Raw genomic sequence first — 72,089 nt, forward strand, 5'->3', positions numbered from 1 at the left:
TGAGTCTGAGGACAGGTCAATAAACTCAGCCCCCGGGGGAATGTCGGACGGGCCGTCACTGGCCATGAGACCTCGTCCCAATAGCAAAAAGGGGTTCACGTATAAATGAGGGGATGGATACAAAACACAAAGGAATAGGCTTAATATCTCCAGATGCAAATGCCCTAAATGGGCCACTACAGGGTATAAAAAAAAGAGGAGGAGCGTGCATATGGTCAAACTCACTACAAGCTCATGCCAAGGTACCCCATCCTGAGTAACGCTTATGTGAACCTAACAAAAACCGGGGAAAAAGAGAACACACCTCAAGATGTAGAAATTGGAGGCTGTCAAGACCAAAAAAGGAGGACGAGGGCCAAAAGCACCAAATGTTCGAAAATGCACGTTTGCCAAAAATATGCAAAAAGGATGTATTAGTCACTAAATAGACACACCAAAAAATTAGCTCATATGTAAAAAAAAAAATAAATAAATAAATAAAACAAATGAAACTATGGAAAAAATGGGGTTGTGGGGGATTGAACCCCTTACCTCTTGAAAAAGGAAGGGTTCTCCAAACCACTAAGCCAAGGAAGTAAGGTGGAAATTTTAAGCCATGCATGAAGGCCTATTTATAAGAACCAAGGTGAATAGTCTACAAGAGCACCTAAAGGTACTCTCCTAGACTGGGGGGGAAGTGTTGATGCTCAAAATCTCACCAAGGGAAAATATGAGATCAATGCCATGAAGCCCCCATTTACACGACATGGATGCCAAGACGCCATGGCCTCGCTCGGCCATGCTCGGCCACCCAGACGTGAGACGCCATGGCCTCGCTCGGCCACGCTCGGCCACCCCGACGCGAGACGCCAACGACCTCGCTAGGCCTCGCTCGGCCAGCGAGGCGCGGACACCATTGGCCTCACTCGGTCACGCCCCCACACCAGTTGGCCTTGCTCGGCCACGCCCGCACACCAGATGGCCTCGCGCAGCCGCGCTCGCACACCAGGCGGCCTCGCGCAGCCGCGCCCGTACACCAGGCGGCCTCGCGCGCCCCAGCAGGCCCTCGACCTCGCGCAGCCGCGCTCGCACACCGGCGGCCTCGCGAATGGGGGGAAGCGTCAAAGGAGCCTTGCCACCAAGGGGCTTGCAAAGAAGTCATCTCATCCCGCACCCGTCCATCAAGGCCCCATGCCTATCACATACGCACGTCAAGTGTCCCGTTCCCTATACCTTGGGACCCCAATGCTTGGGGGCTCGGGTATGAGATGAATGGGACGTACTTGTACGATCTCATACGGGGTACGGCTGCTAAGACCCCGTATGTCGAGTACGGACACCCGTACCAGTGAGGTAGTGGGAGTGCTGGAATAAGAGTTGTGGCCCGTACGTCTACGGCCAGGAGTCAGAGCCAACACCACTACCACCTGCGCCACTATGCCTGTCATCACCCCTCAGACATGGATACGGACAAGTAGTGGAGGCATCCTCCTGACGCCTGCCCCTGTACTGGATGTACGACCACCACCTCTGAAGCCACTCTCCTGACAGAGTATTTATGTACCATTTGGTCCCCTGGACCACCATGTACCTAGGACCATTAGAGCCTACTATAAAATGAACTTTAACCCCACCTAAAAAAGGGTTGGAAAATTTACTGTAGCAAAGGCTTAATAGTGAATGAAAGATTGATTTCTCCATTGTTATTTTTTCATTGTTCTTGAGTTATTACTGAGACTTCTATAGCTTTTTTATTGACGATCCTTACTTGATAACTTTTTCCAACTCAACTTAGTTGACGAGTTCTCACCGTCAACATTAACCAATAGGATAAGATCTTTTAAACACATCATTTGGAGCCAAAAATGTAAATTCCAACATTATGGGCAGTGACACATCGCCACCAAGGCGACTTGTCGTTTATTAGCCACCTATGTACTTTTGTGAGCTTAGGCGATGTGTCACCTCCGGACAAGCGACAAATTGCCTCTCAAGTTGGCCAACCTTATTGTTTTTATGCCAAATCAAATCCAAATGTTTGCAAACTTCTTGGAGATGCTTGGATACCTAACTATATCACTTTAGACCCAAAAGGAATAATTATGAAGGCCCCATCAAGCAAGGCATCAAGAACCATCAAATTTTTCACAAAAAATCTCAATAAAGCTTGATATTGATCTATTCAATTCTACACAGAAATCAATCTGGCTTGATAGTTCTCGATGATGTTTGATACCTAGCTCGATGGAGCCTTAAAAATCAATTTTTCTCGTTGAAGCTCGATAATGCTTGATGTCCGCTCGATGAAGCTCGATACTATCTTGATGAAATTCTTGCAAGAGGCATAGTTTTTCCCTCGATTGTCCGTTTCAGGTATTTTTTTAAAAACAATTGTGTAGGTTTTCAAGATCTACACCTTTGATATATGTATGTACAAATGTGGGAAGTGCAAACCTTAAAACAACGACCAAAACTGTCACTACTACAATTGGGACATCAGTCATCGGCCATGAGAAGTCAGTTCTACTTAAACTGACTTACCACATGTTCATAAGTCGGTTTACTCATAACCGACCTATCATGTATAATAAAAGTAAGCATGGGAGGTCGGTTACGCAGGAACCGACCTACCATGTTGACATGGTAGGTCGGTTCACATTGAACCGACCTCCCATGCTTGAAGATGTCAAAGTAAGTCGGTTCCTGCAAAACTGACATGCCATGTTAATCATGGTAGGTTAGTTCTGTGTGGACCGACTTACTATGTCCTACATTTTTAACATGGTAGGTCGGTACTATATGAACTGACTTATCATGTCACATTTTTATTTATTTTACATTATTTGAATTTTAAAATACAATACTTTATTTAGTAGTGTATGAAATAAATGTAAAAAATTTATATTTATTTATCTACATTATAATGTTTTGAAATATAAATAGATGAATCAAATCAATCAATTATTTATAATATAAAAAATAATTATTTTTTATAATGAAAAAATATTTTAATTGAATAGTATTTATAATTTTAAAAAAAACTTTATAAATATTTTAATGTATTTAATTAATATTTTTTTAAATGACATGGTAAGTCGGTTGTGTGGGAACTGACTTTTCATGTGACATGGTAGGTTGGTTCTATTGACTGACTTATCATGGCATTATAAAAATATATTGTTAAAGATATAGTCTAATTTATTTTTGTATTATTTGAATTTTAAAATGTATTACTTTATCAAATAATACATATATATAATTGATTTGTGAATGCAATAAGTATAAAAAATATATACTTATTAATATTACATATATTATAATTTTTGAAATATTAATTAATTAATTATTTGGAATTAAAAAAATTAATTTAGTTTTTAATAAGAAAATATTTTAATTGATAAATAGAATATTTATAAATATTAGAAAAAAAATAAATTAAATAAGTTGGAGATTTATAATTTTAAAATAAAATATCAACAAATTAAAGTTATATATTTTTTAATTTTAACATCATAAGTCGGTTCTAGAACAGACATATCATGCTGCATCATAGGTCGATTGCTAATGAACTGACATACTATGTTAAAATTATATATTTGTAGTTTTAACAGCATAAGTCGGTTCTAGAAATGACTTATGATGCTACATCATATGTCAGTTTCTATTAGAGACATGCCATGTTAAAATTAGGGTGGAAAAAAAAACCCAAATAAAATTGAGTATCCCGCGCATACTCTTCTTCTTCACTGTACACCCGCAAATTTTTTTTCTTCACATCTTCTTCGTTCCGCCAGCTACTGTTCTTCTTCAATCCTTTTTTCCGTCATACCCGCCGCGAATTTCTGGGGTTTGTTTTCTTCCCATGAGTTTGATTTCTGGGGTTTGTTTTCTTCCCAAGAGTTTGATTTTTGCCGTCATAGTTAATCTGTGAATAACTATATATATATATTGTTTATTGTTTTTTATGGGTTTCTCTTGTGCTTGGGTTTCTATAAATACATATATTGTTTAATCTGTGAATAATTATATATATATTGTTTATTGTTTTTCATGGCAGGGATTCTCCTAATCTCCAACCCAACCTCAGTCACTCTCACTCTCTCCACGCACAGCTCCAACCCCTCTGCTCTCCGACCCACTCCCACTCCCACAACTGCTTCATTCAACTCTTCTCGCTCGACCAATTCGCCGGTGCTTACATTCTCTGGTGACCCATTGAAAACCAGAGCTAGAGACTATCTCGAAGAGGTATTTCATCTTTTTTCCCAACTGGGTTTTCTCAGTTACTTACTCTTTTTTGCTTTTCTTGCATAGTCTATAACCTGTTTGATAAAATTACTGAGTCGTTTTATTATAACCTGTTGTTTTTGCTTTTCTTGCATAGTCTATAACCTGTTTGGCAAATGGATAAACAAATATAGACTTTAACATCCATTTTCTTAAATTTATATAAATGTATATATATTTAAATTTATAGACTTTACTATGTTCCTATTGTAAATTCATTACAGCGATAAACATACATGGCACTTGTATGCCCAAATTCAGTACAGAAAACTTAACAAGTGTGGTTGAATAATCCCTGTGTCCAGTCAAAACATGAGACCCAACTAACAGAAAACAGCAGCTAGGGAAACCAAGACAATGACCGAGCAAATCAAAGCCTGCAAAATATCATTATCTTCAGCCAATAAAAACAAAAAATTAAATATTGCAGGATGACCTTCTAGATAAGAGAAATGAGGGGACACTTGTAGAAGTTGGGACAAACGATATATTGACACAAGTGTTAGGAACAAAGGAGCATCCTGGTAGAGTAAGAGGCCAAAGTTGTGGAGTTACACAAAGAGACTACTTTTTGAAGCCAGCAGGAGGTTTTAGTGGACTTCAACAATATCAATTTCAATTTCAGCAACACCAATCGCAAAAATACTTAGATGACTTTAAAAAGTTAGAACAATCCTTTGAGCAAAGACTACGTAGTCAAGCTGAACAATTTGAAGTAGAACGAAAACGAGAAAGAGAAGAACGAGAACAAGAACGAGAGTTATTTTTGACAAAGTTTACAGAATTAGCAAACAAAATTTCATCATTAAAAGGAAGTGAAGTGAGTTTGCCTACGATAGTTTCACGAACAAGTGAGACCCCTACGCCAATGGAGGTGGTAAATGAGTCTTTAGTTTCATCAAAGGTATTTTATTCTTCACCTATTCATATTATTATTTTAGAAAATATCTATTATAACATAAATATTATTTTGTCCTCGTCTTGAGCTTGTAGGATAATCAGAAGTCTAGATTATTGACAGAAAATGGTGATACTGTTGCTATTGGATGAATAATGGCAACAAGTGGAAAAATTCATTGTGTTGACTTAAGAAAGGGTAACTATCGTGTGCAAGTGGATGAATGCTGCAATGATGAGGCTAAACTTATTTTTCCTATTGGAGATGAGATTTCTTTAGTACGTCATGCTGTCGGCCACTATGTTGAGTGGCCATCTCATCTGATCATTCCTTACGATTCAGATTTGGTAAGACATTGACAAGAAACTATATTTAGTGATTAAATTATTTTTCATGACTAACATGTGTTACTTTCATGTTGAAGCTACCTAAGAAGACAAAGAAGCAAAAAAAAAAATGGTTCACCAATACCTAATGCCCCAATGACACAAGAGAAATCTCATCCTTCCCAAAAACTTCCTAGTCAAAATGAAGTAGTGTCAATTAAAGCTAGTGCCCCGATACTCTTCAAAATTCCTAGTGGGGTTCCTCGCTTTCTCAAGTGTCTATTAACTATCGTGAAGTATGTGGAGCCAAGTTTCATGATCAAAATTACGATGGATTTTGAGATATTCAGCCATGAGAATGATTTATATATCTCACAAGAAGATATAGTCCATGTTAGCTTAATGGAAGAGATTGGAGCATCATGTGTATCGTTATATATCAGGTATCAAAGATTTTTAAAATAATTATAAGTTTGTTCATAACTTATTTTATAAATTTAACAGAGATATATTTTTTATGTAGGATTTTATACTTCCAATTAGTGAAAAGAGAGATCAGTCACTTTTTTCGTTTTGTTGAGCCAATTTGGTTATCAAATGTTGGATCCACTAAAGAAGAACGAGTTGAATGGGTATCAAAGCGTATGCTTGATTCAAATCCGGGTCAGATGTGGTTGTTGCCATATCATAAGGGGTAAGTTTTTTACTTTTAGTATTTTGTTAGTGAATATATATAATATTAATAATGAAATATTTTTGTGTTTTTGTTAGAAAGCATTGGATGCTTATAATAATTGATTTTGATCACCAATTGTGCTATTTCCTGGATTCTCTTCACAATTTTCTACCAGATGAAATCAAATCTCTCATTTCTCGGTAAAAATCTAACCAATTAACTGCATACTCTTTAATTCATTTAAAATTAAGAACATCTAAATGTTTATGTTATTATTATTTAGTGTCTTTCAACATTTACGCACAAATAATGCAAAAACTAAGGAAGTCGCGTGGAGAACAGTTAAGTGTCCTCGTCAACCATTACAATCAGTACATTGTGGGTTCTATGTTATGAGGATGATGAAGGACTTCGTGACAAATGAGTTTTCAATGCGTTGGCTAACTAGTAATGTAAGTGAAAATATTCATAATTAAAGTTCTAGCTTTACCTTAAGATTAAATATATTAATTCAACTCATGCAATGAATTTTTTTTTAGTGTGGCGGGAAGAACTATTACACAAAGGATGAGATCAATGAAGTACGTGAAGAATGGGCACAATGCGTCATGGATTTGATGAGTACTACATAGGTCCACTCACTTTTGTTAACTTAGACTTTTAATGAGATATACTTACAATGTTAACTTAGACTTTCTTGAAGATATACACACTTTTGTTGCCTAACTATAGTTTACAATGCTTATGTGAGTCATTTTGTAATTAACTTAAGACTCGTTATTTTAGATACTTAGTTCAAATTCTAGTATTTTATATTATTGTGATATATGTTTTGTTTTGTTTTGTTCAGTTTGTTTGTATAAAAAAACATGATTTGTTTTGGGCATAATACACTTTTTAAGAGAAAAAAAATACCATAAGTCTGTTATACTAAAACTGACAATAGATGTCTACACCATAAGTCGGCTGTGAACCGACATATCATGTTTTACACCAGAGGTCGGTGTACAACCGACCTACCATGTCTTACACCAGAGGTCGGTTTGCAACCGACGTACCATGTCTTACACCAGATGTCAGTTTTCCACCGACGTACCATGTCTTACACCAGATGTCGGTTTGGCGCCAACTGACCTACCATGTTTTTACATCATAAGTCACTGCATGGGAAGTCAGTTCCCAACCGACTTATGAACATTTAGATGTCAGTTTTTAACCGACTTATTATGTAATTTTTGTAGTAGTGTGTGGTATTGTTTTCAAAATTTACACTTCCCGGATATTTATATACACACTCAAAACATGTAGATCACAAAAAAATGCAAATTCGAAAAAAAAAACAATCACCTTAAATGAACAACATAGTAAAAATTATGCCTCTTTCAAGAATTGAAAGAAACAATATTGAGTAGTATCAAGCTTCATCAAGCCGGGCACCGAGCACCATCAAGAACCATCAAGTTAGATCAAATTTTTGTAGGTTTCAAAGTATTAGATGTGAAGAAAAAAATTGCCAAAATAATCAGAAAGGCATTACCAGAACTATTCAAAATGTATAAATTAGTGTCTTAACTGAATATTTTCTTGATTTTAATCTTTGAATGATTAAAAAGAATTGATCGTGTTAATGGGGAATAAGAGCTTCTATGGTGAGGGGAATAGGTGTGTCTACCTTCCACATTAATGGTGAAGCTCTTCCTCGTGGTGAAGAATGAAGGATGAATTTTAACATTTTTTCACAATACAAGAAAATAGGTTTACTGCGATGACAAAAGTCGTCACAGTAGATGAAGAAGTCATCTCTACGGTATTTTTAGGACAACATGCATCACAAAAGGTCTTTGCAATAGGTCCATATTTGTAGGCACCTACTGCGATAACCTCAAAATATCGTCGCAATAAATTTTCTTTACGGCGACCTTGTCATCACAGAAAGACATTTGGGAAACCCATTTTAGAAAAAAAATTGGGCCCTATTGCGACGACTGATTATGACAAATTAAAAATTTTGAAATTTATTTGTTATACTGCGATGACTTATCATCGCAGTAGAGTTTTTAATCTTTTTTTTTAGATTAAAATGATGAATTTAATTTAATAATAAAACATAAATAATAACATAAAATTATATTGATATTAATTGAAAATAACATTAGTATCATAATTTAACTTAGTATAAAACTAATTAATATCCAAAATGTAAAAATATAACAAATAAAATAAAATTTTCAGTAGCATAAGCTATGTAACCTAATTGCTTCCTAAATAAAACTCATTATCATCCTCATCATTGGGCTATTGTGGTAAATGTTGTGGTGGATTTTGACCGGTGGCTCAAAAGTTCATCATTGACTAGATTATATTAATATTAAAGTTAACTAACTGAAATTCAAGCATAGGAACTTCGAACTAGCAATAAATTATTGCATTCTTTGGAAGTTGTTGTTTTGGTTCATGATACCTTGACTGAAGTGTTAAACTATGGCCTAAAAAGACTCAACTGGTACAGTTGTAGGGGCAGTTGTAGACTGTGTGAATGGTGACGTCGCTGATTGGGAGGAGCCGCTAGTGGCAAAAGAATTAGTGCATTTCAACTTGTGTCCAACACCTTTATTGTGGCCATGACGTTCACTAAGTACATTCATGACGACTTGCTCCTCTTCAATAGAGAGACTTCCAATTGAAAATGAGGATGTATTTTGCATATGAGTATGAATTTCTTGCTGCAAGGCGTCCTACAATTAAGGAAAAGGGTAATTAATATAATAAAACACTTAACAAACATATATGTAGAACATAGATTGTTGCTTACATAAGCATCCTTAGTAGTTGGGTTCACCCATCCACGTTTTGGATGATTGTGCACATCTTGGAACGTGGAAATCAAGTTGGGCCGTCTCTTAGTTTCAGGACAGAATGTGACAAAATATCAGTTGAATAATTAAATTGTTAATAAGCTAAATAACACGTGTCACCATTTTCGATAACAAGTTGCTCCAAATTTTTTTATCGAGATGCGAATCTTTTTCTCGCTAAAGGTGCTACATATTTTAAATGAACAAAAAAATTTAAATAATTACACTTTCCCATTTCTTGATAAAATAGAGAGTAATTATATTACTTGTCTCATAGGAAGTAGGTACTTGCAAAGGATCACCCACCCCGTCACCGCTACGTGAACGAGAAACAACAATAGACTTATCATTAAAGTTTATGTAAGTATTACATTTAAATTAAAAATCAAATAATTTTAATGAAATTACATTAGGAGTTAAACATTTAATTAATTTTGATCGAAAAGTACTCAAAGTATATAGTAATATTAATGTGAAATATAAAGTTACAATAAGAGTGAAATATAGATTTTACTAAGTATTATTCATCATCATCGACAATTCTTGCACCATCATTTCTATTTTTAACATCTTCTTCATTAATTTCATTGTCTTAATCATCATTAATGAAATCAATATCATTTGCAACATGTCAAGAGGCTTCACCAATTATGTTGGATCGACGAAGTCAATTGGAAGTCATAACCTCCAAGTCTCCCAATTCGATAATGAGTACACAATTTGACGAATGGCTATCATGCACCACATCAATCTCGTCATCATCATCAATAATTGTATGATCCCAAATCTTCTTATGATTGACTTCTTCTACTACCCTCCAATTTTTGTTTCTTGAAGGATTTTGCAAGTACAACAATTTTTTCGCTAAGTGGCAAGCATAAATTGCTCGTTCTTGTACCATTAAGAATTGACCATGATACTAGTGATGTTATTCTCATTCACCTTTCGACCCTCACCTACATCGGTGTTGAACCACATACAACAAAACATTACTACCGAGTAACCATATGACTGGCGCATTACTCTACAATCTCCTCAAGTTGGCCATAAAAAGTAATACCATCAATTTTTGGTACAAAAGATCTGTTGTTTTGAGTTGTATGTCTATTGTCACGACTATGCAACAAAAACATTACATTGTTGATGATGCAAGCAGGATAAAAGTATGCATTCTGATTTGACTCATTTGCTAAAACAAATAATTCATCAGTACACTAAGGTGTATCTACTTGTCCCAGATGACACATCTATATATGTAACACAAAAGAAAAGCACAATAAGATTGGTGTTACATGTGATTTTGATAAAATGTGAAGTGTAGATCATTTACCTTCATTTTAAACCATGTGGGAAAGTCTTTTTGAAGATTTATGTTTGGATTTTCTTGAAGGCAGTCACTGTACGTAAAGAATTAAGGTAAGATACGTAATTGGTTTGAAAGTGTTTGAAAAATCCATACATATGCTGAGATATTTACTCCATATATAGTTGGATTTTAGGACAATTGTTGAGTACAAACCACTCAACTTCTTTTCAATGAAGGTCCTCTAGGGATATAATTTTCTTTTTGTTGCTTGGGTGACATTGTGATTCTAACAGACAAATGTCTCTTAGGAATTACAATGTCCTCATTTCTTTCCAAGCAATTAAATCTAGTCTGTACGCCATGAAGATATTGTGAATGAAATGTTAAAGTTTCACCAATAACATAACACTTCACTATAGAACCTTCAGGTCGTGCTTAATTCTTAACATATATTTTCATCTTATTCATATATCTTTCAAACGGATACATCAAACTCATGTAAATAAGTCCTCAGAGGATAGCTTCTTGAGGTAAACGAAGAATCAAATAAATCATTATGTCAAAAAAAGCTGAAAAAAGTTAATTCCAAACTACAAAAGATATGTATCACCTGTACAAGCATAAGTTTGCTGAAAAACAATTCATAGCTCAATAATTGTTTTGGAAATAGACTTATCAAAGTACCCTTGAACTCCTACCGGTAGCAGATGTTGCATAAGAATGTGACAATCATTGGACTTCAACCTAGTAATGTTAGCATCATTATCAATCATTTTCTTGAAAATTTTTGATTTGAAACCACTGGGAAGTTTAATGTAGCGTCTCAGAATTTTACTTAGCTAGATAGTAATAGTAGTAGCTGTAGAATTTTAGTTTTTGTGGTTACTGGTTCAAGCTGGGATTTAGATGGAAACTCGTAGAGATAGTTATGAATAAGTTTAACCTATAGTTTAGAAATATTAATTTTAACATAAGGTATGATTAATATAGCTGGTCCTAGAAATATTATTTATTATAACCTAAGGTTTAGATAGAGTTATTAAGAGCGTGACACTTGTCATATGTATGATTATTAAAGATTTAAGCATTTTGAATGAATAAATTAATAAAGGATATTTGTAGAAGGTCTAGAACATTCCCTCATTTGTTAGGATCACGTTTTTCTCTGTCAAAGTGGATTAAACAAACTCAAGTGCATTGAAAGTGTGCAAAAACATGTTTGAAAAATATCAGCGTATGTCGATATATCGCAGCTATAGGGGTCAATATATCGCCTATGATTAATATAGAATACACGTCGATTTCGCACGAACAAAAACACAGACCCTCGGGGCATAGGTAGGGGCGATATATCGCCTAGGGTAGGTGATATATCGGCTCCTGAAGCCATTTTTTAATTTTCATAAAATCCAGAACTAGAAACAACACTCAACAACTTTGACTCGTTCCTGAACGTTTTTTACCAAGTTCTTGGCATCTGTTAAACAGATAATTCAAATTTATTCAATTATTATTCATTGAAATGGGAGTTAGTTTCACTCCTTGAACTCTATAAATAGGATCCTTCACTCGGCCATTTTATTCATCATTCAAGCACAGTTCAGAGCCTCCAAGCTGCTAAGTTCGTTCTAGAGAGAACAATAGGGTTTTGGGGATAAAGCTTTCAAATCTAAAGCTTTTATAAACACTTGGGAAGTAAGATTTTGTGTGATTTCAGTGTTTGAGGTATAGATCGAAGCCCTAATTTGTTTAAGGTACTTTTAATCTTTAGGTTTAATTAATTTCCATTCTTCTTATTGTTTCCTTTTCTTCAGGTAATAATTCGCTATAATGACTTTTTGTTAGGTGTTTGAGTTTCTTGAAAATTAAGGTCTTCGGTAAGTTACTATCATGATGGTTTAGATTTTCTTATCATTTTCTTTTCCTTAGAGGACTTATGGTTTCTTATGTTTGGTTTTAGGAGCTTCCAATCTCACTCTTGTCTTCAATATTCTTGTTTTTTATAAGAAAAATTAGGTAGTTTAGTTTATGATTTAGTTTGTGTTTTGTATGGCCTAACATTTCAGGTACAATAAAGGGGTAATTGTGTCTGGACCTAAGGTGTCCAATGATGTATGACGGACTTATGTCTGGTAGGCTCGGTTGCCACCATTCAATGACAAACCTATGTTGATGTCCGGTGTATGATGGACTTTTATCCGGGGCTTAATTGCCACCCCCTTGTATAAGCACTTATCTTTTTATTATATCTGACTTGTTATTATGATTTATGACCCATAGTTATGATTATGATTATGACTTATGACCTATGACTTATGACTTAGGCTATGACCTAGGATTTTATGATGTTGTATGGTTAGTATAAATAAGTTTTTGTAATGACTTGTTGAAATTTATGGTATGATTATATGACTAACCCTTGTTTGTATTTTCCTTACTGGGCTTAGAAACTCACTCCTTATGATGTTGTTGTGCAAAAAATTGATGAAAGAAAGGTCGGTGGAGAGTGAGACCTAGAAGCTTCGTGATGAACTCGTGGGGACCATATAGTTGAGGAAGATCAAACAGACGTATTTTTATTAAAGCATGTTATTTTAATGTTTTACTTAAAGGTTGCTCATTTTTATGTGAAAGACAATTATTTTATTTTGTAAAACCATGGATCCCTGTAATTATTTTCAAGTTTTTATTCAATAAAAGAGAAATATTTATGAATTATGATCCAACGATGTGTTCTCGGTAATCTCTGAGAAATTAGGGCGTTACATTTAACTCCTTTTATAAACTGACAAAAAAGTCGTCTATCATCTTGTGCAAGAGAGTACATAAGATAAGGTTATATCATATTTTTTGAGGTGCAATTCTTCCCGAATACCCAAGCTCTTCAAGTCTACTCGTGCATTGGTGATGTCTTTAGATTTCTCATTCATAAAAAAAAGTACCAAGTAAATTGTCACAAACATTTTGCTCTACATGCATAACATCTAGATTGTGTTTCATTTCTAATTCAAACAGGTAATCAAATTCAAAGAAAATACTTCTCTTACTCTAATTTAGCTCCTTTGGATCTCGCTTTCTTTTCAGACCTCAAAAACTGACATGCTTACCCGGGAAATGATAAAGAACATGTGCCAATTGTTGGAGTATATCTTGACTGCTGAATTTTCTTAGAGAAGGTCTTTTTTATATTTTCCATCAAACAAGATACTCTTCCTTCACTTATGGCTTGAAGATAGGAATATTCTATGAACAAAAGATGTTTCCCAAATTACACACACTGAAGGAGTGTCTTTGTTGCATGCAAGACATGCTATATATCAACTCCAACTAGACAAGTTACTACGGGCCAGAAAATCTTTAATAGTCCATAGTGCTACACGCATTCTGAACACGCTGCTCATTGTAGTGTCTCTAGTTTGAAGTCCTTCTTTCCACGACATTTTTAATTTGTATATCGTAGGTAAAAAACACATCCATGTCCTTCCCAGGTGATTTTGGACCAGGAATTAACAAGGCCAACATGAATGAAGACTCTTTCATGCATAAAGAAGGATGCATATTGTATAAGCACAATATTATCAGCCACATGTTATAAGACAGACTCTAGTTACCAAATGGATTAAAACAATCAATAGCCAAACCTAATCATGAATGAACAAGGAGACATATTGTATATGCACAATATTATCAACCCCATGTAATAAGACAAACTCGTGTTACCAAATTGATTAAAACCATCAGTAGCCAAACCTAATCATAGATTTATAGGTTCTTTGGTGAAATCTGAATATCCGATATCAAATGATTTCCAAGCAGTCTCATCAACAGGATGGTGCATCACACCGTATTCTTTTGATTTTTTTGTACTATGCCAAGTCATAACCTTTACTGTAAGCCTTGAACCATAAAGACGTTTTCCTAGAAGTCAAAGGAAATTATCGCAACACTTTCTAGGCTGCTTTTTTCCCCTTTGTGTCTTTGTAATCTTTGCTTTTGGAAACACTCCTTCTAGTACAAAAAATAGTCATACTTTCAGGCATGGATTGATTGATATATGAACCCTAACCTTGTCATTGTTTTCTTAGATTCATAGTATGAAGCCAACATCTTATTCTCCTTTGGAAATGCAAATGTCATAAACTTAAAATGCTCATTAAATGAATTGTTTGTCCATTTATACATGACTTTCACATGCAACATCTTCGCCAAGAAATTTAAGGAAAACAACCAAGTACAACCAATGTATAACCTAGCTTCAACCTCCTGAAATAGCTCATCAAATTTATGCTCTACACTGCTTCCACCTCCCTATGAAATTCCTTCATTTGTGCCTTTTTCGTTAGTGTCTTATTCCTTAATAACATCATTGCTGATGTCAATCATCTAATCTATTATTGGAGCTCCATCATCCAATATTAGAGGAGGATCAACTTCACCATGGTAAGTCCACTGTTGATTTCTCTGCAGAAACCAATATCTATGTATGTGAGCCTCCACCATATCCAGTTTTTGACTCAGTATATTTACACATTGATTCCATGGGCACCTCACTTCTCCCAAAAAATTCACACGATTCTTTGTTATATGTAAAAATACTTGAAGACTATTCCAAAACTCATCAAAGTTACTTCATTTATTGGTTATCAACCTCTTAACAATCGTCATAACTACTTCATTACGACATTGAGTACATAGGTTATATAATTATTGATTAATGATTAAATATTATCATCTAAGTGCTTCACCATCTTCAAAATGATCTAAGGCTTTTACTAAATAATTATTACTATGAATAATATATTATATCTGACATATCTTCATTAATATTTCCTTAGTACCAAAAAAGAACAATGTTATCTTATTGAATCTTATGAAAATATTATGAAAATTTATAATATATTATAAATTTATTGATTCATCATATTTGATTATTATAAATTTAATTATAAAATTTTGAAAAATATATATAAAATTGATTACAACTAGACTTTAACATTAAAGTTAACTTATTTTTAGAACTATTTCATAATTAGTTTGTTGTACCCTAAAAATTAGCACGAGTTTAATTACTCAGCTATGGGTACAGTTGGCAGATGAATATATGAAAAAATAGCAAAGTAGAACATCTAACTAATAATGATGCGAGCATCTCGAATTAGGACTTGGCAATACGACATTCAGGTTATTATCAGGTTGCCTTTTAGGATAACGGTCCAGTTCGAGACATATAGTTGCCAGATCCCCCTTTTGGGAGCTCTTAAGTTAATCTAAACTAAGGTTTGGATAATCTTTAATCACTAGCTCGATGAAGATATTCAGCTCATGGAAACCAGGTCAGAACGCATACTAAAGGATCCCGAGAGACTTGGAGGCTCTTTATACGCTCATTAATGCCCATGCTATATTTCACATTTATCATTTATTATCCATGATAGCAGGAGTATATTCTGTTATGCAATCATATCCCAATGTAAATGGATATGATCTGTATGTATAACATATATATGCACACGGTTACCCAAACCTGTCAAGGAAATTCCACTATAAATATCAGGGATAATGGACAGGGAAAGGGACAACCTTTTTTTTATTACTGAAACTCTGCAGAAATTGTGAGAGAACAACAATAATATTATCTCGTGGACTAGGTGGATTTTAACCACTGAACCATGCAAAATTATGTGTGTACGTAAGGGTTCTTATAAGTTCATTACGGTTTGCAAATAAGAACTAATATCCTTATTAGATTTCTAAATTTATTATTGGCGAAAAACCGCATCAACAATTTGGTGCTTTCGTTGAGAGAAAATTAGTGCTTTACAAGTTTCATTCGATGTTCATCATGGTGGTTACTTGATCAATGCATGACAATGAAATGGAACATCTGGGTGGGCAAGAGGCACATCATACAGCTGTTCGCACTGCAAAGGGCCCAGATGTTCAACAACGTCTTGGGAAACAACTGGTGGGCCAAGATGACACTTGGAGTTCAGTGTCACTCCCACGAAATCCTAATCTAGGATATTTAACAGCCATCGAGATGGAGAATGCCCAGTTAAGGAGCCATCTCGCTAGGGCAAACAGACAGATCAAGCAGGTCTTGGCTCGGTACCACCTCTTGCAATCGACGCTACTGTCGGAAAGAGGCAAAGTGGTTCTCATAAGTCCCACAGGAATAATCGGTCAAAACTCAATCGTTTTGTAAGGACTGCCACTCCAAGCTCTATACCTTCAGAGCGAAGTCACCGAATTGCTTAACTCGCTAGTCATCATAAGAACCATTATTTGTATATCAGTCGATCGGTCAGAACTACAACCCCCAGCTTCATGCCTTCCGCATAGATTCCCAAGAATGCCCAAAATATCCTACTAGCATGAGCTAGGACAAGTTAACAAAGACCAAAGGCCCCATCGAATCCTCCTATGCCGCGATCAGAACCACATGCACAGAAAACTCGAGACATTAGGGTAGAGCCGAGGCAGGTTAATTTAATACATCTTGATGGAACAAGGATTGCATCACCAATAAGACATCCTCTATCGCAAGTTAGACATCCTACACCACCGCACTCACAAAGAGATGCTCCAGCTCATGGAAATAGTATGTTAAATCCTCCCCCATCAGTAGACACTTACATCCCACGGGCACGTACTGATAATCCAGGTCCTCGGTCTCAGCCGCGAGCTGTAAGTTTTGCAAATGGAAGTTACTGGACAAGGGGCCAGCATGGAGGCAGGTCTGAGAGTGACCTGAGGAATCACCTTAACTCAGCACTAAGTCCTCGGTACGATCCACATCCCGACATGCGTGATCGTCTGAATTCACAAAGGAGGTATGTCTATCATACGCGACAAAAAAAATGTCCCACCTATCCAAGCTCAAACTTGGAGGGATAAAAACTCATCAAACACATACATTAGGATCAGAGCTGGTGGACAGGTCCTAGATAACCTAGAGACCAAAGACCCAACCCTTGATCGACTGACTATGATGGAGGAGCAGATGAAGAAGCTCTTATCTGGAAAATGGATTGATGATTGTGACTTCGATGAGGAGCTCAAACCTTTCTCGCTGAACATTTCAGTAGTTGCATACCCTATTGGCTTCAGGATGTCGAACATGCAAACATGTTATGGGAACACAGATCCATCTGACCACCTCGGGATGTGTCAATACGTTGATGATGGCCTACAATGTCGAGTTCGACCTAAGGTGTATTATGTTCTTCACGACTCTGATCGGGCCTGGCAGAGAGTGGTTCAAGAATTACAAAAAACATTCGATAAGCTCTTGGATGAAGCATTCTACCGAGTTCTAGAAAGCGTTCCGAGCATCAAAGGCAACTCACGTTGTAACGACCCAAAATTTTCTAATAAGGCTTAAGGTGTTCATTAGCGTGCCTGGAGGGCAATAAATGATTTAATTTGTTAATATGTGAATTTATGTGAATATGTCATATAGATGCATGTTTAGTTGAATTAAATATGCATCAGGGCCCCGTATGGATATTAGGGGTATGTTCATGATTTTATCCCGTTGAAGGTATAAATGTGATAAATGTGATGTGTATGTGATTTATCTGTGTAGCACGATCTGAGACAGTCATGGGGAACGGTTAGCCAAAAAGTCAAAACGGGGTTGAGAATCCGACCCAGGGTGAGTCGAGGGGTATTTTGGGTATTAGATGTATTATGGGGTTATCAGGTTATGAAAATAAATATTCGGAGATATATTTGAGGTTAGAATGTCTAGGAGGGAATATTGGGGAAATTTACCATTTTTCCCTCGGGGACGTTTTGGTACCCTGAGCCTTGAGGTAACCCTATAGACTTAAGTTAATAAAACAAAACTTGTAATTGTTTAGAACATCCAGAAACCGACTCTTTCCTTCTCTCTCTCTTGAAGTTGTCTTCATTTCTTTCTCTCCATTTGAGCTTGGGAGAATTCTTGGTGAAATCAAGCTAAGGACTAAGTAGTGAAGCTGGGAATCTTTTGAGCTAGAAGCCTGAGGCTTAAGGACCAAATTTAGAAACTAAGTTCAACAAGGGTAAGCTTTAAATTATAAGGTTTTTGCTTGAAGTTTCCGCTGGTTTTTTAGAATATGCATGTAGTTTGGTGAAGGATTGATTTTGGGTTTGATGAGGTATTTGGGCTTAAGTTCTTGTTAGGTTTTGCTGCTGAAGTTGTTTAAAGATTTCTGTGATTAATGTTTGGATTATTAGGTTGATTTTTTTGGAGGATTGGCTGGGTTTTAGAAGAGAAAATGGAGGATTTTTCTGGGTTCGAAGGGTCGGGCCGCGACATTGTTCTTGCTGAGCCGTGACCCTCCGAAGCATTTGGGTGGCCTGGAAGAAGGGCGGGCCGCGACATGCCCTAGCTAGGGCCGCGGCACGCATGCCCTGTTTTGGGTGTGCTGTCGGGTTTGGAGGCGGGCCGCGGCATGGCCCCATAGGGCCGCGACTCTTAGTGCCATTCTGTGTTTTTAAGTGTGTTTAGGCTTGGGAACTCAAAGGTTAAGGCTCGGGATGGATTTGATCACCCGAATTGATAGGATTTAAGGTCCTAGAGATTAGAGTTATTTCTCAAAGTTATTTATTGGATTAGAACCTGACGGATGAATATTGTTAATGCGTTGTGACTAGGGTTTCAGCGAGGCTCAAGTAAGGGGACTGTGCTTGGGAAATCGGTTCCCATAGAGCTTGTATGCAGGACTGAGCCCCAATATGTTTGAAATGCAGGGCGTAGCCCTTTGATTGAATTTGTTAGTGTTCAATATATGTTTATTATGCTATGAATGCAATTTTGTAAATGTTTGGCAACAGCCAGGAACGGCGCAGGCCGAGGTCGGCAGAGGATGGGAACGGCAAAGGGCCAGGAACGGCGTTGGGCACGTTGAGTGCAAGGCTGAGTACGACAAGGGGCCAGGAGCAACATTGAGAAAGTTGCCAAGGCGAGACACTAAAGGACACTTGGGATATCCTCACAGTGTGGACCGTAAACTCAGGGCCTGGTAAAGCGCCTGGGACGGCTTGGCCGTATGTGTTTAGCCTATTGATGGCCTGTTTATATGCTCTGTGTTTGTTATGCATATGTTTTTTGCTTGTGAGGGTTTTCTTGCTGGGCTTCGGCTCACGGGTGCTCTGTGGTGCAGGTAAGGGCAAGGGAAAAGTCGACCAACCATGAGTAGGGAGAGCGTGAAGCGGCACATACATGTTTGGCCTGCCTGGCTACCACAGCCAGTGGTTTTGAGAGATGATTGTATTAAAACCTAGATTTTGTCGTCTAGTTGACTTAGTTTGTACTTATATGTTGTAAATATTTCTAAATAGTATTTTGGGATCCCAAGTGTCAAACACTTTATGATTTTCAGTAAATGGAATTATTTTCAAGGTTTACAACTCTTTTCATGGCTTAATTACACTTTTTGACCTAAAATCTCGATTAGCGAGTTGAATGCACATTTTAAACTCATTTAGTAACGACTCTAAGGTAGTAGGGCGTTACAACTTGGTATCAGAGCGAGCCAAGGTTTATGGTTCTGGAGATTGACCGAACATGTATGCTCGCTGTCAGTGACAAGCTCGACTCAGGGTTGGTTGGTATGATTGACTAATATGCTTGAATATGTGCTTGAATGCCCTGTTTGACTGCTTATTTCATATAGAGCATGATGAACGAGTTAACATATGCATGATGCCAGGGCATGGCCCGTTGTGTGTTATATGCTATCTGTATGTTATGTGAATTACTGTTTATGGATGGCTAATGTGCCTCGTAGGTGGTTTTGGATGTTGTTGTCATGCTTGATGAGCGACGTCGTTGGTTGCAGGCATATTTGTTGAGATGCCTCGACAATCATCTAAACTCCGCAGCAGTAGGGCCTAGGATGACAACCACGGTCAGGACCCTCCACCTGCCCCACATAATTGGCATGAGATGTTTGCCGAGATGGAAGCAAGTCTGCAGCGAACAGAGGAAGAGCTTCGATAGTTGAGGTAGCAGGCCTCACCTCAGGTCACTGGGCTGCCAGTTCAGCAGGTCGTGGCGCCAGTGCCGGTTCAATCTGCTATGGAGAATAAGTGGGAACCTTTGTATGGGAGGTTCAGAAAACAGCATCCTCCCACCTTCGAGGGTGGACTGGACCCACTGCGGGCAGAGCAGTGGATGAATATGATTTCCTCAATTCTGGATTTTATGAGGGTTCAGGGAAATGAGAGGGTAGCTTGTGCTAGCTACATGTTCAGAGAAGGAACGTAACAGTTATGACTTGGGAAGAGTTCAGAAACTTATTTAATGAGAAGAATTACAGTGTGGCAGTTCGAGCTGCGAAGGTTGACGAGTTCATCAACCTGACTCAGAACCGATTGACAGTGACAGAGTATGCTTTGAGATTTGATAGATTGGCGAAGTTTGCGCCAGATTTAGTGCCGACTGATGTGGCAAGAAGAGACAGGTTTGTGTGGGGGTTGAGCGTTATGATTTCCCGCGATGTGAATATTACTTTGGATCCAGAGACTACTACTTATGCTCAGGTAGTGGACAAGGCCCTTATAGCTGAGAGGGCCAAAGATCAGATATGGAGGGAGAGCACTGTTAGGCGCGATGCCAGGAGGACAGTGCCACCTTTTGTTGGATCCAGTAGGGGTGGTGGCTCTAGTGAGCAGAAGAGGAAGGCCCCAGATTCCTTTGTTCCTCCCAGTTCAGATAGGAGGGCACGGGGTGCTTCTGCTGGCCGTCAGGGTGGAAGAGACAACTGGAGGAGTTTCCCAGTGTGTTCGCGGTGCAAACGTCGAGACCAGGGTGAGTGCAGGATCAGGGCCTTCTTTGTTTGTTGGAGTGCCAGTCATTTGAAGAGGGATTTCCCTAAAGTCAAGAAAGAGGAACTGAAGCAGAGTGACAGTCTTGCTCCTGCCAGGGTATTTACTTTGACACAGACTGAGGCGGAGGCTAACCCCTTAGTTGTGACAGGTCAGATCTCTAGTGTTGGTTCTTTGTATACTGCATTGTTAGATTCAGGGGCTACCCATCCATTTGTATCTGCTAGAGTGATAGACCAGCTTTGTAGACCTAGTGGTGTGTATGCTAGGGGATTTCAGACTTTGTTGCCAACAGGAGAACTGGTAGTCTCTAGGAGATGGATTAGAGCTTTTCCAGTAGAGGTAGATGGTAGGGAATTTTTTGTTGATTTGATTGAGTTAGAGATGGATGACTTTGTTATGATTCTAGGGATGGATTGGTTATCAAAGTATGGGGCAATGATTGAATGCAAGCGCAGAATGGTGATTTTTGAACCGGAAGGGGAGGTACCCTTTGTGTTTGTGGGGGCAGTTAGTGGATTGCGAGTACCAATGATTTTAGCATTGAGGGCTAGAGACTTGATGCAGGAAGGTTGCATGGAATTCCTAGCGAGAATTGTGGATACCTCTAGGGTGGTGTCGGTTGGACCGGGTGAGACTAGATTGGTGTGTGAGTTTCTGGATTTGTTTCTGGCAGATTTTCCAGGGTTGCCGCCGCAGCGGGAGATTGACTTTGTTATAGAGTTGGTACTAGGAGCAGAGCCAGTATCTAGGACACCTTACAGATTGGCTCCAGCAGAGTTAAAGGAGTTGAAGATTCAGTTGCAAGAGTTACTTGATTTGGGATTCATCAGACCGAGTTTCTCGCTATGGGGTGCTCCAGTGTTGTTTGTCAAGAAGAAAGATAGATCCCTTAGGATGTGTATTGATTACAGGGAGTTGAATAAGTTAACCATTAAGAATAAGTATCCACTGCCTAGGATCGATGATTTATTTGATCAGTTACAGGGAAGAACAGTGTTTTCCAAGATAGATCTCCGATCAGGTTATCATCAATTAAGGATTAAAGAGGAGGACATACCAAAGACCGCTTTCCGAATGAGGTATGGACACTATGAATTCCTGGTTATGTCCTTTGGATTAACCAATGCCCTAGCAGCCTTTATGGACATAATGAATAGGGTTTTCAAGGATTATTTGGATAAGTTTGTGATTGTTTTCATCGACGACATCTTGGTGTATTCTCATTCAGAGACAGAGCACGAGCAGCATCTGCGGTTGGTTCTACAGTGGTTGAGGGAGCATAAGTTATATGCCAAGTTGAGCAAGTATGAGTTCTAGTTACCACAAGTTACATTTCTGGACCATATTGTCAGTAAGAAGGGGATTCTGGTTGACCCAAGTAAGATTGAGGTGGTAAGAGATTGGCCTAGACTGAGCAATGTTCCTGAAGTGAGAAGCTATTTGGGTTTAGCGGGGTATTATCGGTGGTTTGTTGAGGGGTTCTCCAGAATAGCTACGCCTTTGACGGAACTGAAAAAGAAGAAGACGAGGTATGTCTGGACGGACAGATGGGACAACAGTTTCAAGGAGTTGAAGCGGCGGTTGATCACCGTGCCAGTGCTAAGTTTGCCGAAAGATAATGAAAAGTTTGTAGTTTATTGTGATGCATCCAGACAGGGTTTGGGGTGCGTGTTAATGCAAGCTGGTAAGGTGATAGCCTATGCATCGAGACAGTTAAAGGAGTATGAGTAGAGATATCCCACACATGATTTGGAGTTGGCAGCGGTGGTGTTCACACTTAAGACTTGGAGACATTATCTCTATGGTGAGAAATGTGAGATATACACCGACCATAAGAGCTTGAAGTATTTCTTTACTCAGAAGGATCTGAATATGCGCCAGAGGTGGTGGTTGGAGTTGGTTAAGGATTACGATTGTGATATCCTATACCATCCTGGGAAGGCTAATGTAGTGGTTGATGCATTGAGTCGGAAAGGCCCAAGACAGTTGTCTAGCTCAAGATTATCTAATAAGCTAGCTGAGGAGATGACCAAAGCAGGGATAGAGTTGGTGGTTGGTCAGTTGGCCAACATCACTCTTCAGTCTACACTCCTTGAGAGGATCAAGGAGGCGCAGGAGAGAGATCCTCAGTTGAGAGGACGCAGAGAGGATGTCTTAGTCGGAGCGACTAAGGACTTTTCTATTTCAGAGATGGGATTACTGAAGTATAAGGGTCAGATCTGCGTTCCGATGGATTCTGATATCCGGCGGGAGATCCTAGATGAATCGCATACCACTCCTTATTCTTTGCACCCGGGTACAATGAAGATGTACCAGGACTTGAGAGTTTTGTATTGGTGGTCGGGCATGAAGAGGGATGTGGTGGATTATGTGGCCAAGTGCTTAACTTGTTAGCAGGTCAAGGCTGAACATCAGAGGCTAGCGGGGTTGCTGCAGCCTCTGGGGATTCCATATTGGAAGTGGGAAGACATCACCATGGACTTCATGGTTGGTTTGTCGAGGACCGTGGGGCAGCATGACTTGGTGTGGGTGATCGTGGATAAGTATACCAAGTCTGCCCACTTTTTGCCTGTTAGGACAACTTATACTGTGGAGCAGTATGCTGAGTTATATGTGAAGGAGATTGTTCAACTTCATGGGGCTCCGAGGTCGATAGTATCCGACAGAGACCCCACCTTCACTTCCAAGTTTTGGAAGAGTTTGTAGAAGGCTATGGGCACGCAGTTACGGTTTAGTACCGCTTATCATCCTAAGACAGATAGATAGTTTGAGAGGACAATTCAGATATTGGAGGACATGTTGCGAGCTTGTGTGCTAGATTTTGGGGGATCATGGAGTAAGTATCTCCCTTTGATCGAATTCTCGTATAACAATAATTATCAAGCGACCATCGGAGTGGCTCCGTATGAGATGCTATACGGAAGGAAATGTAGATCACCTATCCATTGGGATGAGACAGTTGAAAGGAGATATCTGGGTCTAGAAATGGTTCAGAGGACCAATGAGGCAATTGAGAAGATTAGAGTGCGAATGTTCATCTCTGAGAGTCGTCAGAAGAGTTATTCAGATCTGAAATGCAGGTGCTTGGAATTTCAAGTTGGTGATCATGTTTTTCTGAGGGTTTAACCATTGAGGGGTGTGAAACGGTTTGGTGTTCGGGGCAAGCTGAGCCCTAGGTTTGTTGGCCCCTTAGACGTTCTGGAGCGGGTTGGGGAGGTAGCTTACAAACTAGCGATGCCTCCAGCTTTATCAAGAGTTCATGATGTTTTTCATGTGTCCATGCTTCAAAAGTATGTGTCAGATACGACACACATTTTGAGTTATGAAAACTTGGAACTGGATCAGAATTTGTCCTATGAGGAGAAGCCAGTTCAGGTTCTTGACCTGAAAGATAAAGTCTTGCGGAGCAAGACCATCGCCTTAGTGAAGGTGCTGTGGGGGAACAGCAAAGTTGAGGAGGCGACGTGGGAGCTTGAATCAAAGATGAGGGAGCGGTATCTCGAGTTGTTCAGGTAATTTCGAGGACGAAATTTCTGTAAAGAGGGGATAGTTGTAACGACCCAAAATTTGCTAATAATGCTTAGGGCCTTGATTAGCGAGCCTGGAGGGCAATAAATGATTTAATATGTTAATATGTGAATTTATGTGAATATGTGATAGAGATGCATGTTTAGTTTAATTAAATATGCATGAGGGCCCAATATGGATATTAGGGGTATGTTCGTGATTTTAACCCGTTGAGGGTATAAATATGATAAATGCGATGTGTATGTGATTTATCTGTGCAGCACGATCTGAGATAGTCCTAGGGAGCAGTTAGCTAGAAAGTCACAACGGGGTTGAGAATCCGACTCAGGGTGAGTCGAGGGGTATTTTGGGTATTACATGTATTATGGGGTTATCGAGTTATGGAAATAAATATACGAAGATATATTTTAGGTTAGAATGTCTAGGAGGGAATATTGGGGAAATTTACCATTTTGCCCTTGGGGACGTTTTGGTACCCCGAGCCTCGAGGTAACTCTATAGACTTAAGTTAATAAAACAAAACTTGGAATTGTTTAGAACATCCAGAAGCCGACTCTCTCCTTCTCTCTCTCTTTAAGTTCTCTTCTTTTCTTTCTCTCCATTTGAGCTTGGGAGATTTCTTGGTGAAATCAAGCTAAGGACTAAGTAGTGAAGCTGGGAATCTTTGGAGCTAGAAGACTGAGGCTTAAGGACCAAATTCAGAGACTAAGTTCAACAAGGGTAAGCTTTAAATTACAAGGTTTTAGCTTGAATTTTCTGCTAGTTTTTTAGAATATGCATGTAGTTTGGTGAAGGATTGATTTTGGGTTTGATGAGGTATTTGGGCTTAAGTTCTTGTTAGGTTTTTCTGCTGAAGTTGTTTAAAGATTTCTGTGATTAATGTTTGGATTATGAGGTTGATTTTTATGGAGGATTGGCTGGGTTTTAGAAGAGAAAATGGAGGATTTTTCTGGGTTTGAAGGGTCGGGCCGTGACATTGTTCTTGCTGAGCCGCGGCCCTCCGAAACATTTGGGTGGCCTGGAAGTAGGGCGGGCCGCGGCATGCCCTAGCTAGGGTCATGCGCGCATGCCTTGTTTTTGGTGTGCTCTCGGGTTTGGAGGCGGGCCGCAGCTCTTAGTGCCATTTTGTGTTTTTATGTGTGCTTAGGCTTAGGAACTCAAAGGTTAAGGCTCGGGATGGATTTGATCACCCGGATTGATAGAATTCAAGGTCCCGGAGATTAGAGTTATGGCTCAAAGTTATTTAATGGATTAGAACCTGACGGATGAATATTGTTTATGCGTTGTGACTAAGGTTTCGGCGAGGCTCTAGGGACTGTGCTCGGGATATCAGTGCTCGGAAAGCTCGGGACACAGGTAAGAAAACCACTGTTCCCATAGAGCTTGTATGCAGGGCTGAGCCCCAATATGTTTGAATTGCAGGGCGTAGCCCTTTGATTGAATTTGTTAGTGTTCAGTATATGTTTATTATGCTATGAATGCAATTGTTTAAATGTTCGGCAAGAGCCGAGAACGGCGCAGGCCGAGGACGGCAGAGTCTGGAAACGAAAAAGGGCCGGGAACAGCGTTGGGCACGTTGAGTGCAAGGCCGAGTACGGCAAGGGGTCAGGAGCAGCATTGAGCACGTGGAGTCCGAATTGCCAGGGCGAGACCCTAAAGGATACCTGGGATATCCTCACGGTGTGGACCGCAAACCCAGGGCCTGGTAAAGCACCTGGGATGGCTTGGTCGTATGTGTTTAGCCTATTGATGGCCCTTTTATATGCTATGTGTTTGTTATTGATATGTTTTCTGCTTGTGAGGGTTTTCTTGCTGGGCTTCGGCTCACGGGTGCTCTGTGGTGCAGGTAAGGGCAAGGGAAAAGTTGACCAACCATGAGTATGGAGAGCGTGAAGTGGCGCGTACATGTTTGGCCTGCCTGGCTGCCACAGCCTGTGGTTTTGAGAGATGATAGTATTAAAACGTAGATTTTGTCGTCTAGTCGACTTGGTTTGTACTTATATGTTGTAAATATTTCTAAACAGTATTTTGGGATCCCAAGTGTCAAACACTTTATGATTTTCAGTAAATGGAATTATTTTCAAGGTCTACAACTCTGTTTATGGCTTAATTACACTTTTTGACCTAAAATCTCGATTAGCGAGTTGAATGCACATTTTAAACTCACTTAGTAACGGCTCTAAGGTAGTAGGTCATTACACACGTTGAGTCCGACTCATTGGCCAACATAAAACACCAACCTGGTGAGTCCTTGAAAGCATATTTGAGCAGATTTGCCAACGTTGCAGCACGAGCTAGAGACGCTGATGATATCTCCAAGCTCATGGCGATGAGAACAGGAATCCTGAAAAAAAGGGGTTAAAATTGTGGTTGAGTTCTTGGCTTGAGCTCAGGAGTTGATAAACTTAGAAGAGGCACAATCTACTGTCGCAGGAACTAGCAAGGCCCCTATCATTCCCACTGGACAGGTGACAGGTGTTGCAGCTACGGCTCAACCTGTTACCTAGAATAACCAAGCAGGAAACAATAAGAGGAAAAGGAATGGTGAGGGCGACCAGAAATACATGAAGAAGAACAAGTTCGAAGAAAAATTGAAGCCCGTTTATGCCACCTACACTGTCCCGACGGATACACGGGAACATATCTTCTTGGCAAACTATAATCGCCTTTTGTGGAAGAAACTAGAACCTTTAAGGAATCAGAGGGGGAAGAGACATCCCTCAAAGTTTTGCCGATACCACAATGACATTGGTCATAATACCGATGATTGCTGGCAGCTGAAGGATGAGATTGAGACTTTCATTCAGGCTTGACCGTTAGCCCAGTATGCCCGAATCAAGTTGCTCCCAATCAATCTGCTAGGCAGAATTCTCGTCTAGCTCTGAAAACTCCGGCAGGTCAGCCGAGGACCCAGATGGATCAGATGAATTAGAACCAAGTTGACCCTTCCCCAATACTAGGGGGAGATACAACTACTATTGTCGAAGGAACTCATTTGGCGGGCATGAGAAACGGAGCCCAAAATAGGTATATATAAGAGCAAAAAACTCATAATGGTGTGGAATATGTCCCGGATCAATAGTTATCAAAACAACAGCAGTTGGAAAAACAACCAATCATTTTCATGGCGGAGGACACTAGCCACATTCAATTCCCGCATAATGACCCGCTGGTGGTAACCATGCAGCTCACTAATCAAAGGGTACGGAGGATATTGGGAGATAATGGAAGTTCAATAAATGTGCTTTTCAGATGCACCCTAGAAAAGATGGGGTTATCCATGACCGATCTAAAGGCGACCTCGATGACGCTATATAGATTTTCAGGTGAAGGAACAATGGCCATAGGGACAATTGGACTGGTGGTTACACAAGGAGATGATGCACAAACTGTTACTAAAATACTTGAGTTCGTTGTAATCGATTTTTCGATCGCGGCAACGCGATTCTGGGATGACCCGCATTGATGGTTTTTGAAGCCATCACCTTGATCCGACATCTGGAAATGAAGTTCCCTTCTGCCTTGGGGTTATGCACAATACGTGGAGACCAGCTCGATCCCAAGAATGCTACATCGTAGCCATGAAGAGAAAGTCACAACCCGGGCAGCAGGCAATGGTCATAGACGAAGGAGATGAGGGGTCCCAAGTAATGGAAGTTACCCATGGGACAGAAGAACCTCGAGAAGGCGATAATGAGCTCGCCCAACAGGACGACATTGATCCGCGAATAGACAAAGATAGATCTGGGCTCAAAGTAGTGGAGGTGCCCGAAGAAATAAATATCGACCCAGAAACACCTTCAAGAGTTGTAAAAGTTGGGAAAAATCTTGGAGCTGAAAGGAAGAATGTAATGACCCAACTACTCTAGACTTTTGGACCATTAACGAAAACTATACATACTAATCCTTAATAAAACTTACAAGTGAAAATACCATAACTTTATTAAGAAACTTGTAAAAATAAGAGTTAAACTTACATAAAATTTAGGTTAGGATATGAGATCCCATTGTTTTAAAAACAAAAGATAACATAATTTAAAATAAAAAGGGATTACATAACAAGTGCAGAAAAATACATGTAAAAACAATAAAAACAAGACTACATCCTCAAATCGAAACGCTCGACTCTAGAATCCATTCCGCCTCAATACACATTCTCCCAAGCTTCCAAGAACCTTTCCCGCCACTAAGACTATTTTCCTGCACATAAAAACAAAAAGGAATGAGCCTAATGCCCAGCAAGGAAAAATCTAACACATAGTTCATATACATAAATTTCATAAGAAACATAAAACATAACATAACACTTATATCATACACATACTATAACGGCCATTATTACTTGGGGTCCCATAGACTAAACAAGTCATATTCCCATTAGATTAGTGGGGTCCTACTAGCTAAGCAGGTCATATGCCCATAATCTATTTGGGGCTTGTTAGTCATATGGGTCATATGCCCAAGCCTACAAACATACATAACATAACATATTTCATAACATAAGAACATAAGATAACATATAAAAGCATATAACATATAAATTCTATCCTATTTTCCTTACCAAAATACCGGGATATGAGGACAGAGTTGGGACTTTAGAACACTCCTAAAAACAATTTATGAAAGGGGTGAGTCTATTGAAGAAAAAGAGATGAAACAGATGAAAGAGATGAAGGAGCTACACTTTTAAAATATACTTACCAAAACCTTTTTGCTCAAGAACTTAGATCTCCTAACCAAAATAAGAATAAGGTTAGAATGAGTAGAAGACTATGAGAACTTTTAAAGAAAAAGTACAGAAACGAACTAGAGTTTGGGATACCTTGAAGACTTGTAAGACCAATCTAAACCTTGAACCGAAATGCTATAAAATCTTACTTCCCAAGTGTTTGATAAGCTTATGATGATCAAGCTTATGATTCCCAACCCAAGTGTTTACACTCTCACACTCACCTAGCAACTTGCAGCCTCTGAACTTAGAGTAAAAGATGAATAATGGCTGGGTACTAGGTCCTATTTATAGAGTTTAGGAATGAAAGGATCTTAATTTAACTTGAATAAAAATAATGGCTTTTTAAGTGAAAATAATTTGAATTATCGTTCAGCAGAGGCTGAAGACTCGTTCAGAAAGGTGCTGGACTTATCAAGAGGTTGAAGGGTTGAATGGGAAACGATTTTGAAAACATTCAAAATAGGCTGAGAGGGGTGATATATCGCCCCCTGTAGGCGATATATCGCCTGGGCCAGTATGCCCGAGGCAGTCGTGCATCATTTCGTGTTTTTCGTATCTTCGTGCTGCGATATATCGCCCCCTATAGCTGCGATATATCGGCATACGCTGATTATTTAAACACGAAATTACACATTTTTAGCTTAATTTGAATGGAGTAAACAACCTTGACTAAGCCCTCTAACGTTTTCAAAGCTGCTGACTGACCTTAGAGTATTCAAATTTTAACTTAATAAATTAAATCCTCAAAATACTTAATCATTAATAACCCATACATAACATGTGCTAAAATCCCATTGGTTCTTATCTAAACCTTATAGTATAATAAATGTTATTCTCAATATCAGTCATATTAATCAAACCTTAGGTTAAAATTAATATTCCTACACTATAGGTTAAACTTAGAAAATCTACAAGTACTACTATGAGTGTGCAAATAAATCCCGGTCTGAACCAAAAATCCACAGTCACAAAGATAATACTATTAATATAATAATACTACTATCTAACTAGCTAAGTAAAGTTCTTGGACTCTACAAAGAAAGAGCTGGTCGAATTCCTGAGGAAGAACCTGGACATCTTCGACCGGTTGCATGAAGATATGGTGGAATTAGCTTGAGTATAATAATGCATACTTTGAACTTTTAGGGAAGGTACAGTCGGAAGCATTGGAAGAAGACGTAGCTGACCTACTTAAATACAGATTTATCAGAGAAGCAAAATACCCGATCTGGGTTTCTAACCCTATTCTGGTCCCAATGCCAAATGGGAAGTGGAGAACTTGCATTGATTTTTTCGATCTCAACAAAGCTTGTCCTAAGGACTGTTTCCCATTACAAAGAATTGATCAATTGGTAGATGCCACAGCCGATCACGTGCTCATGTCTTTCATGGATGTGTATTCTAAATATAACTAGATCGCAATGAACCCTACAGACCAAGAGCATACAAACTTCATGACTGAGCATAACGTATACTACTACAAATTTATGCAATTCAGGCCGAAGAATGTCGGTGTTACGTACCAATGATTAGTCAACAAAATGTTTGCTAACTAGTTCGGGAGAAGCATGGAGGTGTATGTCGATGATATGCTCATTAAATCAATGACTGCCAATAACCATGTATCTGACCTGGAAGAGTGTTTTTGCATACTAAGGAAATATGATATGAAGTTGAATCCCAAGAAGTGCACTTTCTGAGTTTTGTCGGGAAAGTTTCTGGGATTTATAGTCAACAAAAGGGGGATAGAGGCAAATCCAGAAAAAATCAAGTCATTGTTGGAAATGCCTTCGCCTAGGTCGCGTAAGGAAGTACAAAGTTTAATTGGAAAGGTGGCGGCCTTAAACTGTTTCATTTCAAAATCCACTAACAAGTGTCTCCCATTTTACAACTTGCTCAGAGGAAACAAGAAGTTTGAATGGACCAAAGAATGTGAACATGCATTTCACAACCAGAAAGTGCATCTGGCTAAACCCCCCGTACTATGAAAACTGGTGTCTAGGGAATGTCTGTTTCTATATCTGGCCGTGACAGAAAATGCGGTTAGTGCTGTGTTAGTTCGAGAAGAAAATCAGGCACAAAAACCCCATGTAAAAGAATTCTCGGAGCTAAGTCCCAGTACCCACTGATAGAAAAGCTCCCTTTTTGTCTTATATTGGATTCAATGAAGCTCAAAGCATATTTCTAGTCTCATTCTATCCACGTCTTAACTGACCAACCTTTAAGGTAGGTTTGGCAAAATCCTGAAACTTCGATACGTCTACTAAAATGGACCATCGAACTTAACCAGTTCAAAATATTATATATGCCACAGACAGCAATGAAAAGTCGAGCGCTCGCTAATTTTGTGGCCGAGTGCACATGTTGTCAAGACGAGCCGATAAGGGAACCGGTGAAGGAATTGTGGAAAATTTTCGTTGATGGATCCTCTAATGAAAACAAATCAAGAGCTGGGATAATTTGAATATCACCTGAAGGGCATCGATTCCATACAGCTCTCAGGTTCGGATTCAAAGCATCCAACAACTAAGTCGAATATGAGGCCTTATTGGCAGGGCTAAGGGTGGCAAAAGAGCTAAAGGCAAAGGCCATGCAATGTTATAGTGATCCTTAGCTCGTAGTCAATCAAATATTGGGAGAATACCAAGCTCCCTCCTTAGCCAAGGTTAAGGGCGATTTGTTTGAGTTCGAATCTAACTTCGTTGAACAAGTACCCCGCGAGCAGAATTCCAATGTTGATGCTCTGGCTCAACTTTCTACCACCAAAGAGGAGAATACACTAAATGTATTTTTGGTGGAATTCTTGGAAAGCCCGAGTATAATAGCATAAATGGTTGAGGTCAAAATGATTGACATAATATCGACTTGAATGACCCCCATAGTGAAGTATCTCACAACCGAAAAGTTTCCTGATGATCGAAAGGGCGCAAAATAGTTGATGTATCAAGCTCCTCAATATGTTATGGTTGAAGGGATTCTATATGGACGAGGGAATTCACTACCTCTCCTATGATGTGTTCTGCCTGAGGAAGCGCAGACTATTTTGTAAGAAATACACGAAGGCTTCTGCAGAGACCATGCTAGAGGGTAAATCCTGGCTCTAAAGGTACTGAGACAGGGCTATTTTTGGCCCACACTGCCAAAGGACTCGATCTCATATGTGCAGAAATGTGACAAATGTCAACGCTTTTCCATAGTTTCCTGAGCTACTCCCATCGAGCTAACCATGATCTCATCCTCTTGGTCGTTTGCAGTATGGGGAATTGACTTGATTGGTTCTTTGCTGACAAGAAAAGGAGGAGTTCGCTATGCTGATGTTGCCATCAATTACTTCACGAAGTGGGTAGCGTCTGAACCTCTGGCAACCATCACCTCAAAGAGAGTACTATATTTTGCTGTAAAAACTATCATATATCGATTTGGGCTGCTAAAAAAGATTTTGTCTCACAATGGAACCCAGTTCGATAGCGATCTCTTCACAAAGTTTTGTGAAAAATATTGCATAACCAAGAGTTTTTCATCAGTAGCATACCCACATGCCAATGGGCAGGGTGTAAACAAGACCCTGAATGCAATCTTGAAGAAATGATTAGATGAAGTCAATGGATTATGGCTCGAGCATCTCTCGCAAGTACTCTAGGCCTATTGGACCTCACATCGAACCTCCACGAGAGATACCCCTTTTTCTCTGACCTTTGGAAGTGAGGTTATACTCCTAATTGAGGCGCGGTGACGACCCACAAACAGAAGACCTTCGATCAAGATCAGAACAACGAGCTACTTAGTGCATCCTATGATCTAATCGAGGAAAAATGAGAGACATCACAATTACAACTCACCCATTATTAGCATAAAATCACTCGTTATTTCAATTCGAAGGTAAAAGGACGTAGACTTGGGTTAGGCGATTTGGTTCTCCGCAGGGTGTTTTTGGCAAGTAAAGATCCCAAGGACAGTGTGTTAGGGCTGAACTGGGAAGAACCATACCAGATTGTGGTGATCTTGCACGAAGGGACTTTCAAGCTATCCCGGTTAAGTGGAGAAATAGTTCCACAGACCTAGAATGTCCTACACCTCAAAAAGTATTGTCAGTAATTTTGTTGTCTTTAATGTTTTTGGAGTTGCTATTTATGTAAGGATTTTCTATAAAATCTATTTCATTTTAATAACAATTGAATTATTACGTGATCAATTTTTATCGTTTTGTTATCATGGGCTCGGTTTGTAAAAGCAACCGAGAAAATTTATAAGTTCTGGTTGCTTGGGGGGCACATAACCGAAGAAAGCTTGTAAAAGAGTTCAGTCTATTCGAATGAAATCTGCAACTTAGAGTTTGGAAAAAATTGATTATTCAACGACTTTTTAAAGCTTTGATTTTCAAAATTACGAACATGAACAAGGTTTGAGAATTTTTTAAAACTAAAACCCCTGGGTACAACCAAGTATGATGCTTGATTCCTAAAAGGTACAATGCTATTAAGCCTACTAAAACTCCCTGATAAGACTAGGTTTGAGGCCTGATTCCTAACATGTATGACCCAATTAAGAGGGAAAAATGCAACTAAGATATTGACTAAAATTAGTTACTCAAGCCCCCAAAAATCTACCCCGATGTAAAGACAACCCCTAAGTTTTGAATGTACAAGAATCCTAGGATTCACAAACATGAGAAAATAATAGAACTAAGGGGAACACAAATAGATCACAAGTTAAATATGTATTCAAAAGAATATTTTTATCTCGAGGAAAGAAAAAACCTCGATCTAAGCCCGAAGGCAATTGTTTTGGTCCCTAGGGACGTAATTACAAAGCATAAAAAAATAAAAAAAATCATTAAAGTTTGTTGACTCGCTCGGAGGAGGTCACTTCCTCACCATCTCCTTCGGTAGCATCAGAAGCCTCGACAGTCTGAGAGGGTTCTTAGGAGAATCAAATCTTAAACTTGACAAGATAAAGTTCCCAAAACCCTGGCTGCGTGAAGGTGAAGTTCCCATCCTGGTTGAAAGGCCAGCATCGGTAAAGCATCTCCTCCATTTGATTCAATGACTCCGCAATCTCTAACCTCGCCCTCTCAGCCTCCTCCTTGGCTTTGGCCTTTACCTCATCAAGTTTCTTTTTGAGCCCCTCATTCTCGGCCTATAGCTGGTCCAAGCGACGACTCACTTCCACGGTCTGGTTCTTAGCAATCCACTCGCCTTCCTTTGGCGCTCACTCGCTCTCCTAGGAGGAAACCAGGGTGGTTTGGCGGATTGCTCACTCTCTTGGACGACCCTCAGGGTGGCCTGGAGCTCATCATTCCTAACTCGAACTTGAGCAATTCCACGGAATTGATCCAAGACAGACTGCTAAAGGAGAAGGCAAGTTAAGGTTAGTTTAAAAAAAAAAGAAAAGAAAAAGAAAAGTTAAGAGAATGAGAATGACCCATGGTGAGGTTCATCCTCATAGTGGACTCGAGGACATCTTCAGGAGTACGCTCCTCCATGGCCCTCAGATCCTTGGCATTGTGTAATGACCCAACTACTCTAGACTTTGGACCATTAACGAAAACTTACACGTAGACCCTACTCTTAACAAAACTTACAAGTGAAAAGATCATAACTTAATTAAAACTTGTAAAAATAAAGGCATAACTTACATAAAATATCAAGTAGGATATGGGATCCCATTGTTTTAAAATCAAAACATGACATAATGATAATTAAAAAGAGATTACATAATAAAATGCGGAAAAATACATATAAAAACAATAAGAAACAAAAACTACATCCTCAAATCGAAACTCTGGACTCCTTGAATCCATTCCGCCTCAATACACATTCCCCAAGCTTCCAAGAATCTTTCCCGCCACTAAGACTATTTTCCTGCACATATAAACAAAAAGGAATGAGCCTAATGCCCAGCAAGGAAAATCTAACATATAACCATACACATAAAATTCATAAGGTAACATAAAACATACTATAACACTTATGTCTAATACATACTATAATGCCCATTATTACTTGGGGTCCCATAAACTAAACAAGTCATATGCCCAATAGATTAGTGGGGTCTTGTTAGCTAAGCAAGTCATATGCCCAAGTCTACAATCATACTTAACATAACATATTTCATAACATAAAATCATAAGATAACATATAAAAGCATATAACATATAAATCCTATCCTATTTTCCTTACCAAAATAACCGGGATATGGGAACTGATTTGGGACCATGGAACACTCCTAAAAACCATTTATGAAAGGTGAGTCTATTGAAGAAAAGAGATGAAAGAGATGAAGGAACTATACTATTAAAATATACTTACCAAAAACCTTGTGCTCAAGAACTTAGATTTCCTAACCAAGAATAAGAATAAGGTTAGAATACTGAGTAGAAGACTATGAGAACTTTAAAGAAAATAATACAGAAATGGACTAGAGTTTGGGATACCTTGAGTACTTCTATGGTCAATCTAAACCTCACACCGAAATGTGTATAGAACCTTACTTCCCAAGTGTTTAGTAAGCTTGTAGTGATCAAGCTTATAATTCCCAACCCAAGTGTTTACACTCTCACACTAACCTAGCAACTTGCAGCCTCTAAATTTAGAGTAATAGATGAATAAATGGCTGGGTACTAGGTCCTATTTATAGAGTTTAGGAATGAAAAGATCTTCATTTAACTTGAATAAAAATAATGGCTTTTTAAGTGAAAAACATTTGAATTATCGTTCAGCAGAGGCTGAAGACTCGTTCAAAAGATGCTGGACTTATCAAGAGGTTAAAGGTTTGAATGGAGAACGTTTTTTAAAACTTTCAGAATATGCTGAGAGAGGCGATATATCGCCCACTGTAGGTGATATATCGCCTTGGCCAATATGCCCGAGGCAATCGTGCAACGTTTCGTGTTTTTTGTATCTTCGTGCAGCGATATATCGCCCCCTATAGCTGCGATATATCGGCATACGCTGATTATTTAAACATGATATTACACATTTTTAGCTTAATTTGAATTGAGTAAACAGCCTTGACTAAGCCCTCTAACGTTTTCAAAGCTGCTGACTGACCTTAGGGTATTCAAATTTTAACCTTAATAAATTTAATCCTCAAAATACTTAATCATTGATAAACATATGCATGACATGTGCTATTATCTTATTGGTTCATATCTAAACCTTATGGTATATTAAATATTATCCTCAATATCAGTCATATTAATCAAACCGTAGGTTAAAATTAATATTCCTAAACTATAGGTTAAACTTAGAAAATCCACAAGTACTACTATGAGTGTCCAAATAAATCCCGGTCTGAATCAAAAATCCACAGTCATAAAGATAATACTATTATTACTATTATACTACTATCTAACTTAGCTAAGTAAAGTTCTTGGACTCTACACATTGGCCCTATAGGCAAGGCCAACCATATGGCTCGCTATCTCGTATACAGTTCCCCAAAACGCCTCGGGGTGTAGTGTCCCAGAATATTTACTTAGATAGCTAGATAGTAATAGTATTTTGTAGTATCATAGATTCCGTGGATTTCGGTTCAAGCCGGGACTTAGTTGGAACTCATAGAAACAATTATGGATTTTATAAATTTAACCTATAGTTTAAGAATATTAATTATAACATAAGGTTTGATTAATATTGATGGTCATAGAAATATATTTACTATAACCTAAGGTTTAGATAGAACCATTAAGAGCATGACAGTTGTCATAATAATGTTTATTAAGGATTTAAGTATTTTGATGAATAGTTTAATTAAAAGAAAGATCTAGAAGCTCTAGAACCTTCCAAAAACTGTTAGGATCGTATTATGACTCAGTCAAAGCTGTTTATCCAATTCAAAATATGCTGAAAAAGTGCAAATACATGTTTCATATATCAACGTATGCTGATATATCGCAGTTACAGGGGCAAATATATCGCCTACGGAAGATACGGAAAATACATTGACTTTGCATGAACGTTAAAACGGGGCTCGGGAATTTGGCGGAGGCGATAAATCACCTATGGAAATTTAGAGATACTCACCATTTTTACAATTGGTTTATAGGAGTGTTCTAATCCCGTTCTTGTTCCCAAATATCCCGGCATTTGGTAAGGAAAATAGGATAAATTTTATCTGCTTATATGTTTATGTTATGATATGTTTATGTTATTATATGATTTATGTTATGATATGTATATGTATATATAAATATGTCTTGTAGTCATTTGGGGCTTATAGTTGCTCAGATAGCAAACCCCAATATTTTATGTCGCTTGGGGCTTATAGTTGCTTAGATAGCAAACCCCAAGATTATTTATCATTTTCATGGTTTAGAGTTATGATTTACCCTAACTCGACTAGTAGAGGACCTAGATGGGTTATCATATACTACAATTTGATCTAACCTATCTCGATTAGTAGACAGAGGACCTAGATGGTTTATCACATGCCATGTTAATGAGTTAATGGCCATTAATATTGTAGTCCTGTATGATATATGTTTTTATATTCATATATTCATATATTTTATAGTATATGTTTATGATTTAGTCTTATGATTTATGATTTATGTGTTAGTAGATTTTCCTTGCTGGGCATTAGGCTCACTCCTTTATTTTTAGTTTGATGTAGGAAAATGAATATGGTAGGCGGAAGGATTCATGGCAGCTTGGCTTGTGTGTTAAAGATGAATGGATTCAATGGACTGCGTGTTGATCGAGGATGACGTTAATTTTTAGTCTTTTAAATTATGTTTTTGATGTAATTCCGCAATTAGTATTTAAAGTTATGTTTTATGTTTTATAAACAATGGGATCCCATACCATATCACATTTTATTTTATATTTTTACTTTATTTTGTATTAATACAATATCTTGGTTTTCAATAATGTTATGTTACTTCTTATGTTTGTATCAAAATAGTAGCTATGTGTAGTAGTTTAATGGTCCAAGATCTTAGAAATAGTTGGGTCATTACAGTTGGTATCAAAGCAACGGTTCATATGCATGAAGTTCTCCTTGATACAGACACTCAAGCTCCGAATCTAAGCCATTAAGGCATTAAAAAGGATTAGAGAGCCAAGAAATACAGTAGGAGTGTTAGAAAGAATCACTCGGAGATTAATCTTATTCCACAAGGAGATAGTTCACGTCCAAACTACTAAGCAAATCATGATGAGAGCTACGGAGCAATATGTTTTAATGATTAGGCTTTTTAATGATTATCCTTCTATAATTTCAGCTTTAGAAGAAATACGGGAGACTATAGATGATGACGATGAATTACCAGTAACTATGAGATATTATTTTCTCATACTTAGGTTCACCTCTAAAATGGAATTCCAATTCACTAATGATAAAAAACATAGAATCTTTACGAATCTTCCCCGAGGATATTTTGAGGCTCAATATATTGATGATTATGAGGAGATAGATGATGATATGTTAGATGAAGGGTCAAATGTAGAAGATCCTAATTTTTAGATTAGTTTATTTATTTATTTATAATCTTTGCATTTATGATTGTATTTAGTGAAATTTTTTTTCCAAATGAATATTATTGTTATTTTTGAATGACATGTATGAGTTTGATTTTTGTTTACAATCAAAATAAATAATAAATTTAAATAAATAATGACTAAGTTCGATGAGGGTGGATACAAATCAATGGATTGAGTTCTATATTGAGAGTTAGGGGGCCATAATAGTGGGAACAATTTTATTGATCCCAGCCCTCCCTCCATATGGTTGACTTTTGAACAACGACGAGATTCGAGCCTGAGAATTAAGTCATATAGGATGACTAGAAATAGAATTAGAAAATAATAAAGATGGTTTATTTTTCTAAGTATAGAAACACACCCTAATTATAAAGAAGGCTTACAAAAAAAAAATTCAAAAGAAATCATAACAAATAGGTTTGAGTTATGTTTGCTTAGCCTAAGTGTTGCCTTAGAACCTATTAGGGTAAGTTCTAACATGTTTTTCTTGACTGTTAGAACTCTGTCGAAGATGTCGCTCAAAAGGTCTGCACGCACAAATGCCAATGCCTCCAGCATCAATCATGAGACTACTGAAGCCCCTCCAATTCGCAGAAGGGGAGCGCGTGCTACCAATACTGCTGCTAACAGAAGTGCACCGCCGCCACCGCCGGTTGACAACACCACAAAAATTGTCAGGCTATGACAACAAGTAGAGGAATTGCTGCAGCAACAGCGACAGCAGGCCCAGTCCCAGCCACAGACTCAGCCCCAGCCTTAGCTGCAATCACAACCTCAGCAAGTGGTTCAAGCACCCCAACAAGTAGGTCCTTATGGGGGATGGCCAATGGAAAACTATGCGCCTTATCCAGTTCAGTACATGGAGCCAATCTACGAGCGGTTTTGTAAGCAACACTCTCCAAACTTTGAAGGGACAATAGACCCCTTCGAGGTGAAAGAATGGCTCAGAAATGTAGAGCCGATCCTAGCGCACATGAATCTTGGCAACCCAGACCGCATATCCTGCGTTTCATCTCTTCTTAAGAAGGATGCTAGAATATTGTTGGATTTAGTTCAGCAGGCTCATGACGTTGCTACTATGACATGGAACATATTTGTGGAGCTGTTCCACAAGAAGTACTACAACTCGGCAGTCATCGCTACACAAGTCGAGGAGTTCACCAGTCTGAAACAGGGTAACTTATCGGTAGTAGGGTATGCTCGACAGTTTGATTGACTAGCGAAGTTTGCTCCAGAGCTGGTCCCAACCAATTTTCTGAGGGTTACCAAGTTTGTAAGAGGACTCAGACCAAAGATTGAGCTAGGGGTTAAGCTAGCAAACCCTGGAACTACTACTTATGCCGATGCTCTAGAAACGACTGTAGAAGTAGAAAGGGTTCAAGCGAATGTTAGTAAGGAGGAGGCCAATAAGCCTAAGCCTAAACAGTAGAGTCAACCTTAGAATGGTCGGAACAACCACCACAACAACAACCATCAACATAGCAACAATAATGGTCAGAAGAGAAGGCATCCTGACAATAAGCAGTCTGATAACGATAAAAGAGCATGGACAAACAATGGATGTAGTAGGTCGGGTTATGTAGAATACCTGCAATGCTCTAAGTGCCGAAAGAAACATCTTGGTGAGTGTCATGCAAACACCAAGGGATGCTACAATTGTGGTTAGGAAGGTCACCGAAAGAACGAATGTTCACAACTCATGCAAGAGGAGAAAAGGGACAACAAAATGGTTCCTGCCAGACACTACAACAAATTTGATATACAATGACTCCCTACAATGTCTTACACCATTGGTGTAAGACATTAAAACTTATCAGGGGTTTTAAATGTCTAATGGTGTAAGACATTGAAAGTTTTTATTAGTGACTACAATTGGAAGACATTAAAAATGGTGGAAGACGTTGGAAATAGATTGAGAAGTGGCCAGGGGGACATCTAATGTCTCCCACTGGGAGACGTGGGACACGTGGCACGTCTCCCACTGGAAGACATTGAATGTATAGAGGGGTACATCCAACGTCTCCCACTGGGAGACGTGGGACACGTGGCACGTCTCCTACTGGGAGACATTGAATGTATAGAGGGGTACATCCAACGTCTCCCACTGGGAGACGTGGGACACGTGGCACGTCTCCCAATGGGAGACGTTGGATGTACCCCTCTATACATTCAATGTCTCCCAGTGGGAGACGTGCCACGTGTCCCACGTCTCCCAGTGGGAGACGTTGGATGTCCCCCTGGCCATTTAATGAATTTTGGGTCTTCTTCTTCCTCATAACACCAAACAGAGAGAGCACACCAAACAGAGAGCACGAAAGGGGCTGCGATTTTAGGGTTTTCAAGGTTAGTTTTTTTTAATTTTTATGAATTTTAGTTAATTATTTTGATAAAAAATCATAGGTTTAGCATTAGGATGAGTAATATACATGATTTTGTGTTAGTTTTACATTTTTATGCATTTTTTTCTATACATTGTTAGATTTATTTGTTTTTCCATGGAGGTTTTTTATAGATTTAAGATTTCATAGTTTTTTTTAATTTAACCTATCACATTGTATATATTTCATTATAATATATATGTTCATGATTTTTTTTAATTTTTATCATTATTTATTTCGAAATTTAGATATATTTTTGTATGTATATTTAAACTTTTTTTTTTTAAATTCTAATTATTTTGTTATATATATATATAGTTATTATGTAAAAATAAATTTATTAAATAATTTTAAAAATATAAATATATAAAAAAAATTATGTTTTTGTTGATTATTGAGATTTTAGGTTATGAAATTTTTTATTGATTTTTTGTTTAGGTTATAATTAGTGGCTCATTGGAGTTTTTTTTTTATTTGTATACCAATCAATTACTTATTAGGAATTTAGTGATATTTGTTTAGTAATGTTTAACATATTAATTAATTTAATTTCGTAGGTTGTGATTTTGGTGGTGAGATTTTAGAGAGTACTTTGCATCAAAACTTCTATATCTATCAATCACACATTTGAGGTAATTAAGTTTCTAAAATTATAATAATAAGTTATATATTGCTAGATATTTAGTGATATTTTATTTATTATTTATTAATTTATTTAAATTGGTTTGTGGATTTAATAGCGAATTCGATTACTACTTGAAGTAATTTTGCTAGCTTTTGAATTATTAATTGCAAGAGGTAAATATATATTCTCTTACTTCTACTTTTAATATTATTAAACAAATGTTAGAAGAGTTTGAATATCTTAAATATTCATCCATAGTGAAGTAGGTTCTGAGATTAAAATTGTGTGCTGCGGTGATAACGGAAGGTTGAGAACTTGTGTGTATTAGTGAAGTAGGTTCTGAGAAATTTGACTGTGTGCTGCGGAGCTATAAGGAAGAAACTTATTGTATGTTGTTTGAATTGTTTGTTTTGCTATTCACATGTAGATGGTTAGGTCACTATTATAGGGGAAATGCTGCCCGATTTTATCTAGGATAATAAACAATTAATTTTATGTAGGCATTCTATAAGGAAGAAACTTATTGTATGTTGTTTGAATTGTTTGTTTTGTTATTCACAAGCAGATGGTTAGGTCACTATTATAGGGGAAATGCTGCCCGATATTATTTAGGATAATAAACGATTAGTTGAGAACGGGCATTACTTGATTGAACATGCGAGTCCCGGGCATTACTTGAGAACGGTATTATTAATTAAAATTTACAAATTATTTTTGAAACTATAAATGTAATCAAATAATTAATTAATATATTTTATTTTATATTTCTTGCAGCTAACAAGCACATCATATACAGAGGCACAAATTGATGAGTTGCGACAAGAATGGGCGACATATATGTTGCCGATAATCCAAAGTTACCGACCTCGTTGATAGGTTTTTTTTTAATTTTTTAACTCTTTCTTCATACACAATGCAATATTTGTTCATTTTGAATATTTCTAACAAATATTGTATTTCTTGTATATATCTAACAAATATATTTTTTTCTTTCAATTTAAATTAATATTATTTCAATTTAATTAATTTAAATTTAGATTAAAATAATTTCAATTTAAATTAATATTATTTCAATTTAATTAATTATTAAATTAATTTCAATTTAGATTAAAATAACTTCAATTTAAATTAAAATAATTTCAATTTAAATTAATATTATCTCAATTTAATTAATTATTAAATCAAATTAAAATAATATTAATTATAAATTTATTTAATTTATTTTTTTTAAATGTGGGAGACTTTCAATGTCTCCCATTGGGAGAGGTGGGAGACTTCCCACGTCTCCCAATGGGAGAGGTGGAAAGTCAAACGTTGACTTTCCACCTCTCCCATTGGGAGACGTGGGAAGTGACTCACCTCTCCCAATGGGAGACGTGGGATGTCTCCTAGGGACTTCCCACGTCTCCCATTGGGAGATGTGAGTCACTTCCCACGTCTCCCAATGGGAGAGGTGGAAAGTCAACGTTTGACTTTCCACCTCTCCCAGTGGGAGACGTGGGAAGTGAGGCACGTCTCCCAATGGGAGACGTGGGATATATACCTACAATGACCCTAGCAACAACGTCTCACTAAGTGGGAGACATTGTAGACTTCCAATGTCTCCCAATTAAAGTCATAAAACCTCTATTTTGTTGTAGTGAGAGTCTTTGCCTTGACCCAGGGAGAAGCTGAAGCTAGTAATAAAGTGGTCACAGGTCAGATTACTATCCTCAATAATGTATGTTCAATATTATTTGATTCGGGAGCCACACACTCGTATATCTCGTTAGGAATGGTAGAGAAATTAGACAAACCTTGTGAAAGATTTAGAACTAGGTTTGTGATAGAATTGCCTTCGAGAGAAGTAGTCCTATCATAACGGATAGTACGAGGCGTGCCGATAAAAGTTGAGGAAGTAGACCTAGAAGGAGACCTGATAGAGCTGGAGATCAAAGACTTCAACACCATACTGGGCATGGATTAGCTACCAAGGCATGTCACAACCATCGACTGTAGACGTAAGCAAGTGATGTTCGAAACTCCTGACGGTCAAAAACTAAGTTTTATGGGAAAGGTTTCAGGACTACGAACACCGTTTATATCATCTCTCAAATCTTAGAGGATGATAGAGAAAGGATGTCACACATTCTTAGCAAGCGTCATGGATGTGGCAAAGGAAACATCACTAAAGGTTGAAGACGTCGACATCATAAAATAATTCGCATAAGTATTTCCTGACGACTTACTAGGATTGTCGCCAACTCGAGAAATTGACTTCACAATCAAAATAGTATCGGCAACCAAGCCTATCTCAAAGGCACCATACATGATGGCACCTACCGAACTCAAGGTGTAACGTCCTACGTTTTTGGGTACCTTTAAAAGACTCGGGTCGGGATTTTCCCCCCGGGTTAAGAATATTATTTTAAATAATATTATATTTTGTTTGTAAGTATTCCATGAGTTATTGCTAGCCAAAATATGAATTTTGTGATTTAAAAAGTCAAGATAAGACTTTCGGTCTTGGACCGACACAAAAACCCTGATCGGGTAAAAATCTCGGAAAATAAAATGAAAAATCATGGCAATTATATTTTGGGCATAAAATACATTCATAAAAGTTAAAGTTTGGTCAAAAATAATAAACCTAAAAGAAAATGGAAATTGTAAGGCATTTTGTGGTAAATGCCTAATTTTGCCGAAATGGGGAATTTTATTCCATGAATGGACCTTAGGTTAAATTTTATTTTGTAGTTAATTAAATTAAATATGAGAGACATATAATTTAATTAATTAATAGTAAGTTTGGTGATTAAAACTTAATGAGAGTGAAAAAGATGTAAGAAGTCAAGTGGGCAAGTGGGTAGAAAAGCACTCAAGTGTTTTGTGATATTTTGAAGAGTTGTGTGAGCCATTCTAACCCCCAAATCCGACCACTCTCCCTCCCTCATTCACTCTCATCTGATTTTTGAAGACTCTCTCAAGTGTTCTCTCCATTTGCAACCCCAAGAACACCAAAGAAACTTGGAAGCTAAGTCTTGGTCTAGGAAGGGTTTTCCCTAAGGTAAAGTTTCATTAATCTAGACTTTTGTAAAGTTTTAAGCATAGAGTTTCAAATAGCTAATTGACTATGTTGTTGGGGGAAGTTTTTTAGGGTTTTTGAAAGGTTTTGAAGGAGTCAAAGCTTATAGGAAGGTCCAAACCTTAAGCAAGAACACCAAAGAGGTAAAAAGTTTACTTTTGATGATTTTGTTTTCGGGTTTTTAGTTTTAAGCATTATTTTGTATATCTAATGCTTAGAGTTTCTTGTTGATGATGTAATAAGGTTATGGTAGTTGTTTAATAATTTTTATGATGCATGAGTATTGATTTTTGAAAATGGGAACCAAAACCTCCAAGGGTTTTGTAGGATACCCTAAAACAAAACATGTTTTGAGCTGTGACTTCCAAGGGGTCAAGCAGCCACTGTATATTTTTTTTGTAAAATTAAATTGTACTGTGATGTTGTTCAGATTGAGTACATAAAATTGAGATTTTGAAACACAAAAAAATGTTTAGAAATGAGTAAGTTATGCTATTTCAAATATTAGGTAAAAAACTGTTTTTTCGTATTCTTATTTTTGGAACCAAGTTTGGACAGCCACTGTATAGGTCAAATGAACCCAGTTTTTTCTAAAATTTTGTGGAGATATTACTTGCATAACCTATTATTCCACTGTAAAATTTGGTAAGAAAATATTGAACGGTTTATAATTTATTAACTGTCAAAGTTTGGAAAAAATAAGGACTTGAAAATAATGTCATTTTTACCTCATTGTTGGAAAATGATTTCACCAATAAAAAATGCTCATTTTGACCTAAGATTTTTCAAAGACCTAAATGGCATAACAAAAATGGAATTGGGAAATTTTGGTAACAATTGGGTAAGTAAATTTCAAGTTATGAACTAACGAAGTATGTAGTTAAAAATGTGAAAAATAGGTGTTTCACACTTAGTGTAAAAATGAGATTTTGGAACATAAGGTAAAAAGTAAAATTTTGCTTATTTCAAGATATAAATTGGTAAGTCTTGAAATCATATTTTCACTAAAATTATCCCTTTGAGTTTAAATGAATTATTTTTATTAAAGAGTTTTTATTCTTTCTAAAAATAAGAGATTTAATTTATTAATAGTTAATAAATTAAAAGAGGGTTTAAAACCTTATATTTTGAGAAAATAATTAAATAAATTATTTTCCTAGTAAGTAAAATTGATTAATTGCTTTTGGAAAATTAATTAGTCAAGATGAGAAATTTATAACGGTTTTCCTAATTAAGACAAATTAGGCAATTTTCTTAAAACGGTTTTTAGATATTAAAACCTTAAGAAGAATAAAAGGAAAATTTAAAGAGTTTATTTTCTTTAAAAATAATTAAGGAATTTATTTGTATTTTCTGGATATAATACCGGCTAAAATCTTACATATTTTAACCAACTAGTCGAAAGTGCGGGTTAATGGCGATACCTTGAAAGAATAAGATTTTTAGCGGATTGTGGGAAATACCATGGTGATACCCGAGCCTAGGTATCGAGACCTTAGGATAGGTCTCCCCGAGACTTAGGGTTTAGTCTCGAATATTTTGTATAACTTTCCTTAATAGGTTTAAAACCAAATAAGGATTATAAATCCTTACAAATGACTTTTATTAAAATGACCAAACTGCCCAAAATAATAATAATGAATTATGAGTGCCATAATTAATCCGAGTATACTGTATGGATAACTACAGTATTGGCTAAGCGTAACTGGACTGAACGTTGGAGGGTGAAAACTTCCTGAGCGCTAAGGACTCCAAGTAAGTCAACTTATATTGTATGGCTGCAACATGAAATGATTATTGTCTTGTATGTTAGTATAGGGATACATGCACATATATAGGCTGTCATAGAAAGTTTCTTAGAGACGTTAGTCTAGTGAGTGCTGATTTAGAAAATATGAACGGTAGAAGTCCGTCATATCCTAGACGGTTGATCCCCGTCACACTGCTTGATTTTATTTATGTCCGGTTCATTACCTCGACGAGTGGCCATGAGATGAGGATAAGCTGGTTAAACCTAGGGGCGCCAAGATAAATGGGACCTAGGGGCCCTCATGCTTACTTAATCATTGGACGGTTAGAATCCGAGCAAGTGCTCTGATAAGTTATTCCCGGATAGCAGCCGTGAATATTGGCCATTCCGTGAGAGTGCCTAGAGATACTAGGGGTTGCCAAGTTTGAGTGAGGTTGAACACCCTAGGGGCAGCTGCTCACCAGCACCACTGATTAACATAGAAGTCTCCATAAAACCGTGTAAATTGGATTACACTCTTGAATATGTAGCGATGCCCTAAGTAACACGATAGTTACCCTTGATGAGAATATTTATTGGCTAGATCTTAGTGTGGGGACTCAGTTCTCTTTTACAGATTAGCAATTATGTTGGAGGGCGCGTTACGCATGAATTGTTGGAAATTGTCGAGCGTTGGTCTCGAATTATAGTTGTGATATAATATATCTGCTTGTGCTGGGATTTTCTGAGTGCAGGGATATAATTGTTGATAAGATATAGTTGTGATATAATATATCTGCTTGCTCTGGGATTTTCTGAGTGCAGGGATATAATTGTTGATAAGATATAGTTGTGATATAATATATCTGCTTGTTCTGGGATTTTTCTGAGTGCAGGATTTTTATCTAGTTACGATTTAATTTATCATTGGTTATCAGGCATGACCATAAGTTTGCCAGGACGCTTTAGCGTTCTTGAAATTGATTGTTTAGGGTCTGGATGGGTCCGGGACCCTAATTCTCTACATGCTTTGTTTGAAAGTTGATCTTACTAAGCGTTTTCGCTTACCTAGTTGTTTCATGTTGTAGGTAAGAGCAAGGGCAAGGCAGAGGAGTGAGCGCTGGAGTCTTCCTTGCAAATGTACATGTGGACCGACCTTTTGGGAAGCCGTTTTATTTTTGGAAATGTTGTGTAATTTTCCTAAACTAGGCTCACTCTACTCTTTATAAAATATGTTGAAACTAAATGTTAAGTATGGCCATACGACTTTTTAAAAAAGTTTTTTTTTTTATACGGGTTTTTGAGACATTTTGTTAAATGAAAACATTTATATTTCCGCATTATCGAGTCTTGAAAATCCGGGTCGTTACAGTTGGTATCAGAGCTCGAGTTGAGCCGATTCTGTAGACAACCCACATGTACATTTCGCAAAGATAGACCGGCACTCACTGTAAATACTGTTTCTTCCTTTAGTGTGTTGTTTTCTTTTTATTCACCTCAATTCTATAAATTGTAGGTTATGGTCGTATACCTGAGATAGGTGACCCTGTGATAGAAAAACTAGCCATGATCCCTTCGCCTAGAATCAATTTTCTGTAGACCCTTTAACGATGAGAATTCCTTGCCACTTTGAGTACGAATGACGACATTGGTGTGCCATTTGGCAATATACGCAGTACATGACAGAAGTCTTCAGTAGAGCCAGAGGAGGATCCCGAGCAGTCTGACGAGGATACCGACAGAGAGCTGGATATGATGATGGATAACTTAGATTAGGTTATGCTGTGAGGGTCTTGTTGATACATTTTGTAAAGACCTTGCAAAACTACTAGGTTGTAGGACTTTGGTGTAGTTGTAGCTGAGAACCTGCCAGTGGAGGAAGTGGCTAATGAAGAACTCGGCGACGGGGAAATTTCTTATGAGGAGCTGATGGACCAGACTGAGGAAGATCTCGAGGAGGATCCAGATGGAGGTCCTGATATGGCCGCTGACAGCGACACCGACTAGGTGTTAGGCGCTGCATAGGTGTTAGAAACCCACCTAGTTTTTTTTTTTTGGCTAATTTTGTAAATCCCTTAGACTTGCCAACCCAAACTTCAAATGTTGTTGTATATGGTATAGGTTATGAAATGAAGTTGCTAACTTTTGTTAAAAAGTGTTGATTGCTTGTTGTGCTTGATATGTTTGGTGTGCTTAATTAGGTTGATTAACTATCTGTGTCAATATTAACTTCTCGTCCTTATGCGCTTAAGAGCTTTTGATTGAAATCAAAAAAATTGGTAAGGACAAGAGCTCAAAGAGGAAGGGGTGTTGCTGGCCGAGGCCAGGCCACACCTGTTGATAGAGCTCAGAACGCGCCTGCCGCTAGAGCTCCAAACCAAGCTGATAGAGTTCGTGAGATAGCCGAGCGGATGAACAATCTGCAAAGGCTAGTGGAGACGCAGGGAGCTCAAATAGAAAGAGGGCAAAAGAGACAGGAGGACGCTGATGCCCTCCAAGCTGAAAGATTTAACACCCTTCTGGGACGACTCCCCATGCCACCCAACAATTCTCAGAACTACGAAGTACCACCTGCAAATAATGAAGAACAAAACCTTGGCCCGCAGGTTATCATTGAGCAACCTGTACAGCCAGTAGAAGCGCCAAGAGCTGCCCGAGCAAAACCTATATCAGAAAGGTTCGGGAACCAAAATCCACCTATATTCGAGGGGAGCAGTGACCCTTCAATGGCAGAGGAATGGATTAGTATTTTGGAAAGAATCTTCGACTTCATTGGAACTACTTAGAGAGAGAAGGTAGTCTGCACGACCTATATGAAGATGCCCACATCTGGTGGGATGCAGCCAAGAAAGGGCATAATGATGCCGAGATGGAATGGCTAGAGTTCTTGACCTTGTTCAATGGCAAGTACTTTAGTAAGGCGGTGATTGAGCACAAAGTGAATGAGTTCACTAGTCTGAAGCAGGGAACATCGAGCGTGCACGACTACGTTCGAAAATTTGACCAACTGTCTAGGTTTGCGAAGAACTAGGTGAGCACTGAAGAGAATAAGACCTGGAGTTTTATGAAGGGCCTACGCAGAGACATTGCTAGGTGTGTAGACACTGGTAGAACTGGCCCAGAGACGTATGCTGAAGCTGTGGAACGGGCTCTTCGCCAAGAGTCTTGGGCCGTGTCTGACAAGCCAGATCCATAGAAGAATGAAGACAGGAGGTACACTCCCAACAACCCCGGACAGTTTCAGGCCAATCAGAATGGCCCAAGGGGAAGGTTCAACCCGAGGTTCGGCCAGAACTTGGAGCGAACAAACAATCCAAGAGGCACAAGACCGATTTTTGGGGGAAATAATAAAAGAAAAGGGGGACCTCCCAATCAGGCAATGGCTAGTCACAACAAACAGCCGAGACGTGAGTTTGAACAATGGCCACTATGCAACAAGTGTAACCGCCGCCATCGGGGCGAGTGCGGGTTCTGTTTTAACTGTGGAAAGCCAGGGCACTTTGCTAAGGATTGTCGAATGCCAGCCAAGGGCAATGGAAATGACCAACATAAACAAATTGGAGCTCCGCCTCGAGTTTATGCGCTTACACAAAGCGATAAAGGAGCTGGCCCATCTGATATGGTGTCAGGTCAGATTTCTATCGCCCAAACCTCAGCATATGCATTAATGGATACTGGTGCATCACATTCTTTTGTATCTGCATCCTTTGTGGAAAAATTAAATAGAAGTCCTGAGCCTATGCCTGTTATTGGTGGGGTATCCTTGCCTTCGGGTGAGGATATGCTGGTGCGGACATGGGTTAGAGCCGTACCAGTTTGGGTTGAAAATCATGAGCTAATGGTGGATCTGTTAGTCTTGGACCTACATGAATAAGATGTCATATTTGGGATGGATTGGTTAACCAAATATGGAGCAGTTATCAATTGCAAGCGCAGAAAAGTGGTCTTCACCCCAGCAGGAGAAGAACCATTCGAGTTCAAGGGCACGTCAAGAGAAAAGAAGTGTCTCATGATTTCTGCGATAAAGGAGAGAAAAATGTTGAATGACGGGTGCATCGGTTTTCTGGCAAACATAGTGGATAAGGATAAAGAAACGAGTCAACAACCATCGGATGTACCGGTTGTGTGCAAGTTTTCTGATGTATTTCCTAAAGGTCTCCCAGGGATTCCACCAGACCGAGAGAATGTGTTTGAGATAGAGTTGATTCCGGGAACTGCGCCGATCTCAAAGTCTCCTTACAGAATGGCACCAGCTGAACTCAAGGAGTTGCAGTCACAACTGCAAGAGTTACTGGACAAGAAGTTCATAAGGCCAAGCCATTCTCCATGGGGAGCCCCGATCTTATTCGTTAAGAAGAAAGACGGTACGATGAGAATGTGCATTGACTATCGGGAGTTGAACAAAGTGACGATCAAGAACCGATATCCATTACCGAGGATCGACGATCTTTTCGATCAACTACAAGGAGCGTCAGTATTTTCCAAAATAGACCTGCGATCAGGCTATCATCAGCTCAAGGTTAAGGAGACAGATATACCAAAGACGGCCTTCAGAACGCGTTACGGTCACTACGAGTTCTTAGTGATGTCCTTTGGACTAACCAATGCGCCTGCTGCATTCATGGATCTCATGAACCGAGTATTTCGAGAGTATTTGGATAAGTTTGTCGTCGTGTTCATTGACGATATTCTGATATACTCGAAAAGCCAAGAAGAGCATGCAACTCATCTGGAACTGGTCCTCCAGTGTCTGCGAGACGAAAAGCTTTATGCTAAGTTTTCAAAGTGCAAATTCTGGCTAGAGAAAGTAAGTTTTCTGGGGCACATAGTGTCGGGAAATGGAATTTCAGTATATCCCCCCAAGATAGAAGCTGTTAAGCAGTGGAAACCTCCGAAAAATGCGCATGAGGTTAGAAGTTTTCTTGGGTTAGCGGGATACTACGGGCGATTTGTGGAAGGATTTTCCAAAATAGCCGCACCAATGACTGCCCTTACCTGCAAAAACGTCAAATATGAATGGACTGACAAGTGTGAGGAGAGTTTTCAGGAGCTGAAAACAAGATTGACGATTGCCCCAGTGCTGACAATCCCCAATGGCACAGAGGGATATACTATTTATAGCGACGCCTCAGGCCGAGGGTTGGGAGCAGTGCTGATGCAGCACGGAAAAGTAATTTCTTATGCTTCTCGACAGCTAAAGAATTACGAGAAGAACTATCCCACTCATGACCTGGAGCTTGCAGCAGTGGTTTTTGCTCTAAAAATATGGAGGCATTACCTATACGGGATACACTGCGACATCTACACTGATCACAAAAGCCTGAAGTATTTCTTCACTCAGAAGGAATTGAATATGAGACAACGTCGATGGTTGGAACTATTTAACGACTATGACTGCGACATTCTGTACCACCCGGGAAAAGCAAACAAGGTGGCAGATGCATTGAGTCGACAACCAGGTGCTTATGTGATGACAGTGAAGGAAATTTCGCCGCAGTTACAAGCCGACCTTGCTACCTTGGATTTAGAGATAGTAGTTGGTCAACTGGCTAATCTTTCAATCGAGCCTACCATTATGGAAGCTATAAGAGGCGGGCAGTTAGTCGATCCTTGGGTTCAAGGATTGATGCACGAAGTGAGGAACGAGGGGCGACCAGGATTCCATATCTCCGAGGATGGAGTATTGGGGTTCAAGGGAAGAATATGTGTTCCTGATGATGACGAGATCAAGAAGCAAATCTTTTTCGAAGGACATAATGCTCCTTATGCCATGCATCCGGGTACCACAAAAATGTACCAAGACTTGAAGAAGTACTTTTGGTGGCCTGGAATGAAAAAGGAGACGGCAATATATGTGGCACACTGCTTGACTTGTCAGCAGACAAAGGTCGAGCATCAACGACCAGCCGGATTGTTACAACCCTTAGAAATTCCGGAATGGAAGTGGGAGATGGTCACTATGGACTTTGTCACAGGTCTACCAACCACTCCCAAGGGGCACGATGCCATTTGGGTTATCGTGGATAGGCTGACTAAGTCCGCTCATTTCTTGCCGATCAAGGTAACTTATGGCGCACATAAGTTAGCAGATATTTACATTGCAGAAATAATGAGACTGCATGGTGTACCCAACTCCATCGTTTCAGATCGCGACGGACGTTTTACCTCGACATTCTGGAATAGAATCCAAACGAGGTTGGGTACTAAACTGAAGTTTAGCACTTCTTTCCACCCGCAAACAGACGGTCAAAGCGAACGAACAATTCAGACCCTGGAAGATATGCTAAGAGCCTGCGTGTTTGACTTTCAAGGGTCATGGAACGAGAAGCTTCCACTAATAGATTTCGCTTACAATAATAGCTATCATGATTTCATCAAGATGGCTCCGTATGAGGCGTTATATGGAAGGAAATGTCGATCACCGATTCATTGGCACGAGACCGGTGAAAGAAAGTTTCTCGGATCGGATGAGGTTGATCAGATTACAGAGGACATCCGACGGATAAGGCAATGCTTGCAAACTTCGGTTGATCGACAATGCAAATATGCTGATAGACGCAGGAGACCCCTGGTGTTTGAGGTTGGCGATAATGTGCTGCTGAAGGTAGCTCCGCTACGAGGGGCTATGCGATTCGGGAAGAAAGGAAAGCTTAGCCCAAGGTTCGTTGGACCTTTCGAAATCATAGAAAGGATCGGGGAAGTAGCTTATCGTTTAGCTCTTCCGCCCGCCCTGTCTAAGGTGCATGACGTGTTTCATGTATCCTAATTGAGAAAATACATGCGTGATCCCTCGCATGTAATCAGCTATGAACAGCTGAGCGTGGATCCTCAACTCGTCTATGAGGAAAAATCGGTTATGATACTAGACCGAAAGGAAAAAAATGTTGAGGAACAAGACGGTGCCATTGGTAAAGGTGCAGTGGCGTAACCATGGCATTGAAGAGGCAACCTGGGAAACAGAAGACAAGATGAGGGAGCTGTATCCTCATTTGTTTTAAGTTTCGAGGACGAAACCTTTATAAATTATAGGTATTGTAACGTCCTACGTTTTTGGGTACCTTTAAACGACTCGGGTCGGGATTTTCCCCCCGGGTTAAGAATATTATTTTAAATAATATTATATTTTGTTTGTAAGTATTCCATGAGTTATTGCTAGCCAAAATATGAATTTTGTGATTTAAAAAGTCAAGATAAGACTTTCGGTCCTGGACCGACACAAAAACCCTGATCGGGTAAAAATCTCGGAAAATAAAATGAAAAATCATGGCAATTATATTTTGGGCATAAAATACATTCATAAAAGTTAAAGTTTGGTCAAAAATAATAAACCTAAAAGAAAATGGAAATTGTAAGGCATTTTGTGGTAAATGCCTAATTTTGCCGAAATGGGGAATTTTATTCCATGAATGGACCTTAGGTTAAATTTTATTTTGTAGTTAATTAAATTAAATATGAGAGACATATAATTTAATTAATTAATAGTAAGTTTGGTGATTAAAACTTAATGAGAGTGAAAAAGATGTAAGAAGTCAAGTGGGCAAGTGGGTAGAAAAGCACTCAAGTGTTTTGTGATATTTTGAAGAGTTGTGTGAGCCATTCTAACCCCCAAATCCGACCACTCTCCCTCCCTCATTCACTCTCATCTGATTTTTGAAGACTCTCTCAAGTGTTCTCTCCATTTGCAACCCCAAGAACACCAAAGAAACTTGGAAGCTAAGTCTTGGTCTAGGAAGGGTTTTCCCTAAGGTAAAGTTTCATTAATCTAGACTTTTGTAAAGTTTTAAGCATAGAGTTTCAAATAGCTAATTGACTATGTTGTTGGGGGAAGTTTGTTAGGGTTTTTGAAAGGTTTTGAAGGAGTCAAAGCTTATAGGAAGGTCCAAACCTTAAGCAAGAACACCAAAGAGGTAAAAAGTTTACTTTTGATGATTTTGTTTTCGGGTTTTTAGTTTTAAGCATTATTTTGTATATCTAATGCTTAGAGTTTCTTGTTGATGATGTAATAAGGTTATGGTAGTTGTTTAATAATTTTTATGATGCATGAGTATTGATTTTTGAAAATGGGAACCAAAACCTCCAAGCGTTTTGTAGGATACCCTAAAACAAAACATGTTTTGAGCTGTGACTTCCAAGGCGTCAAGCAGCCACTGTATATTTTTTTTGTAAAATTAAATTGTACTGTGATGTTGTTCAGATTGAGTACATAAAATTGAGCTTTTGAAACACAAAAAAATGTTTAGAAATGAGTAAGTTATGCTATTTCAAATATTAGGTAAAAAACTGTTTTTTCGTATTCTTATTTTTGGAACCAAGTTTGGACAGCCACTGTATAGGTCAAATGAACCCAGTTTTTTCTAAAATTCTGTGGAGATATTACTTGCATAACCTATTATTCCACTGTAAAATTTGGTAAGAAAATATTGAACGGTTTGAAATTTATTAACTGTCAAAGTTTGGAAAAAATAAGGACTTGAAAATAATGTCATTTTTACCTCATTGTTGGAAAATGATTTCACCAATAAAAAATGCTCATTTTGACCTAAGATTTTTCAAAGACCTAAATGGCATAACAAAAATGGAATTGGGAAATTTTGGTAACAATTGGGTAAGTAAATTTCAAGTTATGAACTAACGAAGTATGTAGTTAAAAATGTGAAAAATAGGTTTTTCACACTTAGTGTAAAAATGAGATTTTGGAACATAAGGTAAAAAGTAAAATTTTGCTTATTTCAAGATATAAATTGGTAAGTCTTGAAATCATATTTTCACTAAAATTATCCCTTTGAGTTTAAATGAATTATTTTTATTAAAGAGTTTTTATTCTTTCTAAAAATAAGAGATTTAATTTATTAATAGTTAATAAATTAAAAGAGGGTTTAAAACCCTATATTTTGAGAAAATAATTAAATAAATTATTTTCCTAGTAAGTAAAATTGATTAATTGCTTTTGGAAAATTAATTAGTCAAGATGAGAAATTTATAACGGTTTTCCTAATTAAGACAAATTAGGCAATTTTCTTAAAACGTTTTTTAGATATTAAAACCTTAAGAAGAATAAAAGGAAAATTTAAAGAGTTTATTTTCTTTAAAAATAATTAAGGAATTTATTTGTATTTTCTGGATATAATACCGGCTAAAATCTTACATATTTTAACCAACTAGTCGAAAGTGCGGGTTAATGGCAATACCTTGAAAGAATAAGATTTTTAGCGGATTGTGGGAAATACCATGGTGATACCCGAGCCTAGGTATCGAGACCTTAGGATAGGTCTCCCCGAGACTTAGGGTTTAGTGTCGAATATTTTGTATAACTTTCCTTAATAGGTTTAAAACCAAATAAGGATTGTAAATCCTTACAAATGACTTTTATTAAAATGACCAAACTGCCCAAAATAATAATAATGAATTATGAGTGCCATAATTAATCCGAGTATACTGTATGGATAACTACAGTATTGGCTAAGCGTAACTGGACTGAACGTTGGAGGGTGAAAACTTCCTGAGCGCTAAGGACTCCAAGTAAGTCAACTTATATTGTATGGCTGCAACATGAAATGATTATTGTCTTGTATGTTAGTATAGGGATACATGCACATATATAGGCTGTCATAGAAAGTTTCTTAGAGACGTTAGTCTAGTGAGTGCTGATTTAGAAAATATGAACGGTAGAAGTCCGTCATATCCTAGACGGTTGATCCCCGTCACACTGCTTGATTTTATTTATGTCCGGTTCATTACCGCGACGAGTGGCCATGAGATGAGGATAAGCTGGTTAAACCTAGGGGCGCCAAGATAAATGGGACCTAGGGGCCCTCATGCTTACTTATTCATTGGACGATTAGAATCCGAGCAAGTGCTCTGATAAGTTATTCCCGGATAGCAGCCGTGAATATTTGCCATTCCGTGAGAGTGCCTAGAGATACTAGGGGTTGCCAAGTTTGAGTGAGGTTGAACACCCTAGGGGCAGCTGCTCACCAGCACCACTGATTAACATAGAAGTCTCCATAAAACCGTGTAAATTGGATTACACTCTTGAATATGTAGCGATGCCCTAAGTAACACGATAGTTACCCTTGATGAGAATATTTATTGGCTAGATCTTAGTGTGGGGACTCAGTTCTCTTTTACAGATTAGCAATTATGTTGGAGGGCGCGTAACGCATGAATTGTTGGAAATTGTCGAGCGTTGGTCTCGAATTATAGTTGTGATATAATATATCTGCTTGCGCTGGGATTTTCTGAGTGCAGGGATATAATTGTTGATAAGATATAGTTGTGATATAATATATTTGCTTGCTCTGGGATTTTCTGAGTGCAGGGATATAATTGTTGATAAGATATAGTTGTGATATAATATATCTGCTTGTTCTGGGATTTTTCTGAGTGCAGGATTTTTATCTAGTTACGATTTAATTTATCATTGGTTATCAGGCATGACCATAAGTTTGCCAGGACGCTTTAGCGTTCTTGAAATTGATTGTTTAGGGTCCGGATGGGTCCGGAACCCTAATTCTCTACATGCTTTGTTTGAAAGTTGATCTTACTAAGCGTTTTCGCTTACCTAGTTGTTTCATGTTGTAGGTAAGAGCAAGGGCAAGGCAGAGCAGTGAGCGCTGGAGTCTTCCTTGCAAATGTACATGTGGACCGACCTTTTGGGAAGCCGTTTTATTTTTGGAAATGTTGTGTAATTTTCCTAAACTAGGCTCACTCTACTCTTTATAAAATATGTTGAAACTAAATGTTAAGTATGGCCATACGACTTTTTAAAAAAGTTTTTTTTTTATACGGGTTTTTGAGACATTTTGTTAAATGAAAACATTTATATTTCCGCATTATCGAGTCTTGAAAATCCGGGTCGTTACACAAGGAGTTGAAGACGCAGCTACAAGAACTTCTGGATTTGGGTTTCTTTAGACCAAGCCATTCGCCATGGGGATCCCTGGTTCTATTTGTGAAGAAGAAGGATGGAAGCATGCAGATGTGTATAGAGTACCACAAGCTAAATAAGGTGAAAATTAAGACTAAGTACCCACTACCCTAGATCGACGACTTATTTTATCAACTCCGAGGAGCGACAATGTTTTCAAACATTGATCTACGGTTCGGTTATCACCAACTCAAGGTACGGGTAGAGGATATTCCCAAGACAGCTTTTAGAACTCGATATGGACATTACGAGTTTCTAGTTATGTCTTTCAGTCTATCCAACACTCCAGCCGTATTTATGGATTTAATGAATCGAGTCTTTAAGGATTACTTGGACAAATTCGTTGTAGTGTTCATCGATGATATTTTGGTATACTCAAAGAACGAAGTCGAGCATGAGGAACATTTAAGAATGACCATGCTGCGACTAAAGGAGCATCAACTTTATGCCAAGTTCAAGAAGTGAAAATTTTGGCTTTCCCAGTTAGCATTCCTCGGCCACCTAGTATCCAAGGACGGAGTTGCTGTAGACACAACTAAGGTAGAGGCCATGAAGGATTGGCCAAGACCTAAGAACGTGTCAGAGGTAAGAAGTTTTTTGGGGCTAGCAGGTTATTATCGGAGGTTTGTAGAGGGCTTTTCTAAGATAGCCACTCCACTTACCAACCTGACCCGGAAACAACAAAGGTTCAACTGGACAGATAAGTGTGAAGAAAGTTTCCAGTTGCTTAAGGATAAGCTATGCTCAGCACCAGTACTTTGTGTATTGACACCCAATGACAAGTTTGTAGTCTACTGTGATGCGTCGAAGCAAGGTTTGGGTTATGTGTTGATGCAGAATGACAAAGTGACAGCCTACGCCTCAAGGCAGTTGAAGGAATACGAGCAACGCTATCCAACACACGATATGGGGTTGGCAGCGGTGGTCTTTGCATTAAAAATCGGGCGCCATTATCTTTATGGAGAACGGTGTGAGATTTATACAGATCACAAAAGCTTAAAGTATTTCTTCACTCAAAAGGAGATCAACATGAGGCAGTGCAGGTGGTTAGAATTAATAAAGGATTATGACTACGAAATCCTATACAACCCGGGAAAAGCAAACGTAGTTGCTAATGCGCTAAGTAGGAAGAGTTATGGAAGTCTAGCAGCGTTAGCTGAAATAGAAAATCTGCTACAGCAAGAGCTGATCAATGCCAGAATAGAAGTATTCATTGGTCAACTAGCTAACTTGTCCATTCAGTCAAGTCTGTTAGAAGATATACGGATCGGGCAAGGGCATGATGACGCATTAGTATCTCACATAGCTGCAGTTAAAGAAGGCAAGGCCATAGATTTCTCGATATCAGGGCAGGGGTTCTTGAGATATAAGGATTGGGTATGCGTGCCGAATGATCAAGAGATTAAGATGAAGATTTTAGAAGAAGTGCACAATACCCCATACTCAATTCACCTAGGGTCGACAAAGATGACTCACGACCTTAAGGCGTTGTATTGGTGGCCAGGAATGAAGAAAGATGTAGTAGAGTATGTGTCTAAATGCTTAGTATGCCAGCAAGTGAAAGCAGAACATCAATGGCCTGCAGGCTTATTGCAACCGCTTAGTATTCCAGAATGGAAGTGGGAAGACATAGCCATGGATTTCGTGACAGGACTACCACGAACAAATAAGCAACATGACTCGACTTGAGTAGTAGTAGAAAGACTAACCAAGTCAGCTCACTTCCTGCCTTTCAAGACTACATATACAGCAGATCAGTATGCAGACGTGTATGTCCGAGAAATAGTAAGACTACATAGAATCCCTAAGACCATAGTATCTGATAGAGGATCGATGTTTACATCGAGATTTTGGGGAAGCTTGTAGCAAGCTATGGGTACCAAGTTAAGTCTTAGTACGACATTTCATCCTCAGGCCGATGGTCAGTCCGAATGTACCATACAGATTTTAGAGAATATGTTGATCGCTTGTGTACTTGATTTCGGAGGATCATGGACTAAGTATTTGCCACTGATAGAATTCTCCTACAATAATAGTTACCAGTTAACAATCGGGATGCACCCTATGAGTTAATTTATGGAAGAATGTGTCGATCACCGTTACATTGGGACGAGGTAGGAGAAAGGAAACTTCTTGGACCCGAAGCTGTTAGAGAAGCTCAGGATGCAGTAGCACTGATTATATAGCGTATGCTCGCTGCTCAGAGCCGTCAAAAAGTTATGCGGATGCCAAGCGGCATAATGTGGAATTCAAAGTCGGAGATCAAGTCTTCCTAAAGATATCTCCAATGAAAGGTGTGAAGCGGTTTGGGAAGAAAGGCAAGCTTAGTCCCTGGTTTATAGGTCTTTTTGAGATATTGGACATGGTGGGAACAATTGCATATAGATTAGCCCTACCGCTAGCTCTAGCAGATAGCCACAATGTATTTCACATCTTGATTCTGTGTAGATATGTGTCAGAACAATCTCACGTCCTCAAGTACGATACAATAGCACTCCAAAAGGACTTGAGTTACGAGTAACGACCGATTCGCATCATAGATACAGGGATGAAGGAATTACGGTCTAAGAGTATTCTGATAGTCAAGGTCCTATGGAGCAATAGTTCTGAACGGGAGGCAACGTGGGAGTTGGAGGAGGACATGTTAGCACGGTATTCATAATTGTTTGGTAAGTAAATCTTGAGGACGAAATTCTTTTAAGTAGGGGAGAAATTTAGTGTCCTAGAATATTTACCTAGCTTGCTAGAGAGTAATAGTAGTTAGTATTAGTTTGTAGTATGATAGATTCCGTGGATTTTGGTTCAAGTCGGGACTCAGTTGGAAACTCATAGCAATAGTTATGGATTTTATAAGTTTAACCTATAGTTTAAGAATATTAATTATAACATAAGGTTTGATTAATATTGTTGGTCATAGAAATATATTTATTATAACCTAAGGTTTAGATAGAACCATTAAGAGCATGACACTTGTCATAATCAAGTTTATTAAGGATTTATGTATTTTGATGAAAAGTTTAATTAAAAGAAAGATCTAGAAGCTCTAGAACCTTCCAAAAACTGTTAGGATCGTATTATGACTCAGTCAAAGTTGTTTATCCAATCCAAAATATGCTGAAAAAGTGCAAATACGTGTTTGATATATCAATGTATGCTGATATATCGCATCTATAGTGGCCGATATATCGCCTACGAAAGATACGAAAAGCACATCGACTTTGCACGAACGTTCGAACGGGGCTTGGGAATTTGGGGGAGGCGATATATCACCTATGGGGGGGCGATACATCGGCTCCAAGGCATGATTGCTGAATGTTGATGATTTTAAAATTTAAAAATACCCTTAACCACTTGGACCTGCCTTTGAACGATTTTGACCGAGTTCTGGGCATCTGTTGAACGAAAATTCAAATATTTTTCATTTTATAATCATTTATTTATTCAAATTAAAAGGGGTTAGTTTCACTCCTTGAACTCTATAAATAGGACCTAGTACTCAGCCATTTTCTTCATTCTTCAAGCAGTCTTCAGAGTCTCTAAGTAGCTAGTGTTAATATAGAGAGAAACACTTGGGTTTTGGGTTCAATCTTTTTCATTCAAAGAGAGATATATTGAGATTTTAGTATTGAGGTTTAGATCAATTCATAAGATCATTCAAGGTATTCTTGTCCCTAAGTTTAGTTCTTTATGATTCTATAGTTTTCTTTAGTTTTCTTATATTCAGATCCTAACTCTTGTTATGATTCTTGATTAGGTATTTAATTTTCTTGAAACTTAAGGTTCTTCTTGGTAAGTTTATTCTTGATGGTTTAGTTTTCCTTCTATCTTTATTCTTTAGAGACTCTCACTATTTTTACTGTTGGTTTATAGGAGTGTTCTAATCCCGTTCTTGTTCCCAAATATCCCGGCTTTTGGTAAGAAAAATAGGATAGCTTTTATCTGCTTATATGTTTATGTTATGACATGTTTATGATATTATATTCTTTATGTGATGATATGTATATGTATATATAAATATGTCTTGTAGTCATTTGGGACTTATAGTTGCTTAGATAGCAAACCCCAATCTTTTATGTTGCTTGGGGCTTATAGTTGCTTAGATAGCAAACCCCAAGATTATTTATCATTTTCATGGTTTAGAGTTACGATTTACCCTACCTCGACTAGTAGAGGACCTAGATGGGTTATCATATACTACCATGTGATCTAACCTATCTCGATTAGTAGACAGAGGACATAGATGGTTTATCACATGCCATGTTAATGAGTTAATGGCCATTAATATTGTAGTCCTATATGATATATGGTTTTATAGTCATATATTTTATAGTATATGTTTATGATTTAGTCTTATGATTTATGTGTTAGTAGATTTTCCTTGTTGGGCATTAGGCTCACTCCTTTATTTTTAGTTTGATGCAGGAAAATGAATATGGAAGGCGGAAGGATTCATGGCATCTTGGCTTGTGTGTTAAGGATGAATGGATTCAATGGACTGCGTGTTGATCGAGGATGACGTTAATTTTTAGTCTTTTAAATTATGTTTTTGATGTAATTTCGCAATTAGTATTTAAAGTTATGTTTTATGTTTTATAAACAATGGGATCCCATACCATATCACATTTTATTTTATATTTTTACTTTATTTTGTATTGATACAATATCTTGGGTTTTCAATAAAGTTATGTTACTTCTTATGTTTGTATCAAAATAGTATCTATGTCTAGTAGTTTTAATGGTCCAAGGTCTTAGAAATAGTTTGGTCATTTCATGGGGATCCTAGCTAGATCGAGTGGCTTTACCAGGATCTGTATAGAGGGAGCTTCGCCTTGGATCACTTAAGGAACCGAGGGAGGTACATGTCAAGGAAGAGCAGGTGGAGCCTGGAGAACTGTCGTTACTGTCACTGGAGTTGGGGGGTTGAGTCTTTTGTGGCTGTTCCTGAGTGGAGTTGGCACCTTTGTCTTTGACGGGAGATTCGGTGGAAGTCCCAGTCTTGGAAGCATGTTTCTTTGGCAATCTGGGCCTCTTCACCACGAGACCAGCTTTGGCCCCTCCAGCCTTAAAAGCACCCCTCAAACCCGAGGTATCTAGCAGGTCCATCCCTTTGCCTAAAAAGAATGATCAGAAGAGTCAGATATAAAGGATAATTAGTCAAAGTCATGCAAAAACAAGAACATGAGCAAGAACCCTACCCCAAGTTGGGGGAGGAATTTGCTACGATCAACTCGGGGTTATGAACTGGACTAGGTATAACCTCTAACTCCTAGACTACTGGAGGTGGGGAGAGTCTAGAATTATTACATCCTCTGTCCTAAGGCGTTCAGGTTCTTCTTCCAAGTTGGACTCATCTACAGAATAGCTAAAGTCGGGGGCAAATACACCGCGACGTAATTGAGGCCATGTCCTACGATTTGTCTCGTATTCCTAAAAAATGGAAGAACTAAAGTGGAGGGTGTTGTCAACAACAATGGTGCATGTGAGATAGCTATGGTCATAGTGTATCACCAGATGATCCACACACTGAAGGAGTGTTGTGTTCAGCTTCGGTTCAGTAAGATTGCGATTAACGAGATGGTGGCGGTTGAAGCGAACTGGCCTAAAACTGGTAGCAGTTCGATCTAATTCTCTATATGGGTTACCTTGGTTAGAGGGGCCACTACTGCCCCAGACGCAACTCACTCTGGATCAGGACCCTGATCGTCTTCAGGAGGTCTCCTCTTGCACACTAGTGGTGCCATATTTTCTTCCTCCTTCGTGTCTTCAGTGGTCGGTAAGACTTCTTGAGGAGGCGGGGGGTGAGCACAGGAAGGACGAGAGGTGGACCTCGGGTGCTAATAGCCAGTTTCTGCCCTTTGCTGACCAGGTTGCAGATCACCATGGTAGCATTGTTCACAACCTGACTGAAATTGTAACATCACAAAAATGTTAATAATCAAGAATCCTTTAATCATTTTTGTATATATTTCGATCATCCTATCATCGCTAGAGTACTCACACCTAGATCTTCCAAGACGTTCTCTACAACTCATGATGTGGGTGGGCACATAGAGAATAAGAATCAATATTTGTGAATCAAAAGTATTCTCAACACATGAGACTCTTGATTATAGGCTAGAGAGAAAGATTTATTTATTTCTTTTTGTGAAAAAATGATAGTTTTTCTTCTCAGTGTAAAACTTGTTGTTTTTCTATTTTCTATCATATAGAATATATAGACATTATCATAATAATAATAATAAATTATCATCTTTAATAATAATAATAATGATTAAAGACAGTCTTACATTCCATTTTAAAACCCTTTTCAAAATGTTTTATTAATTAATTAAATAAAATAAATAACCAATAATTGATCACCATCAGTAGTGTTACACACATAGGGCAATCCAAGAAGCCCTATGCGTGTGCCACTCTCCCTGAAAAAAATGGGATTTGATTTTCTCATGCATTTTTATTTTAAATAATTTATAATTAAAAATTCAAATAAGGTATCATCACTTTAAGGGAAAGATAGCAACATAAATTTCAAAATTCAAAATTTGAATTTCCATTATCATCTTATTATTAATTAAATAAATATAATAATCAAAACTAATTTTAACTATCCATGTTTATCCTTTCACACTTAAATAAAATAATTGATTAAAATCAATTTGTTTTACTTCTTCACAATTTCAAAAATTGCACAAATGCAATAATAAATTGTGCAACATATATTATCACATAATTGCACATTTATCCCGAAGAATAAATATTCTCTCAAATAGCACATTCATAGTGACCATTGTATCAACTCTTACCTTGATTAGCATTGATAGAGCCGCCTCGGGGACCTATGGACCAATAATTCCAAGCTCTAATAAATAAAAGTTTATTAACCAAATCTCTTTGATTCGATAATTATATTTATTAATTTCATGATTATTCCACTATAAATATGAGACTGCGCTCTTGAGAATTAAAGACATATATTTACTGAGTACTTTATTGTAAACATAGAATGTCCATTGATATAATCATTACATACAAATTAATCCTCTATTGATGATTCATAATTAAGTGGGAATAAAATTACCGTTTTACCCTTTTAATTATATCTTGATTCCTAGTGTACCATTGACTTTACTAGTGAAGGTTAATTTATATTATGATTATGAATTTGACGTGAATAACATTTTCAGTTACAAAAGCCAACCCAATAGGGAACCATCATTCAATCTATAAGAAGGTATAGAATGCATATCCGTTAAGCTATGTCCCCACCCATATACATCATTGAGTCCCCAAAGCAATAGTTCTTAGCCTAATCATTCTGAAAAACCGTAACACATGAATCAAAGGATCAAATGACATATATAAGACTTCATAGTAACTTCAAGATTAAGATCAGTTTGTATATGATCATCTGTTGATGTGTTTTATAATACTACAAAACGGTATTTAAACAAGTATTATTAAATCACATCTTGTCCATTTCTACATACTCTCAGCATGCAAAGTACCTCCACTAAAATGTCCTACTACACTAGTAATGTAATGCCCCAAAATTCCTAATGAGGTTTAATGGTTGGATTAGAAGGCTGGGAGTGCCATAATTGATTTATTATGTCATTAAATGATTATATGCATGATTATGTGAGTTATATTATTATATGATGATAAATGCATGCATGTGAGTCCACTTTTCATTATAAGGGCATTTTGGTAATTTGGCCCGTTGAGGGCATATTTGTATATTTTCATGCATGTTGGTAAATTATGGATGAGGCCACATTATAATGTGGATTTGTTCGAGCTATTTAGCATGAGACGATCTTTGAATACAATTTAGAGGTTTGCTCATAACAAGGTTATTTTCCGGCCTCGGGGTGAGTCTCGGGGTCATTTTATGATTATTACATTATCGGGAATTATAGGGTAACAGAATATGATTTATTACTATTTGTGAATATTGGGAATAAAGGGAATTGGAGGACGTTAATTATAATTCACGAGATAGATGGGAAAGGAAGATTTTTCCCTTGCTAGCCTTGAAAGGAAATTATTTAACCTAGGGGCATATTGGTCATTTGACCAAGCGATATATTTCACTAAGGAAGGATGTAGAAAATATAAGCAAAATAGAGCATCTTCTTCTTCTTCCTCCCGATCATTTTTCTTCTTCTTTTTCCTTTGAAGTTTTGAAGCTCCAATTGAGGATTCAAGCTAGGGAAGCAAGGCTTGAGGGTTCAAGATTATGTTTAGCCATTGACAGGGGTTTAATCCTGAGTTTGAGGTAAGAAATCCAGCCATGAAATCTCTGGTTTTGTCCCTGTTTTTCAGTTAGTTTTCAGTTGAGATTTTTTATTTGATAGCTGGGAATTCAATGAAGTTTTTGGAAAATTTTGATTGGGTTTTGATGCCTAAGACTTGTAGGATTTTTTTTTGGGTTTGGTTGAGGTTTGGAATTTGGAGAACTCGAAGAGGGAAAACAGACCTGGAACACCCTGGTTCTAGCACTACAGTGCCCAAGGTTGGGCACTACAATGATGTCTAGGGCTTGGCAATTCTGCTTGTAGCGCTGTAGCGCCTGCGGGGTAGCGCTGTAGCGTTACCCTGTTTTCCCTGGTCATTCTTTTGGGCACTTTTTAGGGTTTTTAGCTCGGGGTTTCAATTTTTAAGGCTTGGGATCGAATTTATTAACCGTGTTAGTAGGATTTGAATTCCATATTTGGTTATGACTAGGTGACCACTAAAGGATCAAAGGATTGATCGTTCTCATGGTTCCTTTTTAACTTGTTTCTCGCTCGAACCAGAGGTAAGAAAACTGCACCCAGTATGTGACATACATGGTTATTAATGAGGCATGTTGAGTGCTCTATTTGTGGACATTGATTTCATATTAAATGCTTAGAAATCTTGGTTACTTGTGAGTGGTACAGACTTATTAGTCAGAATCGGCAATGGTGCCAGTATTGACTGTGAAGTTGTGACTCATTAGATAAGTTCGGCAGTAGTTCGGCAGTAGTACTGAGAACTGGTCATATGGTATTGGCTTATGAGTCAAGACCAGTATTAGCGTGTTTAATGCAAGCAAAAAAGATTAGATCTAATCAACATAAGCATGAAATGCTTGACCGACCTTAAGTTCGATGAAAACAAAAGCGCTTGTCTAGTCTAAAAGCTAGTTAATTAAAGTCAGGGCCAAAAGGATCAGATGACTGTATCGTCACCTGGCTAAGGGTGCAGAGCCCAAGTTCATGACTTACTTATTAGTCACACCTATACAGAGTATGACTCATTAGTCACCTATCCAGAGTGTGACTCATCAGTCACCTATCGAGAGAGTGACTCATTAGTCACCTACCCATGGAGTGACTTATTAGTCTCTTATCTGATTAGGGCTACAAGCCCCAATATGATTATCTTAATCATCAATTGATATTGTATACATGCAGTAATAAGTTTTCTTGCTGAGCCTTGGCTCACGGTTGCTATGTGGTGCAGCTCACCCAGCCTTAAGTGGAGAGATTAGGTTGTGATGTGTACATATGTGGCTACTTGACCACACGGCCAAGGTGTTTCTTAGAGGAACTAGGGGTTAACCCTATTTTTGCAGCTTATGACGGCGGGTGGTAACTTTTACACTGTAATCACCATTTTGGATTGTAAATAACTTGTAATCATTTTTATGGGCCCATGTACAGTTTAATGTTTTAAATAAAATATATTCATTCATTTTGATCGAGATTTTTTTTACCTCGGCCTATTAATGACACCTAGATGAATGTTTATAATCTGATGACTCATTTAGCGAGTTAACCACTATTTAAAGTTCATTGTAACGGTCTTGGAGTAACCAGGGCGTTACAACTTGGTATCAGAGCATGCCAAGGTTTAGCGTTCCTGTAGACTAGCTGGGCAAGGACACTCACAGCTCAAGACAAGCTCGATTCATGGTTTGGTAACTATTTATGTGGTTATATGTTTAACTGCTTAAATAAAGTATAAATGCTTTACCTGTCTACATGAAATACATTAATAAGGCTGGGCCTTGATTACTGCATCATAAGTAAGAATGTGCTTATTAGCACTGATATTGCTAGAACATGCTTATTATTATTGTTCATTATGAATTATTAACTGATACGTGTTAAATGCTAAATGCTATGATCATGTATCCATTTGTATATCTATATAATTGGGAAATATGGGTGAATATCTGTTGATCTTGGACCGTGAGGCAATAAGAGGTTAAGTTATCACTGCCTAACTGGGCGCATTGATTGTTTCAGCACAGTATAAGTTGATAGTATGATTCCAAGAAAGACAGATTCACTAGCTGGCCAGTAAGATCAAGGCCAGAATAACAAACAGGGTCAAGAGAATGACCAGAATCAGACGTAGTTCTCACCTTCGGGTGCACCAGTTCTGTTTGTGAAAAAAAAGGATGGTTCTTTGAGGATGTGCATTGATTATAGAGAACTGAATAAGTTAACAATTATGAACAAGTGTCCTCTGCCAAGGATAGATGATATGTTTGATCAGTTGCAAGGTAAAAGTGTATTCTCAAAGAAAAACCTTAGATCTGGTTATCATCATCTGAGGGTCAAGGAGGGAAGCATACCAAAGTCTGCTTTTTGCACTAGATATGGACATTATGAGTTCTTAGTCATGTCTTTTGGATTAACTAAATGTAATGACCCAACTATTTCTAAGACCTTGGACCATTAAAACTACTAGACATAGCCATTATTTTTTAGAAAACATACATAAGGAACATTCATAACTTTATTAAAAACTCCAAAGTAAATAGTGAAATACATAAATGAGCGGTATGGGATCCCATTCTTTTAAAATAAAACATAACTTTAAATTAAATGAAGTTGTTTACACAACTAAATGCGAAAAATACATAAAAACATAATTTAAAGAGACTAAAAATAACGTCGTCCTCGAATCTTCATGCAGTCCATCCATTCCATTCATCCTCAACACACAAGCCAAGCCACCAAGTATCCTTCCGCCTCCATATCTAATTTCCTACATCCCACTAAAAAAATAAAGGAGTGAGCCTAATGCCAACCAAGGAAAATCTACTAAACAATCATATAACATAAAACATAAACATAAGACTATATCAAAACATATACTATAAAACATATATCACAACTCTGACCCATGTACATGGTAAACATTAGGGTTTGCTAGCTAAATAACTATGAGCCTCAAAATACATTGAGGTTTGCTAGCTAGGCAACTATGAGCCCTAGATAACATAAAACAACATTGGGGTTTACTAGCTAAGCAACTATGAGCTTCAACATACATTGAGGTTTGCTAGCTAAGAAACTATGAGCCCCTAGCAACATAAAAAAAAACATATTCATATATATCATAAAATATCATAACATGTTATAACATAAACATATCATAACATATAAGCATATAGAAACTATCCTATTTTCCTTACCAACACCGGGATATTTGAGAACAAGGACGGGACTTGGAACACTCCTAAAACCAACAATAAGAATGGTGAGTATTTTTAAAGAAAAGAGATGAAAAGAAGAGAACTAAAACCACCAGGAAGAAACTTACCGAAAAGGCACCTTAAGTTCAAAGAACTTAAATACCTAATCAAGAATTGAAACAACGAGTTAGGATCTGAATGAAAACTAAAGAATCATATAGAAATGAACTTAAGAATAAGAATACCTTTGGATGTACTAGAACCGATCTACACCTCGATATTGAAAACATACTATATCTCACTTCCCAAGTGTTTATAAAGCTTAAGATGATAAAGCTTTTATCCCAAACCCAAGTGTATCACTCTATAGTTACCTTAGCAGCTTGAAGGCTCTGAACACAGCTTTAAGAATGAGAGAAATATTTGGGTATTATTTTATTCAAGACTGAGTCATACATGATTCCAGCAAGTTATGGAAGGGTCTAGAGATTTTAGAGACTTCTATTATTGAATTATCCATTTAAAAATGCTTAAATCCTCAAATAAACAAGATTTTGACAAGTGTCATGCTCTTAATGGTTCTGGAAGATTCTAGAGTTTCTAGAACTTTCTTTTATTTAAACTATAAATAAACATGATTATGAAAAGTGTCATTCTCTTAATGGTTCTATCTAAACCTTAGGTTATAATTAAAATATTTCTATGACCAAAAATATTAATCAAACCTTATGCTATAATTAATATTTCTAAACTATAGGTTAAACTTATAAAATCCATAACTATTGCTACGAGTGTCCTACAAAGTCCCAGTTTGAACCAAAATCCAAGAAATCTAAAATACTACAAACTATTACTAACTATCTTGCTAGCTAAGTAAACATTCTGAGAATCTACACTAATGCCCCCGCTGCTTTCATGGATTTGATGAACAGAGTGTTCAAGGATTATTTGGACTAGTTTGTGATCGTCTTCATCGATGATATTCTGGTTTATTCTTAGTCAGAGTCAGAACATGAACATCATTTGAGATTGGTTCTATAGAGACTGAGGGAACACAGACTGCTTGCATAGTTCAAGAAGTGTGAGTTCTGGTTATCTCAGGTATCTTGCCTTAGGCACATTGTCAGTAAGGAGGGGATTAAAGTAGATCCAGGCAAGATTGAGGCGGTCAGAGATTGGCCAAGGCCAAAGAATGCTTCAGAGGTTAGAAGTTTCCTTGGATTGGCAGGTTATTACAGACATTTCGTGGAAGGGTTCTCAAAGATTCTGACTTCATTGACTGAGTTGACATGAAAGAATCAGAAGTTTGTGTGGTCAAACAGGTGTGAGAACAGCTTCCAGGAACTGAAACAGAGATTGATTACAACTCTAATTATAAGTCTCCCAACAGATCAGGAGAAGTTTGTGATATACTGTGATGCCTCAGATCAAGGTTTGTGTTGTGTCCTGATACAGTCAAGGAAGGTGATCGCTTATGCTTCACGTCAGCGGAAGGAGTATGAACAAAGATATCCCACTCATGATTTAGAGTTGGCGGATGTGGTCTTTGCATTAATGGTATGGAGGCATTACCTTTATGGGGAGAAGTGTGAGATTTACACTGACCATAAGAGCCTGAAGTACTTCTTCACACAAAAAGACCTTAATATAAGACAAAGGAGTTGGCTGGAGTTAGTAAAAGATTATGATTGTGAGATCTTGTATCATCCAGGAAAGGCCAATGTGGTAGCTGATGCTTTAAGTCGGAAGGGTCCAGGACAGATTTATAGTGCGAGGCTGATATCCAGAGAATTAGCAGAGGATATGACCAGATCTGGTATAGAGTTACTGGTGGGCCAGTTGGCAACCATTACGCTACAATCTACGCTATTTGAGAGAATCAAGGAAGGTCAGTTGGGTGATCCACAACTGACCAAGATCAGAGAGGATGTTTTAGCTGGAGTGTCCAGAGATTATACAGTGTTTGATTTGGGCTTGTTGAGGTACAAGGGTTGGATATGTGTTTCGTTAGACACTGCTATGAGGCGGGAGATTCAAGATGAATCTCATACTACTCCTTACTCTTTACATCCAGGCACCAAAAATATGTATCAGGATGTGAGATCATTGTATTAGTGACCTGGGATGAAGAGGGATGTAGTGGAATATATGGCTAAGTGCTTGACATTTCAACAGGTCAAGGCTGAGCATCAGAGGCCAGCAGGGTTATTATAGTCTTTAGACATCCCATAATGGAGACGGGAAGACAGCACGATGGATTTCGTGGTGGGGTTACCTAGGACTATTGGTCAATTCCATTTGGGTCATTGTGGATCGATATACCAAGTCAGCTCACTTCTTACCAGTAAGGACTACTTATACAGTTGACCAGTATGCGAATCTCTATGTGAGAGAGATCATGCGCCTCCATGGAGCACCAAGGTCGATCGTATCAGATCAGGACCCCACTTTCACTTCCAAGTTCTGGGGGAGTTTACAAAAGGCCATGGGAACACAGTTAAAGTTCAGTACTGCTTATCATTCTCAGACAGATGGACAATATGAGAGGACAATTCAGATATTAGAAAACATGCTGTGAGCATGTGTGCTGGACTTTAGATGATCCTGGAATATGTACCTACCTTTGATAGAGTTTTCCTACAACAACAGTTATCAGTCTACCATTGGGGTGGCACCTTATGAGATGTTGTATGGTAGGAAATGCATATCTCCCATTCATTGGGATGAGACAGGAGAAAGGACATACTTGGGTCTTGAGGTAGTTTAGAGGACCAGTGAGGTCATTAAGAAGATTAGAGCTCGGATGCTTGCTTCTCAAAGTAGACAAAAAAGTTATGCAGATCCCAAACGCATGAACGTGGAGTTCCAGGTAGGAGACTATGTTTTCCTTAGAGTCTCACCATGGAATGGGGTGAGAAGATTTGGGAAGAAAGGCAAGTTAAGCCCTAGGTTTGTAGGTCCATTTGAGATCCTGGAGAGAATTGGTCAGGTGGCCTATAGGTTGGCCTTACCACCGGCATT

General features: G+C 38.1%; 1 protein-coding gene and 1 long non-coding RNA gene across 4 annotated transcripts; both read left to right on the top strand.

Annotated features, from left to right (window-relative positions):
- The first annotated feature begins 5,232 nt into the window (after positions 1-5,232).
- On the top strand, positions 5,233-6,984 carry LOC133784217 (uncharacterized). Of its 3 annotated transcripts, none has more exons than XM_062223660.1 (6): positions 5,233-5,511; positions 5,589-5,933; positions 6,014-6,184; positions 6,262-6,366; positions 6,450-6,618; positions 6,706-6,984. In XM_062223660.1, the coding sequence occupies exons 2-6, from the start codon at positions 5,647-5,649 to the stop codon at positions 6,796-6,798; spliced, it is 825 nt and encodes a 274-aa protein (XP_062079644.1). In that variant the 5' UTR covers positions 5,233-5,511; positions 5,589-5,646; the 3' UTR covers positions 6,799-6,984. The 3 variants fall into 3 exon arrangements, with proteins under 3 accessions (XP_062079644.1, XP_062079645.1, XP_062079646.1); XM_062223661.1 differs by having other exon boundaries at positions 5,601-5,933; XM_062223662.1 differs by lacking the exon at positions 6,262-6,366.
- A 34,123-nt stretch (positions 6,985-41,107) lies between these two features.
- On the top strand, positions 41,108-42,958 carry LOC133784219 (uncharacterized). The gene is made up of 3 exons (XR_009871207.1): positions 41,108-41,233; positions 41,826-42,577; positions 42,668-42,958. It is a non-coding gene; the product is annotated as an uncharacterized LOC133784219 (long non-coding RNA).
- Positions 42,959-72,089: the final 29,131 nt, after the last annotated feature.

Source organism: Humulus lupulus, chromosome 6, assembly GCF_963169125.1.
Source record: "Humulus lupulus chromosome 6, drHumLupu1.1, whole genome shotgun sequence".
NCBI lineage: Eukaryota > Viridiplantae > Streptophyta > Magnoliopsida > Rosales > Cannabaceae > Humulus > Humulus lupulus.

Excerpts from the sequence above, each read along its gene's own strand:
- LOC133784217 (XM_062223660.1), top strand. The coding sequence starts at position 5,647 with ATGACACAAGAGAAATCTCATCCTTCCCAAAAACTTCCTAGTCAAAAT. Across the intron at positions 6,185-6,261 it reads TTGTTGCCATATCATAAGGG|AAAGCATTGGATGCTTATAA; the intron begins GTAAGTTTTTTA and ends TGTTTTTGTTAG. Across the intron at positions 6,367-6,449 it reads ATCAAATCTCTCATTTCTCG|TGTCTTTCAACATTTACGCA; the intron begins GTAAAAATCTAA and ends ATTATTATTTAG.